Here is a 68975-nt window from a genome sequence, read left to right as displayed (position 1 = left end):
GCTTTTCGGGATCCCCACGAACCCTGTAGACACACCCAAGGGCTTTTCAGGATCCCCAGGAGCCTTTCAGGATCCCGAAATTCCCCGCAGGGAGTCCCAGGAGCCTTTCAGGATCCCCAGAAGCTCTGTGGAAACCCCCAGGAGCCTTTCAAGGTCCCCAAGAACTCTGCAGAGAGTCCCAGGAGCCTTTCAGGATCCCCAGAAGCTCTGTGGAAACCCCCAGGAGCCTTTCAGGATCCCCAAGAACCCTGGAGAGACTCCCAGGAGCCTTTCAGGATCCCAAAATTCCCTGCAGAGAGTCCCAGGAGCCTTTCAGGATGCCCAGAAGCTCTGTGGAGACCCCCAGGAGCCTTTCAGGGTCCCCAGAAGCTCTGTGGAGACCCCCAGGAGCCTTTCAAGGTCCCCAAGAACCCTGCAGAGAGTCCCAGGAGCCTTTCAGGATGCCCAGAAGCTCTGTGGAAACCCCCAGGAGCCTTTCAGGGTCCCCAGAAGCTCTGTGGAGACCCCCAGGAGCCTTTCAGGGTCCCCAGAAGCTCTGTGGAGACACCCAGGAGCCTTTCAGGATCCCCAGAAGCTCTGTGGAGACCCCCAGGAGCCTTTCAAGGACCCCAAGAACCCTGCAGAGACCCCCAGGAGCCTTTCAGGATCCCCAAGAACCCTGCAGAGACTCCCAGGAGCCTTTCAGGATGCCCAGAAGCTTTGTGGAGACCCCCAGGAGCCTTTCAGGATCCCCAAGAACCCTGCAGAGACTCCCAGGAGCCTTTCAGGATCCCAAAATTCCCTGCAGAGAGTCCCAGGAGACTTTCAGGATCCCCAGAAGCTCTGTTTTTTTTATTCCCATTTAGAGATGAAGAGGCGTATGTTGTATAAGAGCTTTGAGAGGAGTCCACGCTAAGAAAAATAGACAGCTCTGAGGGTATATATGTGTACAGGGGAGTGTTTGTTTATAAGACAGTAGTGCATATATTGGGTGCTTGAGGTGGCAAAATGTATTAATAGATTTCCAGAGACCCCAGCTGCACTTCAGGATCTCCAGGAGCCATGTCGAGAGACCAAAATACCTTTTGGGATGACCGGAATCCTAGTAGACAAACCTGACGATTCTTACTACACCTGAAAGCCCTGTAGAGAGCCGCAGCAGCATCTTACTATAACTGGAAACACTGTAGAGAGCACCAGGACCTTCATAGAAACCCCTGGGGCCCTGTAGAGAGCTCCAGGAGCCTCCCAGAGTCCCCGAAAGCCCTGTGGAGAGCCCCAGGAGCCTCCCTGAGACCCCGGGAGCCCTGTAGAGAGCCCCAGGAGCCTCCCAGAATCACCTGGGGCACTGTAGAGAGCCCCAGGAGGCTCCCAGAGTCCCCGGGAGCCCCGCAGAGAGCCCCAGGAGCCTCCCAGAGTCCCCGGGAGCCCCGCAGAGAGCCCCAGGAGGCTCCCAGAGTCCCCGGGAACCCCGTAGAGAGCCCCAGGAGGCTCCCAGAGTCCCCGGGAACCCCGTAGAGAGCCCCAGGAGTCTCCCAGAGTCCCCTGGAGCGCCGTAGAGAGCCCCAGGAGTCTCCCAGAGTCCCCGGGAGCCCCGTAGAGAGCCCCAGGAGGCTCCCAGAGTCCCCGGGAGCCCTGTAGAGAGACCCAGGAGGCTCCCAGAGTCCCCGGGAGCCCCGCAGAGAGCCCCAGGAGGCTCCCAGAGTCCCCGGGAGCGCCATAGAGAGCCCCAGGAGGCTCCCAGAGTCCCCGGGAGCTCCGTAGAGAGCCCCAGGAGGCTCCCAGAGTCCCCGGGAGCCCTGTAGAGAGACCCAGGAGGCTCCCAGAGTCCCCGGGAGCCCCGCAGAGAGCCCCAGGAGGCTCCCAGAGTCCCCGGGAGCGCCATAGAGAGCCCCAGGATGATCCCAGAGTCCCCGGGAGCCCCGTAGAGAGCCCCAGGAGGCTCCCAGAGTCCCCGGGAGCCCCGTAGAGAGCCCCCGGAGGCTCCCAGAGTCCCCGGGAGCCCCGTAGAGAGCCCCAGGAGGCTCCCAGAGTCCCCGGGAGAACCGTAGAGAGCCCCAGGAGGCTCCCAGAGTCCCCGGGAGCCCCGTAGAGAGCTCCAGGAGGCTCCCAGAGTCCACGGGAGCCCTGTAGAGAGCCCCAGGAGGCTCCCAGAGTCCACGGGAGCCCTGTAGAGAGCCCCAGGAGGCTCCCAGAGTCCCCGGGAGCCCCGTAGAGAGCCCCAGGAGGTTCCCAGAGTCACCGGGAGCCCCGTAGAGGGCCCCAGGAGGCTCCTAGAGTCCCCGGGAGCCCTGAAGAGAGCCCCAGGAGGCTTCCAGAGTCCCCGGGGGCCCCGTAGAGAGCTCGAGGAGGCTCCCAGAGTCCCCGGGAGCCCTGTAGAGAGCCCCATGAGGCTCCCAGAGTCCCCGGGAGCCCCGTAGAAAGCCCCAGGAGGCTCCCAGAGTCCCCGGGAGCCCTGTAGAGAGCCCCAGGAGGCTCCCAGAATGCCCTGGGGGACTGTAGAGAGCCCCAGGAGGCTCCCAGAGTCCCCGGGAGCCCCGTAGAGAGCCCCAGGAGGCTCCCAGAGTCCCCGGGAGCCCCGTAGAGAGCTCCAGGAGGCTCCCAGAGTCCACGGGAGCCCTGTAGAGAGCCCCAGGAGGCTCCCAGAGTCCACGGGAGCCCTGTAGAGAGCCCCAGGAGGCTCCCAGAGTCCCCGGGAGCCCCGTAGAGAGCCCCAGGAGGTTCCCAGAGTCACCGGGAGCCCCGTAGAGGGCCCCAGGAGGCTCCTAGAGTCCCCGGGAGCCCTGAAGAGAGCCCCAGGAGGCTTCCAGAGTCCCCGGGGGCCCCGTAGAGAGCTCGAGGAGGCTCCCAGAGTCCCCGGGAGCCCTGTAGAGAGCCCCATGAGGCTCCCAGAGTCCCCGGGAGCCCCGTAGAAAGCCCCAGGAGGCTCCCAGAGTCCCCGGGAGCCCTGTAGAGAGCCCCAGGAGGCTCCCAGAATGCCCTGGGGGACTGTAGAGAGCCCCAGGAGGCTCCCAGAGTCCCCGGGAGCCCCGTAGAGAGCCCCAGGAGGCTCCCAGAGTCCCCGGGAGCCCCGTAGAGAGCTCCAGGAGGCTCCCAGAGTCCACGGGAGCCCTGTAGAGAGCCCCAGGAGGCTTCCAGAGTCCACGGGAGCCCTGTAGAGAGCCCCAGGAGGCTCCCAGAGTCCCCGGGAGCCCCGTAGAGAGCCCCAGGAGGTTCCCAGAGTCACCGGGAGCCCCGTAGAGGGCCCCAGGAGGCTCCTAGAGTCCCCGGGAGCCCTGTAGAGAGCCCCAGGAGGCTTCCAGAGTCCCCGGGAGCCCCGTAGAGAGCCCCAGGAGGCTCCCAGAGTCCCCGGGAGCCCCGTAGAGAGCCCCAGGAGGCTCCCAGAGTCCCCGGGAGCTCCGTAGAGAGCCCCAGGAGACTCCCAGAATGCTCTGTGGCACTGTAGAGAGCCCCAGGAGCCTCCCAGAGTCCCCTGGAGCGCCATAGAGAGCCGCAGGATGATCCCAGAGTCCCCGGGAGCCCCGTAGAGAGACCCAGGATGCTCCCAGAATGCCCTGGGGCACTGTAGAGAGCCCCAGGAGGCTCCCAGAGTCCCCGGGAGCCCTGTAGAGAGCCCCAGGAGGCTCCCAGAATGCCCTGGGGCACTGTAGAGAACCCCAGGAGCCTCCCAGAATGCCCTGGGGCCCTGTAGAGAGCCCCAGGATCCTCCCAGAATGCCCTGGGGCCCTGTAGAGAGCCCCAGGAGCCTCCCAGAATGCCCTGGGGCCCTGTAGAGAGCCCCAGGAGCCTCCCAGAATGCCCTGGGGCCCTGTAGAGAACCCCAGGAGCCTCCCAGAATGCCCTGGGGCCCTGTAGAGAGCCCCAGGAACCTCCCAGAATCCCCTGGAGTCCTGTAGAGAGCCCCAGGAGCCTCCCAGAATGCCCTGGGGCCCTTTAGAGAGCCCCAGGAGCCTCCTAGAATCCCTTGGGAACCTGTAGAGAGCCCCAGGAGCCTCCCAGAATCCCCTGGGGCCCTTTAGAGAACCCTAGGATCCTCCCAGAATCCTATGGGGTCCTGTAGAGAGCCCCAGGTACCTCTCAGTAACCCCTGGAACCTTGTTGAGAGCCCCAGGAGCCTCTCAGTATCCTATGGAGACCTGTAGATTTCCCCAGGAGCTTCTGAGAATCCCCTGGAGCGCTGTAGAGAACCCCAGGAGCCTTACAGTAACCCCTGGAACCTTGTAGAGAGCCCCAGAAGACTCTCAGTATTACCTCGAGGACGGTAGGGGGCGCCATGAGCTTCTCAGTATCCCCTCGAGCTCTGTAGAGGGGTTCTGGGGAGCTCTTGAGGGCTCCTGGGGTCCTAGAAGAGTCTTGGGGGTCCCTAAAAAGGTCTTGGGCGGTCCCTAAAGGGGTTCTGGGGAGCTCTTGAGGGGTCCTGGGGTCTTAGAAGAGTCTTGGGAGTCCCTAAAGAGGTCTTGGGGGTCCCTAAAGAGGTCTTGGGTGGTCCCTAAAGGGGTTCTGGGTAGCACTTGATGGGTCCTGGGGTCCTAGAAGAGTCTTGGGGGTCCCTAAAGAGGGCTTGGGTGGTCCCTAGAGGGGTTCTGGGGAGCTCTTGAGGGGTCCTGGGGTCCTAGAAGTGTCTTGGGGGTCCCTAAAAAGGTCTTGGGTGGTCCCTAAAGGGGTTCTGGGGAGCTCTTGAGGGGTCCTGGGGTCCTAGAAGAATCTTGGGGGTCCCCAAAGAGGTCTTGGGTGGTCCCTAGAGGGGTTCTGGGGAGCTTTTGAGGGTTTCTGGAGTCCTAGAAGAGTATTGGGGGTCCCTAAAGAGGTCTTGGGGGTCCCTAAAGAGGTCTTGGGTGGTCCCTAAAGGGGTTCTAGGTAGCACTTGATGGGTCCTGGGGTCCTAGAAGAGTCTTGGGGGTCCCTAAAGAGGGCTTGGGTGGTCCCTAGAGGGGTTCTGGGGAGCTCTTGAGGGGTCCTGGGGTCCTAGAAGAGTCTTGGGGGTCCCTAAAAAGGTCTTGGGCGGTCCCTAAAGGGGTTCTGGGGAGGTCTTGAGGGGTCCTGGGGTCCTAGAAGAATCTTGGGGGTCCCCAAAGAGGTCTTGGGTGGTCCCTAGAGGGGTTCTGGGGAGCTTTTGAGGGTTTCTGGAGTCCTAGAAGAGTCTTGGGGGTCCCTAAAGAGGTCTTGGGTGGTCCCTAAAGAGGTCTTGGGTGGTCCCTAAAGGGGTTCTAGGTAGCACTTGATGGGTCCTGGGGTCCTAGAAGAGTCTTGGGAGTCCCTAAAGAGGGCTTGGGTGGTCCCTAAAGGGGTTCTAGGTAGCACTTGATGGGTCCTGGGGTCCTAGAAGAGTCTTGGGAGTCCCTAAAGAGGGCTTGGGTGGTCCCTAGAGGGGTTCTGGGGAGCTCTTGAGGGGTCCTGGGGTCCTAGAAGAGTCTTGGGGGTCCCCAAAGAGGTCTTGGGTGGTCCCTAGAGGGGTTCTGGGAAGCTTTTGAGGGTTTCTGGAGTCCTAGAAGAGTCTTGGGGGTCCCTAAAGAGGTCTTGGGTGGTCCCTAGAGGGGTTCTGGGGAGCTCTTGAGGGGTCCTGGGGTCCTAGAAGTGTCTTGGGGGTCCCTAAAGAGGTCTTGGGGGTCCCTAAAGAGGTCTTGGGTGGTCCCTAGAGGGGTTCTGGGGAGCTCTTGAGGGGTCCTGGGGTCTTAGAAGAGTCTTGGGGTGTCTCTAAAGAGGTCTTGGGTGGTCCCTAAAGAGGTCTTGGGTGGTCCCTAAAGGGGTTCTAGGTAGCACTTGATGGGTCCTGGGGTCCTAGAAGAGTCTTGGGGGTCCCTAAAGAGGGCTTGGGTGGTCCCTAGAGGGGTTCTGGGGAGCTCTTGAGGGGTCCTGGGGTCCTAGAAGAGTCTTGGGTGGTCCCTAAAGAGGTCTTGGGTGGTCCCTAAAGGGGTTCTAGGTAGCACTTGATGGGTCCTGGGGTCCTAGAAGAGTCTTGGGGGTCCCTAAAGAGGTCTTGGGGGTCCCTAAAGAGGTCTTGGGTGGTCCCTAGAGGGGTTCTGGGGAGCTCTTGAGGGGTCCTGGGGTCCTAGAAGTGTCTTGGGGGTCCCTAAAGAGGTCTTGGGTGGTCCCTAGAGGGGTTCTGGGGAGCTTTTGAGGGTTTCTGGAGTCCTAGAAGAGTCTTGGGGGTCCCTAAAGAGGTCTTGGGTGGTCCCTAGAGGGGTTCTGGGGAGCTCTTGAGGGGTCCTGGGGTCCTAGAAGTGTCTTGGGGGTCCCTAAAGAGGTCTTGGGGGTCCCTAAAGAGGTCTTGGGTGGTCCCTAGAGGGGTTCTGGGGAGCTCTTGAGGGGTCCTGGGGTCTTAGAAGAGTCTTGGGGTGTCTCTAAAGAGGTCTTGGGTGGTCCCTAAAGAGGTCTTGGGTGGTCCCTAAAGGGGTTCTAGGTAGCACTTGATGGGTCCTGGGGTCCTAGAAGAGTCTTGGGGGTCCCTAAAGAGGGCTTGGGTGGTCCCTAGAGGGGTTCTGGGGAGCTCTTGAGGGGTCCTGGGGTCCTAGAAGAGTCTTGGGTGGTCCCTAAAGAGGTCTTGGGTGGTCCCTAAAGGGGTTCTAGGTAGCACTTGATGGGTCCTGGGGTCCTAGAAGAGTCTTGGGGGTCCCTAAAGAGGTCTTGGGGGTCCCTAAAGAGGTCTTGGGTGGTCCCTAGAGGGGTTCTGGGGAGCTCTTGAGGGGTCCTGGGGTCCTAGAAGAGTCTTGGGGGTCCCTAAAGAGGTCTTGGGTGGTCCCTAGAGGGGTTCTGGGGAGCTCTTGAGGGGTCCTGGGGTCCTAGAAGAGTCTTGGGGGTCCCTAAAGATGTCTTGGGTGGTCCCTAAAGGGGTTCTGGGGAGGTCTTGAGGGGTCCTGGGGTCCTAGAAGAGTCTTGGGGATCCCTAAAGATGTCTTGGGTGGTCCCTAGAGGGGTTCTGGGGAGGTCTTGAGGGGTCCTGGGGTCCTAGAAGAGTCTTGGGGATCCCTAAAGATGTCTTGGGTGGTCCCTAGAGGGGTTCTGGGGAGCTCTTGAGGGGTCCTGGGGTCTTAGAAGAGTCTTGGGGTGTCCCTAAAGAGGTCTTGGGTGGTCCCTAAAGAGGTCTTGGGTGGTCCCTAAAGGGGTTCTAGGTAGCACTTGATGGGTCCTGGGGTCCTAGAAGAGTCTTGGGGGTCCCTAAAGAGGGCTTGGGTGGTCCCTAGAGGGGTTCTGGGGAGCTCTTGAGGGGTCCTGGGGTCCTAGAAGAGTCTTGGGGGTCCCTAAAGAGGTCTTGGGGGTCCCTAAAGAGGTCTTGGGTGGTCCCTAGAGGGGTTCTGGGGAGCTCTTGAGGGGTCCTGGGGTCCTAGAAGAATCTTGGGGGTCCCTAAAGAGGTCTTGGGGGTCCCTAAAGAGGGCTTGGGTGGTCCCTAGAGGGGTTCTGGGGAGCTCTTGAGGGGTCCTGGGGTCCTAGAAGAGTCTTGGGGGTCCCTAAAGAGGGCTTGGGTGGTCCCTAGAGGGGTTCTGGGGAGCTCTTGAGGGGTCCTGGGGTCTTAGAAGAGTCTTGGGGGTCCCCAAAGAGGTCTTGGGTGGTCCCTAGAGGGGTTCTGGGGAGATTTTGAGGGTTTCTGGAGTCCTAGAAGAGTCTTGGGGATCCCTAAAGAGGTCTTGGGGGTCCCTAAAGAGGTCTTGGGTGGTCCCTGGAGGGGTTCTGGGGAGCTCTTGAGGGCTCCTGGGGTCCTAGAAGAGTCTTGGGGGTCCCTAAAGAGGTCTTGGGGGTCCCTAAAGAGGTCTTGGGTGGTCCCTAGAGGGGTTCTGGGGAGCTCTTGAGGGGTCCTGGGGTCCTAGAAGAGTCTTGGGGGTCCCTAAAAAGGTCTTGGGTGGTCCCTAAAGGGGTCCTGAGGGACTCTTGATGCCCTCCTCCACCCACTTCTCATCGATTTTGGGGTGCCTGGTTGGTTTAGGGTGTCCCTCTGCCTTAGTGCCCCCCCCCCCCATGGGTGCCTCCCCACCACCCCCACCCCCAGCACCGACATCGGATCCCACTGGGAAACCGGATCCGTCCTAAAAATACCGGGATGGAGGAGTGGGGGGGGGGGTGTGTGGAATGGGGGGGGGGGGGGGGTCAAGATGGGGTCAGGAGGAAGGTGGGGGGGGGAAGTGAGGGTGTTGGGATGGAGGGGGTCAGGATGAGGGTCGGGACTTGGGGGGCTTTGAGTGGTGGAATTCACGGCTGTTGGGATGGGGAGGATTGGAAGAGTGGGAATGCTGCGATTAGGGGGTGTCAAAAGGGGGGGGCGAATGGGAGGTGTTAGAATGTGGGGGGGGTGTTAGGACGGGGGTGTTGGGATGGGGGGGTCAGAATGGGGGGTGTTGGGATGGGGGTGTTAGAATGTGGGGGGGGTGTTAGGACGGGGGGGTCAGAATGGGGGGTGTTAGGATGGGGGGGTCAGGAAGGGGGTGTTAGGATGGGGGGGTCAGAATGGGGGGTATTGGGATGGGGGGGTCAGGAGGAAGGGTCAGAATTGGGGGTGTTAGGATGGGGGTGTTAGGATGGGGGGGTCAGAATGGGGGGTGTTGGGATGGGGGTGTTAGAATGGGGGGTGTTAGGATGGGGGTGTTAGGATGGGGGGGTCAGAATGGGGGGTGTTGGGATGGGGGTGTTAGAATGGGGGGTGTTAGGATGGGGGGGTCAGAATGGGGGGTATTGGGATGGGGGGGTCAGGAGGAGGGGTCAGAATTGGGGGTGTTAGGATGAGGGTGTTAGGATGGGAAGGTCAGAATGGGGGGGGGTCAGAATGGGGGGTGTTGGGATGGAGGGGTCAGAATGGGGGGTGTTAGGATGGGGGGGGTCAGGAGGAGGGGTCAGAATGGGGGGTGTTGGGATGGGGGGGTCAGGAAGGGGGTGTTAGGATGGGGGGGTCAGGAGGAGGGGTCAGAATGGGGGGTGTTGGGATGGGGGGGTCAGGAAGGGGGTGTTAGGATGGGGGGTCAGAATGGGGGGTGTTGGGATGGGGGGGTCAGGAGGAGGGGTCAGAATGGGGGGTGTTATGATGGGGGAGTCAGGATGGGGGTGTTGGGATGGGGGGGTCAGGAGGAGGGGTCAGAATGGGGGGTGTTAGGATGGGGGTGTTAGGATGGGGGGGTCAGAATGGGGGGTGTTGGGATGGGGGGGTTAGGAGGAGGGGTCAGAATGGGGGGTGTTGGGATGGGGGTGTTAGGATGGGGGGGTCAGATGGGGGGTGTTGGTATGGGGGGGGTTCAGGAAGGGGTCAGAAGAAGGGGGGGGGGGGGTGGTGCCATCCCTGTCTTGAATTGCCCTGACCCAGCGGATCCTCCTGGTTCCCCGCCAGGGATGATTTTGGGGGGGGGGGTGTCGGATGCCGCTCCCCTCCTCCCCCCCCCCCCCCCCAAAACCGGGGTTCCTCCTGCCTTCCTCCCACTTCCCAGTAACCAAAGCCAGGGATGGAGGGGGGGGGGGGGGTTCAAGGTCAAGGCTGACACTTGATCCAGATTGGGGGGGGTGGGGGGGGGGGGCGGTCCCCACCAGAGCCACCCCCCCATCATTTCCCCCCCCCCCCCCCTTTCATTCTCCCCCACCCCCCGCTGGGGATAAAAGCGGGGTCCCATCCCTCTGCTGCCGCCCACCCCCCTGGACCCGGAGCGACCCACCTGCTGCCCCCCCCCCCAGCACCAGCACAGGTAACGACGAGACCCCCCCCCCCCCCCCACTGGAAACCACAGAGAACCCCCTCCTCGCTTTTAATTCCCCCCCCCCCGGGACCCCCCCCTTGGGAATCACAGGGAACCCCACACCCGGGTAACCCCCCCCCCCCCCCACTGGATTCCCCCCCCCCCCCAAACTAGAACCCCCCCCCCCCCCCGTTCCGCAACCCCTGGGAACCACAAGGACTCCCCCTCACTCTTAACCGCCCCCCCCGGGACCCCCCTTTTGACGCTCAGACCACAGACACCCCCTCCCTTCCAGACCCCCTGGCATCCCTCCCCCCCCGCCCAGAATTCCTCCTCCAAATTCCCCATATCCATAGGATGCACCGAAAAACCCACCTGGACATCCAGGAGCGATCGGGGGGGGGGGGGCACCCCCATCCTGAGACACCCCCCCGCCGGACTCCTCAAGACACCCCCACCCCCCCAGACCCCCAAGGAGTGCCCCCTTGGAACCTTGGGATCCTCAGGATCCACAATTTCCGCCCCCCCCTTCCTTCCTTCCCGGGAAACACTGGGATCGAACCCCCCCCGAGGCTCCGGGTTCATCGGTACTACCCCCCCCCCCCCTATAAATAGTGGTCTATAAATAGACCCCCAACCCCAGAGAGGCCAAACAAGGACCGGGCCGGGGCGACTCCGCCCCCTCTGCCTTGTCCCCGCCCCCCTCTGCCTTGTCCCCGCCCCCTCTGCCTTGTCCCCGCCCCCTCCGCCCTGTCCCCGCCCCCTCCGCCCTGTCCCCGCCCCCTCTGCCCGGTCCCCGCTCCCTCTACCCTGTCCCCGCCCCCTCTGCCCTGTCCCCGCCCCCTCCACCCTGTCCCCGCCCCTCCACCTTGTCCCCGCCCCTCCACCTTGTCCCCGCCTCCTCCACCTTGTCCCCGCCCCCTCCGCTCTGTCCCCGCCCCCTCCACCCTCTCCCCGCCCCCTCCACCAATATCACCACCCTCCAGGCCACACCCTCTCTCTGTCCCGGTCACACCTCCTTTGCCCATCGCCACGCCCCTCTGCTCTGGCCCCACCCCCTGTTCTGGCCCCGCCCCTAGGAATGCCCCTCCCCCTCCTTCCCCCCCCTGATCGTAATGCCCCCCCCAGTGCCCCCCCTGTCTCTGTGTACCCCCAAAGCAGTGCCCCATGGTGGTGGTACCATACCCTCATGGTGGTTCTCTGCCCCATGGTGGTGGTGATACCATATCCTCATGGTGGTTCTGTGCCCCATGGTGGTGGTACCATATCCTCATGGTGGTTCTGTGCCCCATGGTGGTGGTACCATATCCTCATGGTGGTTCTGTGCCCCATGGTGGTGGTACCATGTCCTCATGGTGGTTCTGTGCCCCATGGTGGTGGTACCATATCCTCATGGTGGTTCTGTGCCCCATGGTGGTGGTACCATATCCTCATGGTGGTTCTGTGCCCCATGGTGGTGGTACCATATCCTCATGGTGGTTCTGTGCCCCATGGTGGTGGTACCATATCCTCATGGTGGTTCTGTGCCCCATGGTGGTGGTACCATGTCCTCATGGTGGTTCTCTGCCCCATGGTGGTGGTGATACCATATCCTCATGGTGGTTCTGTGCCCCATGGTGGTGATACCATATCCTCATGGTGGTTCTGTGCCCCATGGTGGTGGTACCATGTCCTCATGATGATTCTGTGCCCCATGGTGGTGGTACCATATCCTCATGGTGGTTCTCTGCCCCATGGTGGTGGTGATACCATATCCTCATGGTGGTACCATGTCCTCATGGTGGTGGTGATACCATATCCTCATGGTGGTTCTGTGCCCCATGGTGGTGGTGATACCATATCCTCATGGTGGTTCTGTGCCCCATGGTGGTGGTACCATATCCTCATGATGGTTCTGTGCCCCATGGTGGTGGTGATACCATGTCCTCATGGTGGTTCTGTGCCCCATGGTGGTGGTACCATATCCTCATGGTGGTTCTGTGCCCCATGGTGGTGGTACCATATCCTCATGGTGGTTCTGTGCCCCATGGTGGTGGTACCATATCCTCATGGTGGTTCTGTGCCCCATGGTGGTGGTGGTACCATGTCCTCATGGTGGTTCTGTGCCCCATGGTGGTGGTACCATATCCTCATGGTGGTTCTGTGCCCCATGGTGGTGGTACCATGTCCTCATGGTGGTTCTGTGCCCCATGGTGGTGGTGATACCATATCCTCATGATGGTTCTGTGCCCCATGATGGTGGTGATACCATATCCTCATGATGGTTCTGTGCCCCATGGTGGTGGTACCATATCCTCATGGTGATGCTGTGCCCCATGGTGGTGATACCATATCCTCATGGTGGTTCTGTGCCCCATGGTGGTGGTACCATATCCTCATGATGGTTCTGTGCCCCATAGTGGTGGTACCATATCCTCATGGTGATGCTGTGCCCCATGGTGGTGGTACCATATCCTCATGGTGGTGGTACCATATCCTCATGGTGGTTCTGTGCCCCATGATGGTGGTACCATATCCTCATGGTGGTGGTACCATATCCTCATGGTGGTTCTGTGCCCCATGGTGGTGGTGGTACCATATCCTCATGGTGGTTCTCTGCCCCATGGTGGTGGTACCATATCCTCATGGTGGTTCTCTGCCCCATGATGGTGGTGATACCATATCCTCATGGTGGTTCTGTGCCCCATGGTGGTGGTGATACCATATCCTCATGGTGGTTCTGTGCCCCATGGTGGTGGTACCATATCCTCATGATGGTTCTGTGCCCCATGGTGGTGGTACCATATCCTCATGGTGGTTCTCTGCCCCATGGTGGTGGTGATACCATATCCTCATGGTGGTTCTGTGCCCCATGGTGGTGGTACCATATCCTCATGGTGGTTCTGTGCCCCATGGTGGTGGCACCATATCCTCATGGTGGTGATACCATATCCTCATGGTGGTTCTGTGTCCCATGGTGGTGGTACCATATCCTCATGGTGGTGATACCATATCCTCATGGTGGTTCTGTGCCCCATGGTGGTGGTACCATATCCTCATGGTGGTGATACCATATCCTCATGGTGGTTCTGTGCCCCATGGTGGTGGTACCATATCCTCATGGTGGTTCTGTGCCCCATGGTGGTGGTACCATATCCTCATGGTGGTTCTGTGCCCCATGGTGGTGATACCATATCCTCATGGTGGTTCTCTGCCCCATGGTGGTGGTACCATATCCTCATGATGGTTCTGTGCCCCATGGTGGTGGTACCATGTCCTCATGGTGGTTCTCTGCCCCATGGTGGTGGTACCATATCCTCATGGTGGTGGTACCATATCCTCATGGTGGTTCTCTGCCCCATGGTGGTGGTGGTACCATATCCTCATGGTGGTGCTGTGCCCCATGGTGGTGGTACCATATCCTCATGGTGGTTCTGTGCCCCATGGTGGTGGTACCATGTCCTCATGGTGGTTTTGCTCCCCATGGTGGTGGTACCATATCCTCATGGTGATGCTGTGCCCCATGGTGGTGGTACCATATCCTCACGGTGGTGGTACCATATCCTCATGGTGGTTCTCTGCCCCATGGTGGTGGTACCATATCCTCATGGTGGTGGTACCATATCCTCATGGTGGTTCTGTGCCCCATGGTGGTGGTACCATATCCTCATGGTGGTGGTACCATATCCTCATGATGGTTCTGTGCCCCATGGTGGTGGTACCATATCCTCATGGTGGTTCTGTGCCCCATGATGGTGGTGGTACCATATCCTCATGATGGTTCTGTGCCCCATGGTGGTGGTACCATATCCTCATGGTGGTTCTGTGCCCCATGGTGGTGGTGATACCATATCCTCATGGTGGTTCTCTGCCCCATGGTGGTGGTACCATATCCTCATGGTGTTTCTGTGCCCCATGGTGGTGGTGGTACCATATCCTCATGGTGGTTCTGTGCCCCATGGTGGTGGTACCATATCCTCATGGTGGTGGTACCATATCCTCATGGTGGTTCTCTGCCCCATGGTGGTGGCACCACACCCTTGTGGTGATGGTGCTGTGCCCCACACGTTGCCATCGCGCCGTAGGCCGCTGCCATGCCGTTCGGCAACACCCACAACAAGTACAAGCTGAAGTTCTCGGCCGAGGATGAATTCCCGGACCTTTCCAAGCACAATAACCACATGGCCAAAGTCCTCACGCCTGCGCTCTACCAACGTCTGCGGGACAAGGAGACCCCCAGTGGGTTCACCCTTGACGATTGCATCCAAACCGGTGTGGACAACCCCGGTGAGTGCTGCTGTGGGGCTCTGGGGACGTGGACTGGGCAGACTGGGGCATTAGGGCCACCTCCCAGTACCAAACTGGGAGACCATGGCCAGAATGGGAACCCAAGGACCAAGAGTGGGGAGATGGGAAGAGCGGGACAACGGTCCAAGGAGATTGGGGATCCAAACTGGGGAGACTGGGAGAGGGGGGACCCAGCCCAGTGCCAGACTGGGAGAGCAGGGACCCAAACTGGGGAGACTGGGAGAACAGAGACCCATCCCAGTGCCAGGATTCCATCCCAGTGCCAGACTGGGAGAGCAGGGACCCAAACTGGGGAGACTGGGAGAACAGGGACCCATCCCAGTGCCAGGATTCCATCCCAGTGCCAGACTGGGAGAGCAGGGACCCAAACTGGGGAGACTGGGGAGACTGGGAGAACATCCCAGTGCCAGGATTCCATCCCAGTGCCAGACTGGGAGATCAGGGACTCAAACTGGGGAGACTGGGAGAGTGTGGACCCAGCCCAGTGCCAGACTGGGAGACCAGGGACCCATCCCAGTGCCAGACTGGGAGACCAGGGACCCAAACTGGGGAGACTGGGAGAACAGGGACCCAGCCCAGTGCCAGACTGGGAGAGCAGGGACTCAAACTGGGGAGACTGGGAGAGTGGGGACCCATCCCAGTGCCAGACTGGGAGAGCAGGGACCCAAACTGGGGAGACTGGGAGAGTGGGGACCCATCCCAGTGCCAGACTGGGAGATCAGGGACCCAAACTGGGGAGACTGGGAGAACAGGGACCCATCCCAGTGCCAGACTGGGAGATCAGGGACCCATCCCAGTGCCAGACTGGGAGATCAGGGACCCATCCCAGTGCCAGACTGGGAGATCAGGGACCCATCCCAGTGCCAGACTGGGAGATCAGGGACCCAAACTGGGGAGACTGGGAGAACAGGGACCCATCCCAGTGCCAGACTGGGAGATCAGGGACCCAAACTGGGGAGACTGGGAGAGCAGGGACCCAAACTGGGGAGACTGGGAGAGCAGGGACCCATCCCAGTGCCAGGATTCCATGGGAGCCAAATCCAGCCTGGGATTCAGTGCCAGCCTGGGAGCCCAGAACCCCATCCCAGGGCCATTTCCCAGTGCCGTACTGGGAGGCAGTGCCGCAGCGCCATTCCCGTTCCCCATTCCCATTCCCGTTCCCATTCCCGTCCCCATTCCCGTCCCCATTCCCGTTCCCATTCCCGTTCCCATTCCCGTTCCCCATTCCCGTTCCCATTCCCGTTCCCGTTCCCATTCCCATTCCCATTCCCATTCCCGTTCCCCATTCCCGTTCCCCATTCCCATTCCCGTTCCCGTTCCCGTTCCCATTCCCGTTCCCCATTCCCGTTCCCATTCCCGTTCCCATTCCCGTTCCCATTCCCGTTCCCGTTCCCGTTCCCATTCCCGTTCCCCATTCCCGTTCCCATTCCCGTTCCCATTCCCGTTCCCCATTCCCGTTCCCATTCCCGTTCCCATTCCCGTTCCCCATTCCCGTTCCCATTCCCGTTCCCATTCCCGTTCCCCATTCCCATTCCCATTCCCGTTCCCATTCCCGTTCCCCATTCCCGTTCCCCATTCCCATTCCCGTTCCCCATTCCCGTTCCCCATTCCCGTTCCCGTTCCCCATTCCCGTTCCCATTCCCGTTCCCCATTCCCGTTCCCCATTCCCGTTCCCCATTCCTGTTCCCCATTCCCATTCCCGTTCCCCATTCCCGTTCCCCATTCCCGTTCCCCATTCCCGTTCCCCATTCCCGTTCCCATTCCCATTCCCGTTCCCCATTCCCGTTCCCATTCCCGTTCCCGTTCCCGTTCCCATTCCCGTTCCCGCTGGCTCCAAGGCCATCCGTTCATCATGACCGTGGGCTGCGTGGCGGGAGACGAGGAATCCTACGAGGTGTTCAAGGAGCTCTTCGATCCGGTGATCCAAGACCGGCACGGCGGCTACAAACCCACCGACAAACACCGCACCGACCTCAACCACCAGAACCTCAAGGTGGGAGCGAGCGCTGGGAATGGGGATACTGGGAATGGGGATACTGGGAATGGGGATACTGGGAATGGGGACGCGGGGCAGTGGGGATGGGGACAAAGGGATAATGGGGATGGGGACAAAGGGACAATGGGGATGGGGGCAAAGGGATAATGGGGATGGGGACAAAGGGACAGTGGGAATGGGGACAAAGGGATAATGGGGATGGGGACAAAGGGATAATGGGGATGGGGACAAAGGGATAATGGGGATGGGGATATGGGGCAGTGGGAATGGGGATAAAGGGACAATGGGGATGGGGACAAAGGGACAGTGGGAATGGGGACAAAGGGATAATGGGGATGGGGATATGGGACAGTGGGAATGGGGATAAAGGGATAATGGGAATGGGGACAAAGGGATAATGGGGATGGGGACAAAGGGACAGTGGGAATGGGGACAAAGGGACACTGGGAATGGGGACAAAGGGACACTGGGAATGGGGACACGGGGCAGTGGGGATGGGGACAAAGGGACAGTGGGAATGGGGACATGGGGCAGTGGGGATGGGGACAAAGGGATAATGGGAATGGGGACATGAACACTGGGGATGGGGACATGGGGCACTGGGAATGGGGACACAGGGACAGTGGGAATGGGGACAAAGGGATAATGGGGATGGGGACATGGGCACTGGGAATGGGGACAAAGGGACAATGGGAATGGGGACATGGACACTGGGAATGGGGACAAAGGGACACTGGGAATGGGGACACAGACACTGGGAATGGGGACAAAGGGACAATGGGAATGGGGACATGGGGCAGTGGGGATGGGGATATGGGGCAGTGGGAATGGGGACAAAGGGATAATGGGAATGGGGACAAAGGGACAATGGGAATGGGGGCAAAGGGACAATGGGAATGGGGACATGGGCACTGGGGATGGGGACACGGGACAGTGGGAATGGGGACAAAGGGACACTGGGAATGGGGACAAAGGGACACTGGGAATGGGGACACGGGGCAGTGGGGATGGGGACAAAGGGACAGTGGGAATGGGGACATGGGGCAGTGGGGATGGGGACAAAGGGATAATGGGGATGGGGACATGGGCAGTGGGGATGGGGATAAAGGGATAATGGGAATGGGGACATGAACACTGGGGATGGGGACATGGGGCACTGGGAATGGGGACACAGGGACAGTGGGAATGGGGACAAAGGGACAATGGGAATGGGGACATGGGGCAGTGGGGATGGGGATAAAGGGATAATGGGGATGGGGACACGGGGCAGTGGGAATGGGGACAAAGGGATAATGGGGATGGGGACAAAGGGACAGTGGGAATGGGGACAAAGGGACAATGGGAATGGGGACAAAGGGATAATGGGGATGGGGACATGGGCACTGGGGATGGGGACAAAGGGATAATGGGAATGGGGACAAAGGGACAATGAGAATGGGGGCAAAGGGACAATGGGAATGGGGACAAAGGGATAATGGGGATGGGGACACGGGGCAGTGGGGATGGGGACAAAGGGACAATGGGGATGGGGACAGGGACACTGGGAATAGAGACACAGAGACACTGGGAATGGGGACAAAGGGACAATGGGAATGGGGACACGGGCACTGGGAATAGAGACACAGAGACACTGGGAATGGGGACACAGACACTGGGAATGGGAATGAGGACAGGGACACTGGGAATGGGGACATGGGCACTGGGAATGGGGACAAAGGGACACTGGGAATGGGAATGGGGACACAGACACTGGGAATGGGGACAGGGACACTGGGAATAGAGACACAGGGACACTGGGAATGGGGACAAAGGGACACTGGGAATGGGGACAAAGGGACACTGGGAATGGGGGGAAGCTCTGGGGGTCTTGAGGTGCTCTCGTCCCCATGGATTCACAAAGTGGGGGCAGAGGACCCTTTGCTATGGGAATTCCCGGGTTCGGAGAGGTCCGGGGGGTGCAGTGGAGGTCCCCCACTTCCTGGGGGGGGGGGGGGGTCCCCCGTTTCCAGGGGGATTTGGGGGAGATATGATATTGGGGGGGGGGGTTCCCCATTTCCCGGGAGCTGCTGACAGGAATGTGCGTACAGGGGGGTGAAGACCTGGACCCCAAATACGTTCTGAGCAGCCGCGTGCGCACGGGGCGCAGCATCAAGGGGTACTCTCTGCCCCCCCACTGCAGCCGTGGGGAGCGCCGGGCGGTCGAGAAGCTGTCGGTCACCGGTGAGACGCCTGATTTCGGGGTCTATTTGCTGGTTTTGGGGTGCTCTGTGCCCAGCTCTGGAGCTCTACGCCTGATTTGAGGTGCTCTGTGCCCGGTTTTGGGGTGCTCTGTTCCCCGTTTTGGGGCTCTGTGCCCAATTTGAGGCTATTTGCTGGTTTTGGGGGACTCTGTGCCTATTTCAGGGGGGCTCTTCGCTGATTTTGGGGGATTTTGTGCTGGTTTGGGGGGCTGTGTGCTGATTTTGGGGGCTGTGTGCTGATTTTGGGGTGCTCTGTTCCCCGTTTTGGGGCTCTGTGTCCAATTTGAGGCTATTTGCTGGTTTTGGGGGACTCTGTGCCTATTTCAGGGGTGCTCTTCACTGATTTTGGGGGGATTTTGTGCTGTTTTGGGGGGCTGTGTGCTGGTTTGGGGGGCTTTGTGCTGATTTTGGGGTGCTCTGTGCCCCGTTTTGGGGCTCTGTGCCCAATTTGAGGCTATTTGCTGGTTTTGGGGGACTCTGTGCCTATTTCAGGGGGGCTCTTCGCTGATTTTGGGGGGTCTTTTGTGCTGGTTTAGGGGGCTGTGTGCTGATTTGGGGGCTTTGTGCTGGTTTTGGGGTGCTCTGTTCCCCGTTTTGGGGCTCTGTGCCCAATTTGAGGCTATTTGCTGGTTTTGGGGGACTCTGTGCCTATTTCAGGGGGGCTCTTTGCTGATTTTGGGGGTCTTTTGTGCTGGTTTAGGAGATTTTGTGCTCCGTTTTGGGGGGCTGTGCCTGGTTTGGGGGGCTGTATGCCTGGTTGTGGGGTGCAGCCTTCCCAGTTTTGGGGGCTGCTTGCTGGTTTTGGGGTGCTCTGTGCCCAGCTCTGGAGCTCTACGCCTAATTTGAGGTGCTCTGTGCCCAGTTTTGGGGTGCTCTGTTCCCCGTTTTGGGGCTCTGTGCCCAATTTGAGGCTATTTGCTGGTTTTGAGGGACTCTGTGCCTATTTCAGGGGTGCTCTTCGCTGATTTTGGGGGGGATTTTGTGCTGGTTTGGGGGGCTGTGTGCTGATTTTGGGGCTTTGTGCTGGTTTTGGGGTGCTCTGTTCCCCGTTTTGGGGCTCTGTGCCCAATTTGAGGCTATTTGCTGGTTTTGGGGGACTCTGTGCCTATTTCAGGGGGGCTCTTTGCTGATTTTGGGGGTCTTTCGTGCTGGTTTAGGAGATTTTGTGCTCCGTTTTGGGGGGCTGTGCCTGGTTTGGGGGGCTGTATGCCTGGTTGTGGGGTGCAGCCTTCCCAGTTTGGGGGCTGCTTGCTGGTTTTGGGGTGCTCTGTGCCCAGCTCTGGACCTCTACGCCTGATTTGAGGTGCTCTGTGCCCGGTTTTGGGGTGCTCTGTTCCCCGTTTTGGGGCTCTGTGCCCAATTTGAGGCTATTTGCTGGTTTTGGGGGACTCTGTGCCTATTTCAGGGGGGCTCTTCGCTGATTTTGGGGGGGATTTTGTGCTGGTTTGGGGGGCCGTGTGCTGATTTGGTGGCTGTGTGCTGGTTTTGGGGTGCTCTGTGCCCCGTTTTGGGGCTCTGTGCCCAATTTGAGGCTATTTGCTGGTTTTGGGGGACTCTGTGCCTATTTCAGGGGGGCTCTTCGCTGATTTTGGGGGTCTTTTGTGCTGGTTTGGGGGGCTGTGTGCTGATTTGGTGGCTTTGTGCTGGTTTTGGGGTGCTCTGTTCCCCGTTTTGGGGCTCTGTGCCCAATTTGAGGCTATTTGCTGGTTTTGGGGGACTCTGTGCCTATTTCAGGGGGGCTCTTTGCTGATTTTGGGGGGGATTTTGTGCTGTTTTGGGGGTCTTTGTGCTGATTTGGGGGCTGTGTGCTGATTTGGGGGCTTTGTGCCGGTTTTGGGGTGCTGTGGGGTTCACCGTTCTCCTCTCCCGCAGCGCTCAACAGCCTCGAGGGGGAGTTCAAGGGCCGTTATTATCCGCTGAAGGCCATGACGGAGCAGGAGCAGCAGCAGCTCATCGACGACCACTTCCTCTTCGACAAACCCGTGTCGCCTTTGCTCCTCGCTTCCGGCATGGCCCGCGATTGGCCGGACGCTCGCGGCATCTGGTGGGGCTCAGGGGGGAAATTTAGGGGGGCAGGAAACCCAACCATGGGGTGAGGAACCCAACCAGAGGTCAATGGGGGCAAAGAGGGGATGGAGAACCCAACCATGGGGTGAGGAACCCAACCAGAGGTCAATGGGGGCAAAGAGGGGATGGAGAACCCAACCATGGGGTGAGGAATCCAACCAGAGGTCAATGGGGGCAAAGAGGGGATGGAGAACCCAACCATGGGGTGAGGAACCCAACCAGAGGTCAATGGGGGCAAAGAGGGGATGGAGAACCCAACCATGGGGTGAGGAACCCAACCAGAGGTCAATGGGGGCAAAGAGGGGATGGAGAACCCAACCATGGGGTGAGGAATCCAATCAGAGGTCAATGGGGGCAAAAAGGGGATGGAGAACCCAACCATGGGGTGAGGAACCCAACCAGAGGTCAATGGGGGCAAACAGGGGATGGAGAACCCAACCATGGGGTGAGGAACCCAACCATGGGGTGAGGAATCCAACCAGAGGTCAATGGGGGCAAAGAGGGGATGGAGAACCCAACCATGGGGTGAGGAATCCAATCAGAGGTCAATGGGGGCAAAAAGGGGATGGAGAACCCAACCATGGGGTGAGGAACGCAACCAGAGGTCAATGGGGGCAAAGAGGGGATGGAGAACCCAACCATGGGGTGAGGAACCCAACCAGAGGTCAATGGGGGCAAAGAGGGGATGGAGAACCCAACCATGGGGTGAGGAACGCAACCAGAGGTCAATGGGAGCAAAAAGGGGATGGAGAACCCCCAACCATGGGGTGAGGAATCCAACCAGAGGTCAATGGGGGCAAAGAGGGGATGGAGAACCCAACCATGGGGTGAGGAATGCAACCAGAGGTCAATGGGGGCAAAGAGGGGATGGAGAACCCAACCATGGGGTGAGGAACGCAACCAGAGGTCAATGGGGGCAAAGAGGGGATGGAGAACCCAACCATGGGGTGAGGAACCCAACCAGAGGTCAATGGGGGCAAACAGGGGATGGAGAACCCAACCATGGGGTGAGGAACCCAACCAGAGGTCAATGGGGGCAAAGAGGGGATGGAGAACCCAACCATGGGGTGAGGAATCCAATCAGAGGTCAATGGGGGCAAAGAGGGGATGGAGAACCCAACCATGGGGTGAGGAACCCAACCAGAGGTCAATGGGGGCAAACAGGGGATGGAGAACCCAACCATGGGGTGAGGAATCCAACCAGAGGTCAATGGGGGCAAACAGGGGATGGAGAACCCAACCATGGGGTGAGGAATCCAACCAGAGGTCAATGGGGGCAAAAAGGGGATGGAGAACCCAACCATGGGGTGAGGAATCCAACCAGAGGTCAATGGGGGCAAACAGGGGATGGAGAACCCAACCATGGGGTGAGGAACCCAACCAGAGGTCAATGGGGGCAAACAGGGGATGGAGAACCCAACCATGGGGTGAGGAACCCAACCAGAGGTCAATGGGGGCAAAGAGGGGATGGAGAACCCAACCATGGGGTGAGGAACCCAACCAGAGGTCAATGGGGGCAAAGAGGGGATGGAGAACCCAACCATGGGGTGAGGAACTCAACCAGAGGTCAATGGGAGCAAAAAGGGGATGGAGAACCCAACCGTGGGGTGAGGAACCCAACCAGAGGTCAATGGGGGCAAAGAGGGGATGGAGAACCCAACCATGGGGTGAGGAATCCAACCAGAGGTCAATGGGGGCAAAGAGGGGATGGAGAACACAACCATGGAGTGAGGAACCCAACCAGAGGTCAATGGGAGCAAAAAGGGGATGGAGAACCCAACCGTGGGGTGAGGAACCCAACCAGAGGTCACTGGGGGCAATAAGGGGATGGAGAACCCAACCATGGGGTGAGGAACCCAACCAGAGGTCATTGGGGGCAAACAGGGGATGGAGAACCCAACCATGGGGTGAGGAACCCAACCAGAGGTCATTGGGGGCAAACAGGGGATGGAGAACCCAACCATGGGGTGAGGAACCCAACCAGAGGTCAATGGGGGCAAAGAGGGGATGGAGAACACAACCATGGGGTGAGGAACCCAACCAGAGGTCAATGGGGGCAAAGAGGGGATGGAGAACCCAACCATGGGGTGAGGAACGCAACCAGAGGTCAATGGGGGCAAACAGGGGATGGAGAACCCAACCATGGGGTGAGGAACCCAACCATGGGGTGAGGAATCCAACCAGAGGTCAATGGGGGCAAAGAGGGGATGGAGAACCCAACCATGGGGTGAGGAACCCAACCAGAGGTCAATGGGGGCAAAGAGGGGATGGAGAACCCAACCATGGGGTGAGGAATCCAACCAGAGGTCAATGGGGGCAAAGAGGGGATGGAGAACCCAACCATGGAGTGAGGAACCCAATCAGAGGTCAATGGGAGCAAACAGGGGAAGGAGAACCCAACCATGGGGTGAGGAACCCAACCAGAGGTCAATGGGGGCAAAAAGGGGATGGAGAACCCAACCATGGGGTGAGGAACCCAACCAGAGGTCAATGGGGGCAAAGAGGGGATGGAGAACCCAACCATGGGGTGAGGAACGCAACCAGAGGTCAATGGGGGCAAAGAGGGGATGGAGAACCCAACCATGGGGTGAGGAACCCAATCAGAGGTCAATGGGGGCAAAGAGGGGATGGAGAACCCAACCATGGGGTGAGGAACCCAACCAGAGGTCAATGGGGGCAAAAAGGGGATGGAGAACCCAACCATGGGGTGAGGAATCCAACCAGAGGTCACTGGGGGCAAACAGGGGATGGAGAATCCAACCATGGGGTGAGGAACGCAACCAGAGGTCAATGGGGGCAAAGAGGGGATGGAGAACCCAACCATGGGGTGAGGAATCCAACCAGAGGTCAATGGGGGCAAAGAGGGGATGGAGAACCCAACCAGAGGTCAATGGGGGCAAAAAGGGGATGGAGAACCCAACCATGGGGTGAGGAACCCAACCAGAGGTCAATGGGGGCAAAGAGGGGATGGAGAACCCAACCATGGGGTGAGGAACCCAATCAGAGGTCACTGGGGGCAAACAGGGGATGGAGAACCCAACCATGGGGTGAGGAACCCAACCAGAGGTCAATGGGGGCAAAGAGGGGATGGAGAACCCAACCATGGGGTGAGGAACCCAACCAGAGGTCAATGGGGGCAAAGAGGGGATGGAGAACCCAACCAGAGGTCAATGGGAGCAAAAAGGTGATGGAGAACCCAACCATGGGGTGAGGAACCCAACCTCAGAGGTCACTGGGGGCAAACAGAGGATGGAGAACCCAACCAGGGGGGACAGTGAAGGTACCCAAAGAGCAGAGACTCATCCAGGGGTTTATAAAGACCCTCAAGAGAGCGCAGACCTCCAACTCGGAGGGGTTTAAGGAGCACCCGAAGAGTAGGGGTCCCACCAGAGGGGGGTGATGGGGTCACCCACAGCTGAAGGTCTCCCTTCTGGGGGTGCTGAGGGGGTGTCCTCTGTGTGTCCCCCCCCAGGCACAATGACAACAAGACCTTCCTGGTGTGGGTGAACGAGGAGGACCACCTGCGCGTCATCTCCATGGAGAAGGGCGGCAACATGAAGGAGGTGTTCCGGCGCTTCTGCGTCGGCCTCCAGAAGGTGAAGGACGCGTAGGGGGGGACTTTGGGGACATGTGGGAGGGTCTTGGGGAGGTGAAGGACATGGGAGGGACTTTGGGGACACATAGGGCTTAGAGGTTCTTGGGGACATAGGGACACGGAAGGTGTTGGGGACAGGAGGGGTTTGGGGACAGAGGAGGACATGGAGGAGTTGAGGAGGTTCTTGGGGACACGGGGGGGCATCAAGGATGAAAGGGGACATGAGGGAAGCTGTTGGGGACACGAAAAGCTTGGGGACAAGTAGGGTTCTTGGGGACACGGGGGATGACACAGGAGGAGAGGTGGACACATAGGAGGTGTTGAGGACAGAGGGGACACGTGGAGAGCGTTGGAGGCACAAGAGGACACGGGGGAGGCTCTGGGTCCTCATGGGTGCCACCCCACGTCTTCAGATTGAGGAGATCTTCAAGAAGGCCGGGCACCCCTTCATGTGGACGGAGCACCTGGGCTACATCCTGACCTGCCCTTCCAACCTGGGCACGGGGCTACGCGGTGGTGTCCACGTCCGCCTACCCAAGCTCAGCCAACATCCCAAGTTCGAGGAGATCCTCAAGCGCCTGCGCCTCCAGAAACGCGGCACCGGTACGGGAAAGGGGGGTGACGTGTGGAACGTGGGGGATACGGGGTGCCATGGAGGGGGGGGGGGGGGTCTGTGGGACACCACGAGGCGTGGTGGGATTCCATAAGGTACGTGGTGGGATTCCATAAGGTACGTGGTGGGATTCCGTAAGGTACGTGGCGGGATTCCATAAGGTACGTGGTGGGATTCCATAAGGTACGTGGTGGGATTCCATAAGGTACGTGGTGGGATTCCATAAGGTACGTGGTGGGTACTCTATGGTTTGCTGTGGGGTGTACTGACCATGGTGGTCCTCCATAGGTGGGGTGGACACGGCGGCCGTGGGCGCCGTCTTTGACATCTCCAACGCGGATCGGCTCGGTTCTTCGGAAGTGGAGCAGGTGCAGATGGTGGTGGACGGTGTGAAGCTCATGGTGGAGATGGAGAAGAAGCTGGAGCAGAACCAACCTATTGATGATATGGTTCCTGCCCAGAAATAAGCACTGGGATCCACCAGAACCACCGGAATCCACTGCGATGCCTTCAATAAATGGTCCTACTCTGAGCACCGGATTCTGAGTCTGAAAGGGGGGGGAAAAAGGGGGGTGGCTTGAGGGGTCCCCATGGCACCCACCTGTGTGCCAAGGTTGTGACGGTGGTCCTGGTGCCGATGGGTGCCGAGTCCAATAAGCGCCGATGGTGGAAGAAGCCAACGGTTACAGGCGCCAACTCATGGTGAAGGGAACCGGTGCCAATGGGTGCCAATGGGTGCCAATGGGTGCCAATGGGTGCCAATGGGTGCCAACGGGCGCCAACGGGTGCCAACGGCAAAGGGAGTCAACACCAAAGGGCAACCACGATAACCAAATTGCCGATACCTCTTCTGAGCCTGAAGGGAATTGGTGCCGACGGCAATCGGCAATGAAAATTGAACCGAAACGCCAATCGGAAATGAAAACTGAACCGAAACGCCAATCGGAAATGAAAACTGAACTGAAACGCCAATCGGAAATGAAGATTGAACTGAAACGCCAATCGGAAATGAAAACTGAACCGAAACGCCAATCGGAAATGAAAATTGAACCGAAACGCCAATCGGAAATGAAAACTGAACCGAAACGCCAATCGGAAATGAAAACTGAACCGAAACGCCAATCGGAAATGAAAACTGAACCGAAACGCCAATCGGAAATGAAAACTGAACCGAAACGCCAATCGGAAATGAAAACTGAACCGAAACGCCAATCGGAAATGAAAACTGAACCGAAACGCCAATCGGTGCCAATGGCAAAGGGCGTCGATGGTGGAAGAAGCCAACACCGATGGGTGCCAGCGCCGATTCCGACGGCAAAGGGAGTCAACGGCAGCGAGCGTTGACGGCAAAGGGAGTCAACGCCAATCCGTGCAAATCCTTGGCGCCGAAGGGATGTGGCACCGATAGAAGCCGACGGCACGACGAGCAGACAAGTTGTGGATGGCGGTGCCGGTGCCAAGGAGCCACCGACCCTGGGTTTCCTCTCTTTATTGGGATGGGGGCACAAACTGGGCTGGAATAACTTAAAAATGTGGTGGGGAGGGGGGCGGCACCGGTGCCGCAGGGCCCAGGGCCGTATTTACAGCTATACAGGGCACCGGGGGGGCAGTTGGGACCGCCAAATCCCAGTAGTTCCGGAGCTGGGGTGTCCCCCCCATGCTCCCCAACCCCGAGTCAGCAGCTCCACCACGGACCCGTAGATCCCCAAGGGTTCCCAGAGCTGCCAGATCCAGCGCCGACGCAGCCGTAGCTGCCGGATCTGCTGCATCCTTCGGTGGTTCCGGTGTATTCCGCAGTCCTGGATCTGACACGGCTGCTGAGTGAATCCCGGTGCCGACACAGCCCTGGGTTGTAGCTCCAGTGCATCCCTGGGGGGGGGGATATGGGGGAGGCGCCTTCCTGCTGCGGGTGTTGGATACGGTACATCCCTTGGGTGGTCTCCAGAATCCTGGGTGCCGGATCCAGTGCCTCCTTCCTGGTGCCAACGTATCCCCCCCCAGGCCGGGCACAGCCCTCGAGGTGGGGTTTTTCCAGCTCCGGTGGCTCCTTGGAGCTGGTGTTACGCTCGGCCCATAGGTGCCAGGATAGCACAGAAGGCTCCAAGCGATGCCGTCCGGACGTCGAATCGCTCGCCGTAGAGGCCAAGGTGCCAAAGAGGCAGGAGTTGGCTACCGGGTGCCCGGCTGAGGGTTGCAGGAGAGCGGGAAGGGCTGGGGCTGGCACGTGGCCGGGCATGATGCCGCCCCATGGCTGCGGTCAGGAGCTCCGTATCCTCACAGGCCCGCAGCATCCGAGCAGCCAGGGTTCGGCTTCCGCTTGATCCCAAGGTAGATGGCAACTGCGGAGGGATAGGTGGGAGCCATGGGGTGAATCTAGGGGCCGAGACGTGGGGCTGGGGGCCAAGCAGGGGGGGGGCTGTGGGGCAGGGTCTATGGGGCAGGGCTCTTACCTTGCGAGCGTAGATCCCCGGATTCCCTCAGGTTCGTCTGGGACCCTAAGGGGCAGAGAAAGGCATTGTGGGGGGCAAAGAAAGGCATTGGGGGGGCAAAGAAAGGCATTGGGGGGGCAAAGAAAGGCATTGGAGGGGCAAAGAAAGGCATTGGGGGGGCAAAGAAAGGCATTGGAGGGGCAGAGAAAGGCATTGGGGGGCAAAGAAAGGCATTGGAGGGGCAGAGAAAGGCATTGGGGGGCAAAGAAAGGCATTGGAGGGGCAGAGAAAGGCATTGGGGGGGCAAAGAAAGGCATTGGAGGGGCAGAGAAAGGCATTGGGGGGCAAAGAAAGGCATTGGGGGGGCAAAGAAAGGCATTGGAGGGGCAGAGAAAGGCATTGGGGGGCAAAGAAAGGCATTGGAGGGGCAGAGAAAGGCATTGGGGGGGCAAAGAAAGGCATTGGGGGGGCAGAGAAAGGCATTGGGGGGGCAAAGAAAGGCATTGGAGGGGCAGAGAAAGGCATTGGGGGGCAAAGAAAGGCATTGGGGGGCAAAGAAAGGCATTGGAGGGGCAGAGAAAGGCATTGGGGGGGCAGAGAAAGGCATTGGGGGGGCAAAGAAAGGCATTGGAGGGGCAAAGAAAGGCATTGGGGGGGCAAAGAAAGGCATTGGGGGGCAAAGAAAGGCACTGGGGGGGCAAAGAAAGGCATTGGGGGGCCCAGGACTTGCTCTGCCCCCCCAGTTTTGCCCTCCCAAGCTCCTTCCACCCCCCCCCGCAGGACACTAGAATGGGGACTGGGATAGGCACTGGTGGCACTGGAAGAGGCCCTGAGACGGGAAGCCAGGGGCACAAACACCGGTGGAACCGGGCACTGGTGTCCCTGGTGCCACTGGGAGGGTACTGGTGGCACTGGGAGGGCACTGGTGTCACTGGGAGGGCACCGAGTGGGCCCTGGTGTTACTCACGGATCTTGGCGCCGGGCGGCGCGGGGCTGCCGGGGACGCAACGGTTCGAGCTCTGCCGCTTGGAAGGATCCAGGGTCACCCTGGAAGACACAGCACACGTCGCCAGGACGGCAGCGGCATCGCCCGCCAGGACACAGCCCTCCCGGTGGCCACCTGAGGCCCATGGCAAGCAGCCCGAGGACACAGTGGCCACCCCAAGGACACGGTAGCCACACGGGGCTGCGTCACTCACCGTCGCGTCAGCTTGGAGGTCAGCTTGCTGAAGAGGTTGGCGGTGGCACGGGAACGGCTCTGGGGCAGCGTGGGGGGTTCGGGCGCCGTGGGGGACGCAGGGGGTCCGTTGGCCGCAGCTGGAGAGCGCCGGTCCCGCACGTGGCCACCGTGGAAGGTGCTGCGGCCAGCGGAGCCCCGCGCCAGGCGGGCACGCTCCGAGCCGGCAGCCAGGCTGTGGCTGGACGGGGATGCGGGCGGCACACGGACAGCCACCGAGCTGGGGAAGAGTGGGATGTTAGGGGGCACTTGGGGGGGCAGAAATGGGGGGGGGGGGTGTTGGAGGGGCAGAGATAGGGGTGGGGGGCACTTCAGGGGCAGCAAGAGGGATGGGGGCAGTTCAGAGGGTCGGTTTTGGAGTAGGGGGAAGTTGGGGGGGGGCAGTTGTGGGGCTGAGGAGCAGTTGTGGGGTGGCCGTAGGCCTTGTGGGGGGGGATTTGGGGGGCAGCTGTGGGGCTGACCTGTGGTCATGGCCGTTGGGCAGTTGTGGGGTGGCCGTAAGCCTCGGGGGGGGGATTTGGGGGGGCAGTTGTGGGGCTGACCTGTGGTTATGGCCGTTGGGCAGTTGTGGGGTGGCCGTAGGCCTTGTGGGGGGGGGATTTGGGGGGGCAGCTGTGGGGCTGACCTGTGGTCGTGGCCGTTGGGCAGTTGTGGGGTGGCCGTAGGCCTTGTGGGGGGGGATTTGGGGGGGCAGCTGTGAGGCTGACCTGTGGTCGTGGCCGTTGGGCAGTTGTGGGGCTGAGGAGCAGTTGTGGGGTGGCCGTAGGCCTTGTGAGGGGGGGATTTGGGGGGGCAGCTGTGGGGCTGACCTGTGGTCGCGGCCATTGGGCAGTTGTGGGGTGGCCGTAGGCCTTGTGGGGGGGGATTTAGGGGGGCAGTTGTGGGGCTGACATGTGGTTGTGGCCGTTGGGCAGTTGTGGGGTGGCCATAGGCCTTGTGGGGGGGGATTTGGGGGTGCAGTTGTGAGGCTGACCTGTGGTCATGGCCGTTGGGCAGTTGTGGGGCTGAGGAGCAGTTGTGGGGTGGCCGTAGGCCTTGTGGGGGGGGGATTTGGGGGGGCAGCTGTGGGGCTGACCTGTGGTCGCGGCCATTGGGCAGCAGCGCGTGCCGCTCGGCCCCCGAACGCTCGGTGCAGACGTAGGTGTTGCGGCGCCCCATGGCGCTGGGGGGCACGTGGGGCTGGGGGTGCACACTGTCAGCACACAGCCAGACCCACAGCCCCATTACCCAGCCCCACAAGTGCCCCCTCTCCCTCTCCCACCCCACAGTTATCCCCCAACCTACCCCCCTAGCCTGACAGATGCTCCCCCTGCCCCATAGATACCCCCTATCCCAACCCCCTCAACCCCACAACTGCCCCCCCAGTCCCTCCCTTACCCCGCAACTGCCCCCTATATCCCACTCCCCCCACCCCACAGCTGCCCCCCATGACGCTCACAGCATTGCTGGCGCCGTCCTTGTGCCGGTCCGGAATCTCAGCTTTGTTGGGGTTGTTGGCGCTGCTGACCATGGGGCTGGAAGGGGGTGCCCCACGCGTGCCCGCTGTGCCCCCCATACCCCCACTGCCTTTGCGCGGCGGCAGCCGCTCCTCCTTCAGCTCCGTGTCACCCGTGCTCGTGGGGCTGCGCTTGGGGGGCGCAGGCAGCACCGAGGGGCCGCCTGCGGATAGGGGTTGCTGTGAGGCAGGGTGGACTGGGGAGTGTGGGGCTGCTGTGGGGCAGGAAGGACTGGGGAGCGTGGGGCTGCTGTGGGGCAGGGCGGACTATGGGGCTGCTGTGGGGCAGGGCGGACTGGGGAGTGTGGGGCAGCTGTGGGGCAGGGAGGACTGGGGAGTGTGGGGCTGCTGTGGGGCAGGAAGGACTATGGGGCTGCTGTGGGGCAGGGCGGACTATGGGGCTGCTGTGGGGCAGGGCGGACTGGGGAGTATGGGGCTGCTGTGGGGCAGGAAGGACTATGGGGCTGCTGTGGGGCAGGGCGGACTGGGGAGTGTGGGGCTGCTGTGGGGCAGGGAGGACTGGGGAGTGTGGGGCTGCTGTGGGGCAGGGCGGACTGGGGAGTATGGGGCTGCTGTGGGGCAGGGCGGACTGGGGAGCGTGGGGCTGCTGTGGGGCAGGGCGGACTATGGGGCTGCTGTGGGGCAGGGTGGACTGGGGAGTGTGGGGCTGCTGTGGGGCAGGAAGGACTATGGGGCTGCTGTGGGGCAGGAAGGACTATGGGGCTGCTGCGGGGCAGGGCGGACTGGGGAGTGTGGGGCTGCTGTGGGGCAGGAAGGACTATGGGGCTGCTGTGGGGCAGGAAGGACTATGGGGCTGCTGCGGGGCAGGGCGGACTGGGGAGTGTGGGGCTGCTGTGGGGCAGGAAGGACTATGGGGCTGCTGTGGGGCAGGGCGGGCTGGGGAGCGTGGGGCTGCTGTGGGGCAGGGCGGACTGTGGGGCTGCTGTGGGGCAGGGCGGACTGGGGAGTATGGGGCTGCTGTGGGGCAGGGCGGACTGTGGGGCTGCTGTGGGGCAGGGCGGACTGGGGAGTGTGGGGCTGCTGTGGGGCTGCTGTGGGGCAGGAAGGACTATGGGGCTGCTGTGGGGCAGGAAGGACTATGGGGCTGCTGTGGGGCAGGGTGGACTGGGGAGCGTGGGGCTGCTGTGGGGTTGCTGTGGGGCAGGGTGGACTGGGGAGCGTGGGGCTGCTGTGGGGCAGGGCGGACTGGGGAGCGTGGGGCTGCTGTGGGGCAGGTTGTGGGGCTCAGGGGTTGCCCCATGGGGCAGAAGGTGGGGAGGATGGGGGGTACTGGGGCCATGGGGGGCATTGCCAAGGGGCTGCCATGGGGCAGAGTGTGGGGCTGCCATGGGGCAGAGTGAGGGGCTGCAGGACTCTTCCGTGGGGCAGGACGGACTGGGGAGCGTGGGGCTGCTGTGGAGCAGGTTGTGGGGCTCAGGGGTTGCCCCATGGGGCAGAAGGTGGGGAGGATGGGGGGTACTGGGGCCATGGGGTGGGCATGGGGGGCACTGTCAAGGGGCTGCCATGGGGCAGAGTGGGGGGCTGCAGGACTCTTCCGTGGGGCAGGGTGCCGCAGCTATGGGGCAGCTATGGGGCACTCACAGAAGTCGCTGTGCCGCCGCTGCCGGTGATAGGTGGTGCCGGTGGTGCCGGAGCCGCGCGGTGGACCCTTACCGGGTGCTGCCCGGGCGCCGTTGGCCTCGTTGGGTGCCCGCACCCGCGCCAGCGCCCGCGACTCTCCCGGTTCCGCCTGCGGCACCCAATCAGTGCCAAAGGGGGACAGAGGCCACCGGGTGCCACCATGGGGACAGAGATGGTGGGACACCCAATGCCACCCCCCCGAAGGATGCGGGATCACCTTAGCACAGGGCCACCCGGTCCCACCCGCAGTGACACAGGGACCCCCCCCGTCATGGGGACACCGAGATACTTTGGACATGGTGACACCAGCACAGGCAGTGCCACCCCAGGTATGTGAGGACAATGGCACGGGGACAACATGGTGACACGGGGACTTTCCTGGGCACATGGAGACACTCTGGGTGACGAGGTGCCACCCTGAGGATACAGTGCCATCTCAGGGATGCAGTAGTGACCACGGTGCCACCCTCCGCGTGGGACCTTAAGGTTATGTGGTGCCACAGTGCCACTTTGGGACGTGGCAGGGGACAAAGTGCCACCCAGGGGACACGGCAAGGGCTGTGGTGGTGGTGTCCCTGTTTGTCACCTGAGCAGCGCGGCCGAGCAGCAGGTAGGTGGCCGTCACCTCGTTGTAGCGGTGGGTGCTCAGCGCCTCACGGATCTCCTCGCGGCTGTAGCCCATGCCTACCATCACCTCTGCCAACGTCACCGAGACACCGCGGTGACCACCGAACCCATCGTCACACCAACCCCACAGCCACCGCGCCCACACCGTGCTGACCTACAGCCAACGTGGCAACAACTCACGGCCGTCGCCCCACGGCACCCACCAGGCCAACCCATAGCCACCACTCCACAGCGTCCCAGCCCCATAGCATCTCTCAGCCCCATAGCAAGCCCTGGCGTTACGACCGTGGCCCCACAGGACCCCCAAAAGCCTGGTGTCCCCCTACCCCACAGCACCCCGGTGTCCCCAACTCCATGGTACCACCAGCCTGGCATCTTCTCCCCTCACCGATGCGTTGGGTGTCCCCCAGGTCCTCCTCGGGTTCGCGGTACGGGCGCAGCTCGTCCCCCTCGTAACCGATGTTCAACCACTTGTCCTTCATGATTTGCTGTGACAGACAAAGTCCATGAGGACACTAAGAAGGCCACCGCTGGAGATGTGGTGCCACCAGGAGGGACACAGACGTCCCGGGTGGCACCACCAGCAACGTAGATTCCACCACTGGCGATAGGGGTGGCACAGGTGGTTCTATCAACACGTTCCATGGGGTACAGCAGTGGTACCACAAGTGCCACCAGCACGGGGACCCCCATGTCCCCTTTCACCTCCAGGGTGTAGAGGAACCCCCCACCACCCAAGACCCCCCCCAGGACCCTCTTATCACCTCCAGGGTGCAGCGCTTGGCTGGGTTCAGCACCAGGAAGCGGCGCAGAATGTTCTCGCAGTCGGTGGACATATAGAACGGTACCCGGTACTTCCCGCGAAGAACGCGTTCCCGCAGCTCCTAAGGTGAAAACGTGTGTTGGATTGACCATGGGGCAGCCACGCCGTGGGGCAGGATCTGGCCCAGATCCTCTTCTGCTCCTCATCCACCCCCTCCAGGCGTGATTCCTGTCCCTACTCAACTGCCCCACAACTCCTCCACACCCCAAACCTGCCCCTCCAGTGCCACCCAACGGCTGCGACTCAGCCCCACACAACCACCCCCAGCCCCACAACCGCCCCTCACAGCCAACCCCTCGTTCTTTGCCCCACAGCCCCATTCCCTGCCCCACGGCTGGCGTCCCAGGCGCTATTTGCACCGCTTTTGTGGGGCAGGCGTTGCTCCCAGCTCATTCCCTGCTCCATATTCACTGTCTCAACCCCACCATGGGGCAAGGCCTTGCTCCCAGACTATTCCTGCCCCACATTTGGAGTCCCCTGCCCCACAGATAGTACCCCCCAACTTTGAGGCCGTGGCTGAAAGGGCAAGGAGCTGCTGACCAGGGGGGGCAGAAGATGATGCCCAGGCTCCAAATGCTGCTCCCATCCCACCATGGGGCAAGACCCCAATCCTGGCTCCCAGGCCTTTTCCCAAGGATCGTGTTCCCACCTTGAGGTTGTGGCCGTCAAAGGGCAGGGAGCCGCTAACAAGGGTGTAGAGGATGACGCCCAAGCTCCAGATGTCAACCTCGGGGCCATCGTACTTCTTGCCCTGGAAGAGCTCAGGTGCGGCATACGGAGGAGATCCGCAGAACGTATCCAGCTTGGAGCCAAGCGTGAACTCATTGCTGAACCCAAAGTCCGCAATCTTGATGTTGGCGTCCGCATCCAGCAGGAGGTTCTCTGCCTGTGGGAACATTGGGATGGGGACAAGGACCAAGGGACAGCGACCAGGGTGGAGGGATGGGTGACAGGATGGGGATACTGCGATGGGGTCACCGCGATGGGGATACCACGATGGGGACTATGTCCAGGATAGGGACACCACGATGGGGCCACCGCGATGGGGACTATGTCCAGGATAGGGACACCGCGATGGGGCCACCACGATGGGGACTATGTCCAGGATAGGGCCACCGCGATGGGGACTATGTCCAGGATAGGGCCACCACGATGGGGCCACCGCGATGGGGACTATGTCCAGGATAGGGACACCGCGATGGGGCCACCACGATGGGGACTATGTCCAGGATAGGACCACCACGATGGGGCCACCGCGATGGGGCCACCGCTATGGGGACTATGTCCAGGATAGGGACACCGCGATGGGGCCACCACGATGGGGCCACCACGATGGGGCCACCACGATGGGGACTATGTCCAGGATAGGGCCACCGCAATGGGGCCACCGCGATGGGGACTATGTCCAGGATAGGGCCACCACAATGGGGCCACCACAATGGGGCCACCACAATGGGGCCACCACAATGGGGACCGTGTCCAGGATATGAACGCCACGATGGGGACTACGTTCAGGATGGGAATGCCGTGACAGGGACACTGCAACCGACAGGGATCAAGGGATAAGGACAGGTACCAGGATGGGGACACTGCAACAGGGACCATGGGACAGACAAGAATGTCATGACTGATTGGGGACAGGGATCAGGATGGAGGGATGGGTGCCAGGATGGGGACATCAGGACAGGGACGCTATGTCCAGCATGGGGACACCAGGACAGGGGACCACGTCCAAAGAGAGAGATGGGCACCGTGTCCAGCACGGGGACAGAGGGACTGTGGGGACCAAGGGAAGGGGATGGGGGGGCTCCTCGCAGCCCCCACTCAGTGCCACCCCCGCCTGGGGACCCTGTGGGGTGGCAGAGGGGGACCCCGAGGGACGCAGGACAAGGTCCCACCTTGAGGTCACGGTGGACAATATTCTTCTGATGGCAATAATGCACAGCTGACACAATCTGTAGGGGACACGAGGACATCAGAGGGCACCAATGTGTTCCACCCCCCCCGTGCCCTCCCTCATCCTTGTCCCCCCCCCCCAAGTCAAAGCCACCACAGCTGGTGGCTTAAGGGACATCAATCTCAGCCACGTGTGGCCACCACATGCCAGCCCCCTCTACCTGTCCCCAGATGCCTCAAATGCTCCCACACCTCCCAAACGCTCCCAGAGGCCTCCTCCAGTGCTCCCAGAACCCCCCCAACACCCGCCCAGAGGCCCCCCAGTGCTCCCAGATGCCCTCAACGCACCCCCAAACCCCCCTCTACCTCCCTCAACACTCCCCAGATCCCCCGCCAGTACCCCCTGCCCCCTCCAACGCCTCCTCCAGAACCCCACCGTGGGTTCCCTGATTCCCCCCATCCCAACTGCCCCCAGGCACACTCCCCTCCCAGTGTCCCCCAGTCCTCTCCCATTCCCAACATTCCCGCTCCAGGCGTGTGTCCCACCTGCCGGAACTTGGCTCGCGCTTCTTTCTCCTTCATGCGCCCGTGGGACACCAGGTAATCGAACACCTCGCCTGGCAGGGGTACCACAGGTCAGACAACACCCCGAAACCTCCTAGACCTAAATTTCCCCCTTCTGCCCCCAAATAGCACCCCGTTATTCCATTCCTGTCTCGGGGTGCCGGGTGTCAGCCCTATTAGGGGGGTGTCTAAGCGCAAGGGGGAGCGTCTCGGAGTAGGGAGGAGGTCTCACCGGCGCTGGCGTACTCCATCACCAAATACAGCGTCTTCTCCGTCTCTATGACCTCAAACAGCTTCACTGGGGAAGAGAGAGCGGAGCAGCGTCGGTGACCACCGCACCTCCTCCTCGCACCCCCTTGGTGCCTCCCAGGTACACCCCAACATCCCCTCCTGTGCCCCAATTCCACCCACTCCTTATCCCTGGGTGCATTCCCCCGTGTCTCCCAACCCACCGTGTGTCCCCCATCCCATTCAGTCCCCCCCTCACCCCATTCAGCCCCCCCCAATTCCCCTGTGTGCCCCCTCAATGCCCCCCATTCAGCCCCTCCTCAACCCCCGTGCACCCCGTTATGCTCCCCCAACCCTCTCTGCACCCCCCCCGAACCCCCCTGTGCCCTCCCCCGACATGCACCCCCCCCATTCAGCCACCCCTTGTCCCCTGTACCCCTCTTTGCCCCCCCAGTGCCCCCATTCAGGCCCCCTGCTCACCCCCAGGTGCCCCCCACCCACCCCTGGGTGCCCCTTCTCACCAATGTTGGGGTGATTCAGCCCCTTCATGATCCGAACTTCCCGGAAGAGCTGGGGGGGGGGGGGGGCGGAAAACAGAGGTGTCAGGAAGGGCTGAGACCACCCCCCTCCATGTTCCCAGACCTCACCCCTAATTCCTGGGGGTGCCTCCCCCACCCCATGCCCCCCCCACCTTCTGCAGGCTCGTGGGGTTCAGCTGGGTTTTGTCAATGATTTTTATGGCGACCTGGAAGGAAAACAGGAGGGTGAAGGAGAGGGTACCCCCATAATCCCCCCCACCCCTCCCCTCAGATCTCCCCTCTTTGTCCCCCTCAGGGCCCCCCCCCCAGCTCCTTCCCATTAATCCTGGGACCTCCCGGTTCCCCTTCATTACCCCCAGGACACCCCCCTCCCCCAATCAGGGCCCCCCAACTCCATTCCATCAACCACAGGACCCCCATTTCCTCCCTCATCATCCCCCCCACTCCATCTCTCCCAGGACTACACTTCCTCCCTGCAGTCCCCTCAGCTTTCCTCACTTCCCCCCATCACATCCAGAACCCCCATTTCCCCCCCCAAGAGGACCCTCCCATTGCCTCCAGAACCCCCACTCCCCCCCCATTTCCCCTCTGTGTCCTTCTCACCACCCCCAGGACCCCATTTTTGCCCCATTCCACCTCAGGAACCCCATTTTTCCCCATAATCCCCACTCTGGACCCCTATTACCCCTCTCATCTCCCCCTCCAGACCCCCACTCCCTCTCTCATCCCCCCCAGATCCCCCCTCCATCCCCCCACCGCACCCAGGACCCCTCATTTCTCCTCCAACATCCCTCCCGTCACCCCCAGACCCCCCCATTTTTATCCCTGGCACCCTCACCTCGCGGCCGGTGAGGATGTGCCGGGCCAGTTTGACCTTGGCGAAGTTGCCTTTGCCGATGGTGCGCAGCAGGCGGTAGTTTCCGACGTGGGGCTGTTCCTCGGGGCACGACGCGATGGAGTTGCGGCAGCGCGCGCCCAACGAGCGGCTCGACCATGCCGAACCTTTCTCTGAACGGCTGCCCCCCAGGCCCGCCAGCTGTTGGGGGGACAGGGACACATAGGAGACCACCCCCAGTTTATCACAGCAGTGACCGGAGACATTGAGACCCCCCTCAACTCATTGCAGTACTGACCGGAGCCATTGAGACCCCCTCAACTCATTGCAGCAGTGACCGGAGCTACTCAGACCCTCCTCAACTCATTGCAGCAGTGATTGGGGCCACTGAGACTCCCTCAACTCATTGCAGCAGTGACCGGAGCCATTGAGACCCCCCTCAACTCATTGCAGCAGTGATTGGGGCCACTAAGACCCCCCTCAACTCATTGCAGCAGTGACCGGAGCCACTCAGACCCTCCTCAACTCATTGCAGCAGTGACCGGAGCCATTGAGACCCCCTCAACTCATTGCAGCAGTGACCGGAGCCATTGAGACCTCCTCAACTCATTGCAGCAGTGACCGGAGCCATTGAGACCCCCTCAACTCATTGCAGCAGTGATTGGGGCCATTGAGACCCCCCTCAACTCATTGCAGCCGTGACCGGAGCCACTCAGACCCCCCTCAACTCATTGCAGCAGTGATTGGGGCCATTGAGACCCCCCTCAACTCATTGCAGCAGTGACCGGAGCCATTGAGACCCCCTCAACTCATTGCAGCAGTGATTGGGACCACTGAGACCCCCCTCAACTCATTGCAGCACTGACCGGAGCCACTCAGACCCTCCTCAACTCATTGCAGCAGTGATTGGGGCCACTAAGACCCCCCTCAACTCATTGCAGCAGTGACCGGAGCCATTGAGACCCCCCTCAACTCATCGCAGCAGTGACCGGAGCCATTGAGACCGCCCTCAACTCATCGCAGCAGTGATCGGAGCCATTGAGACCCCCCCTCAACTCATTGCAGCAGTGACCAGAGCCATTGAGACCCTCCTCAACTCATTGCAGCAGTGACCGGAGCCATTGAGACCCCCCTCAACTCATTGCAGCAGTGATTGGGGCCACTGAGACCCCCCTCAACTCATCGCAGCAGTGATCGGAGCCATTGAGACCCCCCTCAACTCATTGCAGCACTGACCGGAGCCATTGAGACCCCCCTCAACTCATCGCAGCAGTGACCGGAGCCATTGAGACCCCCCCTCAACTCATCACAGCAGTGACCGGAGCCATTGAGACCGCCCTCAACTCATCACAGCAGTGACCGGAGCCATTGAGACCGCCCTCAACTCATCACAGCAGTGACCGGAGCCATTGAGACCGCCCTCAACTCATTGCAGCACTGACCGGAGCCATTGAGACCACCCTCAACTCATCACAGCAGTGACCGGAGCCATTGAGACCGCCCTCAACTCATCACAGCAGTGACCGGAGCCATTGAGACACCCCTCAACTCATTGCAGCAGTGATTGGGGCCACTGAGACCCCCCTCAACTCATCGCAGCAGTGATCGGAGCCATTGAGACCCCCCTCAACTCATTGCAGCACTGACCGGAGCCATTGAGACCCCCCTCAACTCATCGCAGCAGTGACCGGAGCCATTGAGACCCCCCCTCAACTCATCACAGCAGTGACCGGAGCCATTGAGACCGCCCTCAACTCATCACAGCAGTGACCGGAGCCATTGAGACCGCCCTCAACTCATCACAGCAGTGATCGGAGCCATTGAGACCTCCTCAACTCATTGCAGCAGTGACCAGAGCCATTGAGACCCCTTCAACTCATCGCAGCAGTGACCAGAGCCATTGAGACCCCCTCAACTCATTGCAGCAGTGACCGGAGTCATTGAGACCCCCTCAACTCATTGCAGCAGTGACCGGAGTCATTGAGACCCCCTCAACTCATTGCAGCAGTGACCGGAGCCACTCAGACCCTCCTCAACTCATTGCAGCAGTGACCGGAGCAATTGAGACCCCCTCAACTCATCGCAGCAGTGACCGGAGCCACTCAGACCCTCCTCAACTCATTGCAGCAGTGATTGGAGCCACTCAGACCCCCTCAACTCATTGCAGCAGTGACCGGAGCCATTGAGACCCCCCCTCAACTCATTGCAGCAGTGATTGGGGCCACTAAGACCCCCCTCAACTCATTGCAGCAGTGACCGGAGCCACTCAGACCCCCCTCAACTCATTGCAGCAGTGACCGGAGCCATTGAGACCCCCTCAACTCATTGCAGCAGTGACCGGAGCCACTCAGACCCCCCTCAACTCATCGCAGCAGTGACCGGAGCCATTGAGACCCCCCTCAACTCATTGCAGCAGTGACCGGAGCCACTCAGACCCTCCTCAACTCATTGCAGCAGTGATTGGGGCCATTGCGACCCCCCTCAACTCATCACAACAGTGATTGGAGCCGCTGAGACACCCCAACTCATCACAGCAGTGACCCCGGGGCCACTGAGACACCCCAACTCATCACAGCAGTGATTGGGGCCACTGAGACACCCCAACTCATCGCAGCAGTGACCCCGGGGCCACTGAGACACCCCAACTCACCACAGCAGTGATTGGGGCCGCTGAGACACCCCAACTCATCACAGCAGTGACCCCGGGGCCACTGAGACACCCCAACTCATCACAGCAGTGACTGAGACACCCCAACTCACCACAGCAGTGATTGGGGCCGCTGAGACACCCCAACTCATCACAGCAGTGACCCTGGGGCCACTGAGACACCCCAACTCATCACAGCAGTGACTGAGACACCCCAACTTATCGCAGCAGTGACTGAGACACCCCAACTCATCACAGCAGAGATTGGGGCCGCTGAGACACCCCAACTCATCACAGCAGTGACCCATCACAACACCCTCCCTCCCCGGTTTAACCCGTTCCCCCCCCGGTTTAACCGGACACCCACCTCCCCAAGTTTAACCAGTCCCGTTCCCCCCCCCCCCCTTTCCCCGGTTTTACCGGTTCCCCCTCTCAGTTCCCCCCTTCCCAGTTTAACCGGTCTCCCTCATCAACACTCCCTCCCCGTGTAACCGGTTTCTCTGCTTCGGTACTGCCCCACTCCCCGGTTTAACCGGTCCCCTGTTGTCTCCCCCCCCCCACCGTAACCTCCTCCCTCCCGGTGTAACTGGTTCCCCCCCCTCCCCCGGGTTTAACTGGACCCACAGTCCCCCTTCTCCGGTTTAATCGGTGTCCCCCCCCCTCCTCCATAACGCCACCCCGTGCCGGTTTTACCGGTTCCCTTCTCTCCTCCCTCCCCAGTTTAAACGGTTCCACCCTCCCGGTTTAACCACCTCCGCCCTCCCCGGTTTAACCGGACACTTCCCCGCCCCAATAACCCCCTCCCTCTAAGTGTAACCGGTTCCCCTTCAGTTTAATCCCATCCCCGTCCCATAAGCCCCTCCCTCCCCGGTTCTACCGGTTCCCCACCCCGGTTTAACCAGCCCCATAACTTCCCCCTTCCCCGGTTTTACCGGTTATCCCCCGGTTTAACCGCCTCCCCCCCACCACCCCCGGGTGTAACCGGTTCCCTCACAGCTTAACCGACCCCCTCACCGTGTCCGCGTTCCGCTCGTTCCCCGCCGCCAGGGCGGAGCGCGAAGACATCGCCACCCGCGGCACCGGGAAGGCCCCGGGGCGGGGGGGGCCCGGGGGGCACCGGGCGCGGCCGCTACCAGCGGGACATGGCGGGGCCGAGGGGGGCCCCGAGGTCACCGGGAAGGGAGGAGGGGGAGGGGGCGGCGGGGCCTGGGAGGGCCCCAAGGGGCGCCGGGGGTTGGCGCCGGGCCGGGCCCTACGGGCGGGCGGCGGGGGCGGCCATGGGCCGGGCCGCAAACCGGAACCGGAAGCAGAACTGCGATCTTAGCCACGCCCCTCCCCACCCACCCACCACGCCGAGCTTTGCCCTAATAAGGAGATGCTCCCACCCCCTCCCATTACCCGCGCCCTGCGCCGTAGCCAATCAGCAGCCGCCGTGCGCGCGCGCCGCCGCACCTCCCCATTGGCTGCGGAGCGGGCATGGAGACAGGGCCGCCGCGCCGCTAGAGGGGGGGGCGTGGCCAGACCCAGCGCGCAGCTCCCATTGGCTGAGGGGCGGGAACGGACCCGGAAGGGGGCGTGGCCAGGGCCGGCGGGCGGGAAGGGAGCGGGGAGTTAACCCGTGGGTGCCCGGTGGTTTGGGGGTCCCAATACTCGTGGTGCGGCAGAGGAATCACATGGGGTCGCTGTTACCTGTAGGGACGTGTCCTTGTCATCCATGGGCACCCTCTGTCCCTTCCGTGTCCCCCCTCAAGTCACCTCTGGGGTCCCCGTGTCCCCTCTCTGTCACCTATGGGGTCCCCTCTGTCATTGGGGTCCCCTCTGTCATTGGGGTACCCATGTCCCCCCTGTCCCCTCTATGTCACCTATGGGGTCCCCTCTGTCATTGGGGTCCCCTCTGTCATTGGGGTCCCCCATGTCCCCCCTGTCCCCTTCCTGTCACCTCTGGGGTCCCCATGTCCCCTCTCTGTCACCCATGGGGTCCCCTCTGTCATTGGGGTCCCCTCTGTCATTGGGGTCCCCATGTCCCCTATCTCCCCTTCCTGTCACCCATGGGGTCCCCATGTCCCCTCTCTGTCACCCATGGGGTCCCCTCTGTCATTGGGGTCCCCTCTGTCATTGGGGTCCCCATGTCCCCCATGTCCCCTTCCTGTCACCTCTGGGGTCCCCTTTGTCATTGGGGTCCCCCATGTCCCCGTCCTGTCACCTCTGGGGTCCCCATGTCCCCTCTGTCACCCATGGGGTCCCCTCTGTCATTGGGGTCCCCTCTGTCATTGGGGTCCCCATGTCCCCCATGTCCCCTTCCTGTCACCTCTGCGGTCCCCATGTCCCCTCTCTGTCACCTATGGGGTCCCCTCTATCATTGGCGTCCCCATGTCCCCCATGTCCCCTGTCTGTCACCCATGGGGTCCCCTCTGTCACCCATGGGGTCTCCTTTGTCATTGGGGTCCCCATGTCCCCCATGTCCCCTCTCTGTCACCCATGGGGTCCCCTCTGTCATTGGGGTCCCCATGTCTCCCATGTCCCCTTCCTGTCACCTATGGGGTCTCCTCTGTCATTGGGGTCCCCTCTGCCCCCATGTCCCCTTCCTGTCACCTCTGGGGTCCCCATGTCCCCTCTCTGTCACCCATGGGGTCCCCTTTGTCATTGGTGTCCCCATGTCCCCATGTCCCCTTCCTGTCACCTCTGGAGTCTCCATGTCCCCTCTCTGTCACCCATGGGGTCCCCTCTGTCATTGGGGTCCCCTCTGTCATTGGGGTCCCCATGTCCCCCATGTCCCCTCTCTGTCACCCATGGGGTCCCCTCTGTCATTGGGGTCCCCATGTCCCCTATCACTCCTTCCTGTCACCCATGGGGTCCCCATGTCCCCTCTCTGTCACCCATGGGGTCCCCTCTGTCATTGGGGTCCCCTCTGTCATTGGGGTCCCCATGTCCCCCATGTCCCCTTCCTGTCACCTCTGGGGTCCCCATGTCCCCTCTCTGTCACCCATGGGGTCCCCTCTGTCATTGGGGTCCCCATGTCCCCTTCCTGTCACCCATGGGGTCTCCTGTGTCATTGGGGTCCCCATGTCCCCCATGTCCCCTCTCTGTCACCCATGGGGTCCCCTTTGTCATTGGGGTCCCCATGTCCCCCATGTCCCCCATGTCCCCCATGTCCCCTCTCTGTCACCCATGGGGTCCCCTTTGTCATTGGGGTCCCCTCTGTCATTGGGGTCCCCATGTCCCCCATGTCCCCTCTCTGTCACCTATGGGGTCCCCTCTGTCATTGGGGTCCCCTCTGTCATTGGGGTCCCCATGTCCCCCATGTCCCCTCTCTGTCACCCATGAGGTCCCCTCTATCATTGGGGTCCCCTCTGTCATTGGGGTCCCCCATGTCCCCCATCTCCCCTTCCTGTCACCTCTGCAGTCCCCATGTCCCCTCTCTGTCACCCATGGGGTCCCCTCTGTCATTGGGGTCCCCATGTCCCCCATGTCCCCTCTCTGTCACCTATGGGGTCCCCTCTGTCATTGGGGTCCCCATGTCCCCCATGTCCCCTTCCTGTCACCCATGGGGTCTCCTCTGTCATTGGGGTCCCCTCTGCCCCCATGTCCCCTTCCTGTCACCTCTGGGGTCCCCATGTCCCCTCTCTGTCACCCACGGGGTCCCCTCTGTCATTGGGGTCCCTGTGTCCCCCATGTCCCCTTCCTGTCACCTCTGGGGTCCCCATGTCCCCTCTCTGTCACCTATGGGGTCCCCTCTGTCATTGGGGTCCCCGTGTCCCCTATCTCCCCTTCCTGTCACCCATGGGGTCCCCATGTCCCCTCTCTGTCACCCATGGGGTCCCCTCTATCATTGGGGTCCCCTCTGTCATTGGGGTCCCCCATGTCCCCCATGTCCCCTTCCTGTCACCTCTGGAGTCTCCATGTCCCCCCTCTGTCACCCTTGGGGTCCCCTTTGTCATTGGGGTCCCCTCTGTCATTGGGGTCCCCATGTCCCCCATGTCCCCTCTCTGTCACCCATGGGGTCCCCTCTGTCATTGGGGTCCCCTCTGTCATTGGGGTCCCCATGTCCCCCATGTCCCCTTCCTGTCACCTCTGGGGTCCCCATGTCCCCTCTCTGTCACCTATGGGGTCTCCTCTGTCATTGGGGTCCCCATGTCCCCCATGTCCCCTCTCTGTCACCTATGGGGTCCCCTCTGTCATTGGGGTCCCCATGTCCCCCATGTCCCCTCTCTGTCACCCATGGGGTCCCCTCTGTCATTGGGGTCCCCATGTCCCCTATCTCCCCTTCCTGTCACCCATGGGGTCTCCTCTGTCATTGGGGTCCCCTCTGCCCCCATGTCCCCTTCCTGTCACCTCTGGGGCCTCCATGTCCCCTCTCTGTCACCCATGGGGTCCCCTCTGTCATTGGGGTCCCCTCTGTCATTGGGGTCCCCATATCCCCCATGTCCCCTCTCTGTCACCCATGGGGTCCCCTCTGTCATTGGGGTCCCCATGTCCCCCATGTCCCCTCTCTGTCACCCATGGGGTCTCCTCTGTCATTGGGGTCCCCTCTGTCATTGAGGTCCCCCATGTCCCCTTCCTGTCACCTCTGGAGTCTCCATGTCCCCTCTCTGTCACCCATGGGGTCCCCTTTGTCATTGGGGTCCCCATGTCCCCCATGTCCCCTCTCTGTCACCCATGGGGTCCCCTCTATCATTGGGGTCCCCATGTCCCCCATGTCCCCTCTCTGTCACCCATGGGGTCCCCTCTATCATTGGGGTCCCCACGTCCCCTATCTCCCCTCTCTGTCACCTATGGGGTCCCCTTTGTCATTGGGGTCCCCTTCCCAACCCCATGGGGTGTCCCCTCCTCGTGTCCCCCCCGTGGGTCCCCCTGTCCCCCCCCTTTCCCGGTGGCGGTGACCCTTTGCCGCTGACCCGGGGAAGGCTGCGTCGGGGAGGCGCTTCCTGAGGAAACCCCGAGGCCACCGCGGCCACCACCGCGGCCACCGCGCCCACAGCCACCGCCGCCATCGCCACCATCGCAACAGCTCCCGGTGTCACCGCGACAGCGCCCGGTGTCACCGTCCCACCGCTAAGTGTCACCACCACGTGTGTGGTGGCACCTCGACAGCAACCAGGGCCACCGCGCAGTGCCCGGTGTCACCGTCACAGCAGCTACAGTCACCATCGCAGCGTCCGGTGTCACCACGACAGCAACCGGAGTCACCACCACATGTCCGGTGTCACCATCGCAGCACCTGGTGTCACTGTCCCGGTGCCCAGTGTCACCGCCGCAGCAACCGGTGTCACCGCACGGTGCCTTCTGTCACCATAACTTGCCCGCTGTCACCGTCACAGCACCGGTGCGGCCACCACCACGTGTCCAGTGTCACCGTCACGCGTCCGGTGCCACCACCGCAGCGCTCAGGAGTCATCACACAGGACCAGGTGTCACCGCAAGAACCGCTGCGCTACGGGGTACGTGCGCCACTCTCACAGGGGGTGGGGGTTCTGGGGTCACCATGGGGTCCTGGTTGGGGTCTGGGTGTCACCATGGGTCCCGGTTGGGGTCTGGGTGCCACCATGATCTTGGTTGAGATCTGGGTGCCACCATGGGTCCTGGTTGGGGTCTGGGTGCCACCAGGGGTCCCGGTTGAGATCTGGGTGCCACCATGGGTCCCAGTTGGGGTCTGGGTGCCACCATGATCCTGGTTGAGATCTGGGTGCCACCATGGGTCCCGGTTGGGGTCTGGGTGCCACCATGGGTCCCGGTTGGGGTCTGGGTGCCACCCCATGTCCCGGTTGGGGTCTGGGTGCCACCCCATGTCCCGGTTGGGGTCTGGGTGCTACCATGGGTCCCAGTTGGAGTCCAGGTCCCACTCCATGTCCCGGTTGGGGTCTGGGTGCCACCATGATCCTGGTTGGGGTCTGGGTGCCACTCCATGTCCTGGTTGGGGTCCAAATCCCACCCCATGTCCCAGTTGGGGTCTGGGTGCCACCATGGGTCCCGGTTGGAGTCCAGGTCCCACCCCATGTCCCGGTTGGGGTCTGGGTGCCACCATGATCCCGGTTGGAGTCCAGGTCCCACCCCATGTCCCGGTTGGGGTCTGGGTGCCACCATGGGTCCCAGTTGGAGTCCAGGTCCCACCCCATGTCCCAGTTGGGGTCTGGGTGCCACCATGATCCTGGTTGGGGTCCAGGTCCCACCCCATGTCCCGGTTGGGGTCTGGGTGCCACCCCATGTCCCAGTTGGGGTCCAAATCCCACCCCATGTCCCGGTTGGGGTCTGGGTGCTACCATGGGTCCCAGTTGGAGTCCAGATCCCACCCCATGTCCCAGTTGGGGTCTGGGTGCCACCATGGGTCCTGGTTGGAGTCCAGGTCCCACCCCATGTCCCAGTTGGGGTCTGGGTGCCACCATGATCCCGGTTGGGGTCTGGGTGCCACCATGGTCCTGGTTGAGATCTGGGTGCCACCATGGGTCCCGGGTGGAGTTCAGGTCCCACCCCATGTCCCGGTTGGGTTCTGGGTGCCACCATGATCCTGGTTGGGGTCTGGGTGCCACCCCATGTCCCAGTTGGGGTCTGGGTGCTACCATGGGTCCCAGTTGGAGTCCAGGTCCCACTCCATGTCCCGGTTGGGGTCTGGGTGCCACCATGGGTCCCAGTTGGAGTCCAGGTCCCACCCCATGTCCCAGTTGGGGTCTCGGTGCCACCATGGGTCCCAGTTGGAGTCCAGATCCCACCCCATGTCCCAGTTGGGGTCTGGGTGCCACCATGTCCCAGTTGGGGTCCAGATCCCACCCCATGTCCCAGTTGGGGTCTGGGTGCCACCATGATCCTGGTTGGGGTCTGAGTGCCACCCCATGTCCCGGTTGGGGTCCAAATCCCACCCCATGTCCCAGTTGGGGTCTGGGTGCTACCATGGGTCCCGGTTGGAGTCCAGGTCCCACCCCATGTCCCGGTTGGGGTCTGGGTGCCACCCCATGTCCCGGTTGGGGTCCAAATCCCACCCCATGTCCCGGTTGGGGTCTGGGTGCCACCATGTCCCAGTTGGGGTCCAGATCCCACCCCATGTCCCGGTTGGGGTCTGGGTGCCACCCCATGTCCCGGTTGGGGTCTGGGTGCCACCATGGGTCCCAGTTGGACTCCGGGTCCCACCCCATGTCCCGGTTGGGGTCTGGGTGCCACCATGGGTCCCGGTTGGACTCCGGGTCCCACCCCATGTCCCGGTTGTGTTTCTGGTGCCACCTCCCATCCCAGCTGAGATCCTGGTGCCACAGCTGTACCGCCGCCCTTCGGCAATGCCGCTGCTGAAGAAGACTCCAAAGGAGGAGGAGGAGGACGGGGACCCCTTTGCTGCCAACCCCGAGAGCCGGTACCGCCGCCGCGCCACGCTGGAGCGGTTGGTGGGATTGGCTCCCTTTGGCCGTGCCCGCCGTACGCCCACCAAGGATGGGGACGGCGACCGAGCGCGGCGACGCTCAGAGGATTTCGGGCTCTTGCGGCGTCTGCCAGGCTGGCGCAAGGCGGGCGAGGAGAACCTCAACGAGAGGCCCAAGAGGAGCTCGTTGTTGCGCCTGGCGCTGGGGCCGCGCGGGCACCGGGCATCGCTGGGTGACAGGAACGCTATGGGTGACGGTGACGGCAATGGGGACACCGAGAGGGACGGCGAGGAGCGGCATGAGGGGCGCGGGAAGGGCCGGGAACCGCTGTCGGGTGAGGGAACCGCGGTGGGTGTGGTGGGACAGAGGGATGGGGGCGTGGAACGGGAGATGGGGACGTGGGACATAAGGATGGGGACATGGGATGGGGACATGAGGACATGGGACGTGGGGATGGGGACGTGGGGTGTGGGACGTGGGGATAGGGATGGTGACGGGGACCTATGGACATTGGGGATGGGGACATGGGATGTGGGACGTGGGGGTAGGGATGGTGAAAGGGACCTATGGACATTGGGGATGGAGACATGGGATGTGGCCATGGGGACATGGGATGTGGAGATGGGGATGAGGACATGGGGTGTGGGACGTGGGCGTAGGGATGATGACAGGGACCTATGGACGTTGGGGATGGAGACATTGGATGTGGCCATGGGGACATGAGGACATGGGATGTGGACATGAGGACATGGGGTGTGGGAATGGGGACATGGGATGTGGCCATGGGGACATGAGGACATGGGACGTGGGGATGGGGACATGAGGACATGGGATGTGGGGATGGGGACATGGGGTGTGGGACGTGGGCGTAGGGATGATGATAGGGACCTATGGATATTGGGGATGGAGACATGGGATGTGGGAATGGGGACATGGGACATGGGATGTGGACATGAGGACATGGGATGTGGGGATGGGGACATGAGGACATGGGATGTGGACATGAGGACATGGGATGTGGAGATGAGGACATGGGATGTGGGAATGGGGACATGAGGACATGGGATGTGGAGATGGGGATGAGGACATGGGATGTGGGACGTGGGCGTAGGGATGATGATGGGGACCTATGGACATTGGGGATGGAGACATTGGATGTGGTGATGGGGACATGGGACATGGGACGTGGACATGAGGACATGGGATGTGGAGATGAGGACATGGGATGTGGGAATGGGGACATGAGGACATGGGATGTGGAGATGGGGATGAGGACATGGGGTGTGGGACGTGGGGGTAGGGATGATGACAGGGACCTATGGACATTGGGGATGGAGACATGGGATGTGGCCATGGGGACATGAGGACATGGGACGTGGGGATGGAGACATGGGACATGGGATGTGGGGATGAGGACATGGGATGTGGGACGTGGGCGTAGGGATGATGACGGGGACCTATGGATATTGGGGATGGAGACATGGGATGTGGCCATGGGGACATGGGATGTGGACATGAGGACATGGGATGTGGACATGAGGACATGGGATGTGGGAATGGGGACATGGGACATGGGATGTGGAGATGGGGATTGGGACGTGGGGTGTGGGACGTGGAGGTAGGGATGATGATAGGGACCTATGGATGCTGGGGATGGAGACATGGGACGTGGGGATGGGGACATGGGGTGTGGGACATGGGGGTAGGGATGATGACAGGGACCTATGGATGCTGGGGATGGAGACATGGGATGTGGGAATGGGGACATGGAACATGGGATGTGGACATGAGGACATGGGATGTGGGAATGGGGACATGGGACATGGGATGTGGACATGAGGACATGGGATGTGGAGATGGGGACATGGGACATGGGGTGTGGGACATGGGGGTAGGGACGATGATGGGGACCTATGGACATTGGGGATGGAGACATGGGATGTGGCCATGGGGACATGAGGACATGGGATGTGGAGATGGGGATGGGGACATGGGGTGTGGGATGTGGGGGTAGGGATGATGACAGGGACCTATGGATATTGGGGATGGAGACATGGGATGTGGCGATGGGGACATGGGACATGGGATGTGGACATGAGGACATGGGATGTGGGAATGGGGACATGAGGACATGGGATGTGGGGATGGGGACATGAGGACATGGGATGTGGAGATGGGGATGGGGACATGGGGTGTGGGACGTGGGGGTAGGGATGATGATAGGGACCTATGGGTATTGGGGATGGAGACATTGGATGTGGCCATGGGACATGAGGACATGGGACGTGGGGATGGGGACATGGAGTGTGGCCATGGGGACATGGGACATGGGATGTGGACATGAGGACATGAGGACATGGGATGTGGAGATGGGGATGAGGACATGGGGTGTGGGACGTGGGGGTAGGGATGATGATAGTGACCTATGGACATTGGGGATGGAGACATGGGATGTGGGAATGGCCTCAAAGGACTCGTGGGCAGAAGGATGGGGCCATGGTGACACCAGATAACGTGGGGCACAGGACGATGGTGGCCTTGGGCCATGGGCCATGGTGTGCCATGGTTGCCACCAGAGCTCCCCTGGATGCCCCTTTCCTCCAGTGCTGGAGATCCTGGAGCTGATCCAGCGGCGGGAGCTGGTGGTGGCAGATGAGCAGATCATCGCTCTGGAGGCCGAGTGCGTGGCGTCGGCACGCGCGGTGCCCGCGGGCGGCCGGCAGGTACGGGATGTGGCGTTGCTCTACGAGGCGCTCCTCGCCCAACTCTGGGCCGTGGTTGGCGAAGCGGTGCCGGCGGCGTGCCCGTACCCACCGCTACGCGCCGTAGTCCGTGTGTTGGAGCAAGAGGAGGCGGCGGATACGCGGCACCCACCGGGTACGCCGGGGCGGCCGCGGGCGCTTCGGCGCCGTTGGCAAGAAGCCGTTGGGCGCGCGGCGGGTGAGCGGTTGGCACAGGTGGCACCGGCGGCCGGGTTGGGGGCTCGGTTGGCAGCGTTGGCCGCCCGTATGGTGGGCGACCTCGGCACCGTCAGGTGTCACGTGGCACCCGCGTACCCACCGGAGTACGGCGCCTTCGGCGTCTACGCCCGCGGGTATCACCGGGCGCTGGCGCAGCAGCTGGCGGCGCTGGCACAGAGGCCGCTTTCCGTGCCCGACCTCTACCTACTGCTCGACTGGCACAGCAACACCTATCCCAGGTGAGAACCCGGTGCCACCCATGGGACCCCCGGTGCCACCCATGGGACCTCTCTGTGCCCCCATGGGACCCCCGGTGCCACCCATGGGACCCTTCTGTCACCCTGTGCACTGCTGTGCCACCCATGGGACTCCCTGTGCCACCCTTTGGACACCCCCGTGCCACCCATGGGACCTCTCATGCCCCAATGGGACCCCCCGTGCTACCCATGGGACCCCCTGTGCCACCCATGGGACCCCCGGTGCCACCCATGGGACCCTTCTGTCACCCTGTGCACTGCTGTGCCCCCCATGGGACTCCCTGTGCCACCCTTTGGACACCCCTGTGCCACCCATGGGACCCCTCTGTGCCCCAATGGGACCCCTCTGTCACCCTGTGTCACCCCTGGGACCCCTCTTACCCCCTGTTCCACCCATGGGACCCCCTGTGCCACCCTTTGGACACCCCTGTGCCACCCATGGGACCTCTCTGTGCCCCCATGGGACCCCTCTGTGCCCCCAATAGGACCCCTCTGTCACCCGGTGCCACCCCTGCGACCCCCCTTAACCCCCCTGCCACCCCAATGGGACCCCCTGTGCCACCCATGGGACCTCTCTGTCATCCTATGCACTCCTGTGCCCCCCGTGGGACTCCCTGTGCCACCCTTTGGACACCCCTGTGCCACCCATGGGACCTCTCTGTGCCCCAATGGGACCCCCGTGCCACCCATGGGACCTCTCTGTGCCCCCATGGGACCCCCGGTGCCACCCATGGGACCCTTCTGTCACCCTGTGCACTGCTGTGCCACCCATGGGACTCCCTGTGCCACCCTTTGGACACCCCTGTGCCACCCATGGGACCTCTCTGTGCCCCCAATGGGACCCCTGGGACCCCCCTTAACCCCCCTGCCACCCCAATGGGACCCCCTGTGCCACCCATGGGACCCCCGGTGCCACCCATGGGACCTCTCTGTCATCCTATGCACTCCTGTGCCCCCCATGGGACTCCCTGTGCCACCCTTTGGACACCCCTGTGCCACCCATGGGACCTCTCTGTGCCCCCAATGGGACCCCTCTGTGCCCCCAATGGGACCCCTCTGTCACCCGGTGTCACCCCTGCGACCCCCCTTAACCCCCCTGCCACCCCAATGGGACCCCCTGTGCCACCCATGGGACCCCCTGTGCCACCCATGGGACCTCTCTGTCATCCTATGCACTCCTGTGCCCCCCATGGGACTCCCTGTGCCACCCTTTGGACACCCCTGTGCCACCCATGGGACCTCTCTGTGCCCCAATGGGACCCCCGTGCCACCCATGGGACCTCTCTGTGCCCCCATGGGACCCCCGGTGCCACCCATGGGACCCTTCTGTCACCCTGTGCACTGCTGTGCCACCCATGGGACTCCCTGTGCCACCCTTTGGACACCCCTGTGCCACCCATGGGACCTCTCTGTGCCCCCAATGGGACCCCTGGGACCCCCCTTAACCCCCCTGCCACCCCAATGGGACCCCCTGTGCCACCCATGGGACCCCCGGTGCCACCCATGGGACCCTTCTGAACCCTGTGCACTGCTGTGCCACCCATGGGACTCCCTGTGCCACCCTTTGGACACCCCTGTGCCACCCATGGGACCTCTCTGTGCCCCCATGGGACCCCTCTGTGCCCCCAATGGGACCCCTCTGTCACCCGGTGCCACCCCTGGGACCCCCCCTTAACCCCCCTGCCACCCCAATGGGACCCCCTGTGCCACCCATGGGACCCCCTGTGCCACCCATGGGACCCTTCTGTCACCCTGTGCACTGCTGTGCCCCCCATGGGACTCCCTGTGCCACCCTTTGGACACCCCTGTGCCACCCATGGGACCCCTCTGTGCCCCCAATGGGACCCCTCTGTCACCCTGTGTAACTCCTGGGACCCCTCTTACCCCCTGTGCCACCCATGGGACCCCCTGTGCCACCCTTTGGACACCCTTGTGCCACCCATGGGACCTCTCTGTGCCCCCAATGGGACCCCTCTGTCACCCGGTGTCACCCCTGCGACCCCCCTTAACCCCCCTGCCACCCCAATGGGACCCCCTGTGCCACCCATGGGACCTCTCTGTCATCCTATGCACTCCTGTGCCCCCAGGGGACTCCCTGTGCCACCCTTTGGACACCCCTGTGCCACCCATGGGACCTCTCTGTGCCCCAATGGGACCCCTCTGTCACCCGGTGTCACCCCTGAGACCCCCCTTAACCCCCCTGCCACCCCAATGGGACCCCCTGTGCCACCCATGGGACCCCCTGTGCCACCCATGGGACCCTTCTGTCATCCTATGCACTCCTGTGCCCCCCATGGGACTCCCTGTGCCACATTTGGACACCCCCGTGCCACCCATGGGACCCCTCTGTCACCCGGTGCCACCCCTGGGACCCCCCTTAACCCCCCTGCCACCCCAATGGGACCCCCTGTGCCACCCATGGGACCCTTCTGTCACCCTGTGCACTGCTGTGCCACCCATGGGACTCCCTGTGCCACACTTTGGACACCCCTGTGCCACCCATGGGACCTCTCTGTGCCCCCATGGGACCCCCGGTGCCACCCATGGGACCCCCTGTGCCACCCATGGGACCTCTCTGTGCCCCCATGGGACCCCCGGTGCCACCCATGGGACCCTTCTGTCACCCTGTGCACTGCTGTGCCACCCATGGGACTCCCTGTGCCACCCTTTGGACACCCCTGTGCCACCCATGGGACCCCTCTGTGCCCCCAATGGGACCCCTCTGTCACCCGGTGTCACCCCTGGGACCCCTCTTACCCCCTGTGCCACCCATGGGACCCCTCTGTGCCCCCAATGGGACCCCTCTGTCACCCGGTGTCACCCCTGGGACCCCTCTTACCCCCTGTGCCACCCATGGGACCCCTCTGTGCCCCCAATGGGACCCCTCTGTCACCCGGTGTCACCCCTGGGACCCCTCTTACCCCCTGTGCCACCCATGGGACCCTTCTGTCACCCTGTGCACTGCAGTGCCACCCATGGGACTCCCTGTGCCACCCTTTGGACAACCCTGTGCCACCCATGGGACCCCTCTGTGCCCCCATGGGACCCCTCTGTCACCCGGTGTCACCCCTGGGACCCCTCTTAACCCCCTGCCACCCCAATGGGACCCCCTGTGCCACCCATGGGACCCTTCTGTCACCCTGTGCACTGCTGTGCCCCCCATGGGACCTCTCTGTGCCCCCATGGGACCCCTCTGTCACCCGGTGTCACCCCTGGGACCCCCCTTACCCTCTCTGCCCCCCATGGGACCCCTCTTTGCCCCAATGGGACCCCTCTGTCCCCCTGTGTCACCCCTGGGACCCCCCCTCACCCTTTCTGCCCCCCATGGGACCCCCTGTGCCCAAATGTGACCCCTCTGTCACCCCTGGGACCCCCTTCACCCCCTCTGCCCCCCATGGAACCCCCTGTGCCACCCATGGGACCCCTCTGTCCCCCTGTGTCACCCCTGGGACCCCCCCTCACCCTTTCTGCCCCCCATGGGACCCCCTTTGCCCATGGGATCCCCCGACCCCGCGTGTGTCCCCCCATTATCCCCCCCTTCTGTCCCCCTGTGTCCCTGGCACCCAGTGTCCCCTTCCGCCCCCCCTGTGCCCCATGGAACCCCCCCAGCACCCCATTATCCCCCCCCCCCCCGACCTCCTGCCATGGTGCCGTAGGGAGGTGTTGGGACACCCCGAAGTTGGGGCGCTGCTGCAGGCACAGGCGCTGGGACCCCTCCTGCCCCCCGAAAGCCAACGCGGCCTCGAGAGCTCCTGCATTGCCGCTGTCAAAGTACGGGAGTGGGATGGGACTGGGACTGGGATTGGACTGGGATGGGACTGGGATTGGACTGGGATGGGACTGGGACTGGGATAGGACTGGAATGGGACTGGGATTGGACTGGGATGGGACTGGGATTGGGATAGGACTGGAATGGGACTGGGATTGGACTGGAATGGGACTGGGATTGGACTGGGATGGGACTGGGATAGGACTGGAATGGGACTGGGATTGGACTGGGATGGGACTGGGATTGGGATAGGACTGGAATGGGACTGGGATTGGACTGGAATGGGACTGGGATTGGGATAGGACTGGAATGGGACTGGGATTGGACTGGGATGGGACTGGGACTGGGATAGGACTGGAATGGGACTGGGATGGGACTGGGACTGGGATAGGACTGGAATGGGACTGGGATTGGGATAGGACTGGAATGGGACTGGGATTGGACTGGGATGGGACTGGGATTGAGACAGGGATGGGGAATAGGGACTGCAATAGAACTGAGACGGGATGGGATTGCGCTGGAACTGGGATGAGACTGGGATGGGGAATAGAGATTGGGATGGGACTGGGATTGGGATAGGACTGGAATGGGACTGGGATTGGACTGGAATGGGACTGGGATTGAGACAGGGAAGGGGATGGGACTGGGAAAGAGACTGAGACGGGATGGGATTGCGCTGGAACTGGGATGAGACTGGGATGGGGAATAGAGATTGGGATGGGACTGGGACTGGGATTGGGATAGGACTGGAATGGGACTGGGAGGAGGGACTGGATGAGCGAGGGAACAAGACTGGAATGGGGAATGGGGACTGGGATGGCACTGGGGTGACCACCAGCATGGTACTGGGATGGGCACAAGGGTGGCACTGGTGTGGCACTGGGATGGGCACAAGGGTGGCACTGGTGTGGTACTGGGATGGGCACAAGGGTGGCACTGGTGTGGCACTGGGATGGGCACAAGGGTGGCGCTGGTGTGGCACTGGGATGGGCACAAGGGTGGCACTGGTGTGGCACTGGGATGGACACAAGGGTGGCACTGGTGTGGCACTGGGATGGGCACAAGGGTGGCACTGGTGTGGCACTGGGATGGACACAAGGGTGACGCTGGTGTGGCACTGGGATGGGCACAAGGGTGACGCTGGTGTGGCACTGGGATGGGCACAAGGGTGGCACTGGTGTGGCACTGGGATGGGCACAAGGGTGGCACTGGTGTGGCACTGGGATGGACACTGGTGTGGCACTGGTGTGGTACTGGGATGGACCACGTCCCCGTGCAGGCGAAGGTGGAGGTGGCAGTGGCACAGGAGCTGCAGCTCAGTGAGGACGCGTGGGCAGATGAGGCCTCCAGCCAAGACCTCCATGAGGGCCTGGCCACCCGTGTCACCGCCGTACGGACCTGCGTCCCCAGGGTGGTGGCCACATCCCCAGGGTGGTGGCCACATCCCTAGAGTGGTGGCCACATCCCTAGGGTGGTGGCCACATCCCTAGGGTGATGGTTGTGTCTCCAGAGGATTCCAGGGTGGTGGTGGCCATGCTCCTGGGGTGGTGACCACGTCCTTAGGGGACCCCAGGGTGGTGGCCACATCCCTAGGGTGGTGGCCACATCCCTAGAGTGATGGTTGTGTCTCCAGAGGATTCCAGGGTGGTGGTGGCCATGCTCCTGGGGTGGTGTCCATGTCCCCAGGGTGGTGGCCACATCCCTAGAGTGATGGTTGTGTCTCCAGAGGATTCCAGGGTGGTGGTGGCCATGCTCCTGGGGTGGTGACCACGTCCTTAGGGGACCCCAGGGTGGTGGCCACGTCACTAGGGTGGTGGCCACATCCCCAGGGTGGTGGCCACATCCCTAGGGTGATGGTTGTGTCTCCAGTGGGTTCCAGGGTGGTGGTGGCCATGCTCCTGGGGTGGTGGCCACGTCCTTAGGGGACCCCAGGGTGGTGGCCATGTCCCCAGGGTGGTGGCCACATCCCTAGAGTGATGGTTGTGTCTCCAGTGGATTCCAGGGTGGTGGTGGCCATGCTCCTGGGGTGGTGACCACGTCCTTAGGGGACCCCAGGGTGGTGTCCGTGTCCCTGGGGTGGTGGCCACATCCCTAGAGTGATGGTTGTGTCTCCAGAGGATTCCAGGGTGGTGGTGGCCATGCTCCTGGGGTGGTGACCACGTCCTTAGGGGACCCCAGGGTGGTGGCCACGTCGCTAGGGTGGTGGCCACATCCCCAGGGTGGTGGCCACATCCCTAGAGTGATGGTTGTGTCTCCAGAGGATTCCAGGGTGGTGGTGGCCATGCTCCTGGGGTGGTGACCACGTCCTTAGGGGACCCCAGGGTGGTGTCCATGTCCCTAGGGTGGTGGCCACATCCCTAGAGTGATGGTTGTGTCTCCAGAGGATTCCAGGGTGATGGTGGCCATGCTCCTGGGGTGGTGGCCACATCCCTAGGGTGGTGGCCACATCCCTAGAGTGATGGTTGTGTCTCCAGAGGATTCCAGGGTGGTGGTGGCCATGCTCCTGGGGTGGTGACCACGTCCTTAGGGGACCCCAGGGTGGTGGCCATGTCCCTAGGGTGGTGGCCACATCCCTAGAGTGGTGGTTGTGTCTCCAGAGGATTCCAAGGTGATGGTGGCCATGCTCCTGGGGTGGTGACCACGTCCTTAGGGGACCCCAGGGTGGTGGCCATGTCCCCAGGGTGGTGGCCACATCCCTAGGGTGATGGTTGTGTCTCCAGAGGATTCCAGGGTGGTGGTGGCCATGCTCCTGGGGTGGTGGCCATGCTCCTGGGGTGGTGACCACGTCCTTAGGGGACCCCAGGGTGGTGGCCATGTCCCCAGGGTGGTGGCCACATCCCCAGGGTGGTGGCCACATCCCTAGAGTGATGGTTGTGTCTCCAGAGGATTCCAGGGTGGTGGTGGCCATGCTCCTGGGGTGGTGACCACGTCCTTAGGGGACCCCAGAGTGGTGGCCACATCCCCAGGGTGGTGGCCACATCCCTAGAGTGATGGTTGTGTCTCCAGAGGATTCCAGGGTGGTGGTGGCCATGCTCCTGGGGTGGTGACCACGTCCTTAGGGGACCCCAGGGTGGTGTCCATGTCCCCAGGGTGGTGTCCATGTCCTCAGGGTGGTGGCCACATCCCTAGAGTGATGGTTGTGTCTCCAGAGGATTCCAGGGTGGTGGTGGCCATGCTCCTGGGGTGGTGACCACGTCCTTAGGGGACCCCAGAGTGGTGGCCACATCCCCAGGGTGGTGGCCACATCCCCAGGGTGGTGGCCACATCCCTAGGGTGATGGTTGTGTCTCCAGTGGATTCCAGGGTGGTGGTGGCCATGCTCCTGGGGTGGTGACCCCGTCCTTAGGGGACCCCAGGGTGGTGGCCATGTCCCCAGGGTGGTGGCCACATCCCTAGGGTGATGGTTGTGTCTCCAGTGGGTTCCAGGGTGATGGTGGCCATGCTCCTGGGGTGGTGACCACGTCCTTAGGGGACCCCAGGGTGGTGGCCATGTCCCTAGGGTGGTGGCCACATCCCTAGGGTGGTGGCCACATCCCTAGAGTGGTGGTTGTGTCTCCAGTGGATTCCAGGGTGGTGGTGGCCATGCTCCTGGGGTGGTGACCACGTCCTTAGGGGACCCCAGGGTGGTGGCCATGTCCCTGGGGTGGTGGCCACATCCCTAGAGTGGTGGTTGTGTCTCCAGAGGATTCCAGGGTGGTGGTGGCCATGCTCCTGGGGTGGTGACCACGTCCTTAGGGGACCCCAGGGTGGTGGCCATGTCCCTAGGGTGGTGGCCACATCCCTAGGGTGGTGGTTGTGTCTCCAGTGGATTCCAAGGGGTTGGTGGCCATGCTCCTGGGGTGGTGACCACGTCCTCAGGGGACAACCTGAGGCTGTGGCTGTGTCCCAAGGGTGGTGGCTACATCTCCAGGGGATTCCAAGGTGGTGGTAGCCGTGTCCCTGGGTTAGTGGCCACGTCCCCAGGGCAGTGGTTGTGCCCTCACCCCAGAATCCCTGTGCCTTCAGCTCCTGAGGGCACACGTGGACCGAGCACCCCAGATCACCCCCGAGTTCGGAATGGAGATGGCGCAGAGCCTTCTGGGTGTGTTGGTGGCCTTCCTGCACAGGTGGGGACATGGGGACATGGGGACAAGAGAGGGGATGAGGAGACATGGGGGGACAAGAGGACAGAAGGGGGCCCAAGGCGGGGAGATAAGAAGGGGAGATGAGGACAAGGGGGGCACAGGGACATCTGGATGGGGCCATGGTGGCCCTGGGGTGGGCTCAAAGTCTTAGGGATGGGAGGGGACACGGCTGGGGACATTGGTAAGGGACAAAGATGAGGGTGGTACCTGGGTGCTGGGCCTCCTGGATGCCAGTGTCCCCTGGGTGCTGGTGTCCCACGAGTACCGATGTCCCGTGGGACATCACCACGGACATCATGGTGATGTCCCATGATCTCCTGCATGTTGATGTCCTTCTGGGTCCCTTGGTTGTTCGTGTCCCCTGGGCGCGGGTCCCCGTGGTGCCAAGGCGGGTGAGATGTGTGTGGTGCCTCAGTTTCCAGCGCAAGGTAGAACGGTTCCTGGAAGCCCCCGGTGAAGCCACGCCACCTGATGGTGCCACCGGCCGGGCCATTGGCCTCGTCAACTGTTGCCCCCCGTTCAGGTGAGGGCATCCCAAGAAACGTCCCCTTCCTTCGGGGTTCCTAGCGGCACCCGCTGACCCCCAACCTGTGGCAGGGCCTTCACCGAGCGCCTAGCACAGTTTGGACATCCAGAGAGCGAGGAGCTCCAGCGCCAGGCCCACGCCGCCCTGGACAAGGTGACCCGGCTCTGCAACCACATCCTCACCCAACACCTCTTTGAGGATCTCAAGGTGCCCATACGGTGTGGAACAACCTGGGGAGATATCGGCCAGTGAGGGACACCAGGGCACAATGGTCATGGTGACCATCGTTTGAGTGTTGAACTGGGAGATGCCCATGGGTGCAATGGTCATGGTGACCATCGTTTGAGGGTTGAACTGGGAGATGCCCATGGGTGCAATGGTCATGGTGACCATCGTTTGAGTGTTGAACTGGGAGATGCCCATGGGTGCAATGGTCATGGTGACCATCGTTTGAGTGTTGAACTGGGAGATGCCCATGGGTGCAATGGTCATGGTGACCATCGTTTGAGGGTTGAACTGGGAGATGCCCATGGGTGCAATGGTCATGGTGACCATCGTTTGAGGTTTGAACTGGGAGATGCCCATGGATGCAATGGTCATGGTGTCCATCGTTTGAGTGTTGAACTGGGAGATGCCCATGGATGCAATGGTCATGGTGACCATCGTTTGAGTGTTGAACTGGGAGATGCCCATGGCTGCAATGGTCATGGTGACCATCGTTTGAGTGTTGAACTGGGAGATGCCCATGGCTGCAATGGTCATGGTGACCATCGTTTGAGTGTTGAACTGGGAGATGCCCATGGATGCAATGGTCATGGTGACCATCGTTTGAGTGTTGAACTGGGAGATGCCCATGGATGCAATGGTCATGGTGACCATCGTTTGAGGGTTGAACTGGGAGATGCCCATGGCTGCAATGGTCATGGTGACCATCGTTTGAGGGTTGAACTGGAAGATGCCCATGGGTGCAATGGTTATGGTGACCATCGTTTGAGGGTTGAACTGGGAGATGCCCATGGGTGCAATGGTTATGGTGACCATCGTTTGAGTGTTGGACTGGGAGATGCCCATGGGTGCAATGGTCATGGTGACCATCGTTTGAGTGTTGAACTGGGAGATGCCCATGGGTGCAATGGTTATGGTGTCCATCCATTGGGTTCTGAGCCACAGGACATCCATGGGGGTGATGGTCGTGCTGCCCATCTGCTGGGCATTGAGCCAGGGTGATGGTTATGGTGCCCATGGGTTGGGTACTGATCTGGGTGATGCCCATGGTGGCAGTGCCCATGGTGCCCATCAGTTGGGTGCTGAGCTGGTAGACACCTGTTGGCGCGATGGTCATGGTGCCCTTAAGTTGAGTGCGGAAGGATGGTGATGTCCATGGGTGCGATGGTCATCTTGGGTCCCAATCTGAGTGATGTCCATGGATGCAATGGTCGTGGTGCCCATCCCTTGGGTCCTGATCCAAGTGATGTTTATGGGTGCAATGGTTATGGTGCCCATGTGTTGGGTGATGCCCACGGCTGCACTTCTCCAAGTGACAGTTCTCCATCCCACCCCTTGGGATACCACTCGTGGGTGCTGGGACAGCCACCCACCCACCCATCTTCTCCCCTTCCCAGCCTTACTTCAACAAGCTGATGAAGCGCAAATGGCTCACAAGCTCCGACGCCTTCGACACCATTGTGATGCTCATCACCAGCTTCTCCCAGAAGCTTCGTCCGCTGCGCCCTGAGCCCTACCAGGTAGGTACCAATCTTCCTGGTGACATCAGTAAAGCCTTTGACACGGTTTCTCACAGCATTCTGCTTCAGAAACTGTCAACCTCCGGCCTGGATGGGACACTCTCCTGGGTTGGAAACGGGTTGGATGGCCCAGAGAGTGGTGGTCAATGGAGTTAACTCCAGTTGGAGACCACTTCTAAGTGAGGTTCCTCAGGGCTCGGTGCTGGTCCAGCTCTGTCCAATGTCTTTATCAATGACCTGGATGAAGGCATGGAGTGCGCCCTCAGCGAGTTTGTGGGTGACACTGAGCTGGGAGGATCTGCTGGAGGGTAGGGAGGCTCCAAAGGGATCGGAACGGGGTGGATGGATGGGATGAGACCAATGGATGAGGTTCTACAAGGCCAAACGCCGGGTCCTGCGCTTGGGGCACAACAACCCTGTGCAGCTCCAGACTGGGGGAAGAGTGGAGAGCTGCACGGAAGAGAAGGACCTGGAGGTGATGGTTGACATCCAACTGACCATGAGCCAGCAGTGTGCCCAGGTGGCCAAGAAGGCCAACGGCATCTTGGCTTGGATCAGAAATGGGGTCACCAGAAGGTCCAGGGAGGTTATTCTCCCTCTGTACTCGGCACTGGTGAGACCGCACCTCGAATACTGTGTTCAGTTCTGGACCCCTCACCACGAGAAGGACGTTGAGGCTCTGGAGGTGTCCAGAGAAGAGCAACGAAGCTGCTGAGGGGCTGGAGAACATCTTCTGAGGAGCATCTGAGGGACCTGGGGTTGTTCAGCCTGGAGGAGACCTTATTGCTCTCTCCAACTGCCTGAAAGGAGAGTGTGGAGAGGAGGGAGTTGGGCTCTTCTCCCAAGTGATGAGGACGGGATAAGAGGGAATGGCCTGAAGATCCACCAGGAGAGGTTCAGGTTGGACATCATGAAAAAGTTCTTCACAGAAAGAGTCATGGGGCACTGGAACAGCTGCCCAGGGAGGTGGTGGAGTCACCATCCCTGGAGGTGTTTAAGGAACGTGTGGAAGTCCTTGGAGACATGGCTTAGGGAGCGTTGGGAACGGTTGGATGCGATGATCCAGTGGGTCCTTTCCAACCTGGCGGTGATTCGGTGACACGCATTAACCCTTGTGCCACAGGTGCTGGTGAGCGAGGTGCACCGGCGGGTGCTCATCGAGTACGTGCGGCCGCTGCTGCAGGTGCGCTTGGTCTGCACCTCGGCCAAGATGCGGACCCGGGTGGCTGCGCGCCTCGGAGATGAAGCCCGGCAGCTCAGGGAGCTCTTCAACCGCTTGGTGAGACTACTATCCCCCACCCATGGGTGCTCACGGTGACCAAGCGTTGGGTGCTGAGCTGGGGGGACAACCATGGATGCCATGGTCATGGTGTGCATTGGATGGGTATTGAGCCAGCGATGACACCCATGGGTGCAATGGTCATGGTGCCCATCGGTTGGGTATTGAGCCAGCGATGACACCCATGGGTGCAATGGTCATGGTGCCCATCGGTTGGGTATTGAGCCAGCGATGACACCCATGGGTGCAATGGTCATGGTGCCCATCGGTTGGGGATTGAGCCAGCGATGACACCCATGGGTGCAACGGTCATGGTGCCCATCAGTTGGGTATTGAGCCAGCGATGACACCCATGGGTGCAATGGTCACGGTGCCCATCGGTTGGGGATTGAGCCAGCGATGACACCCATGGGTGCAATGGTCATGGTGCCCATCGGTTGGGTATTGAGTCAGTGATGACACCCATGGGTGCAATGGTCATGGTGCCCATCAGTTGGGTATTGAGCCAGCGATGACACCCATGGGTGCAATGGTCATGGTGCCCATCGGTTGGGTATAGAGTCAGCGATGACACCCATGGGTGCAATAGTCATGGTGCCCATCGGTTGGGTATTGAGTCAGCGATGACACCCATGGGTGCAATGGTCATGGTGCCCATCAGTTGGGTATTGAGCCAGCGATGACACCCATGGGTGCAACGGTCATGGTGCCCATCGGTTGGGTATTGAGCCAGCGATGACACCCATGGGTGCAATGGTCATGGTGCCCATCGGTTGGGTATTGAGCCAGCGATGACACCCATGGGTGCAATGGTCATGGTGCCCATCGGTTGGGGATTGAGCCAGCGATGACACCCATGGGTGCAATGGTCATGGTGCCCATCGGTTGGGGATTGAGCCAGCGATGACACCCATGGGTGCAATAGTCATGGTGCCCATCAGTTGGGTATTGAGCCAGCGATGACACCCATGGGTGCAATGGTCATGGTGCCCATCGGTTGGGGATTGAGCCAGCGATGACACCCATGGGTGCAATGGTCATGGTGCCCATCGGTTGGGTATTGAGTCAGCGATGACACCCATGGGTGCAATGGTCATGGTGCCCATCGGTTGGGTATTGAGCCAGCGATGACACCCATGGGTGCAATGGTCATGGTGCCCATCGGTTGGGTATTGAGTCAGCGATGACACCCATGGGTGCAATGGTCATGGTGCCCATCGGTTGGGGATTGAGCCAGCGATGACACCCATGGGTGCAATGGTCATGGTGCCCATCGGTTGGGGATTGAGCCAGCGATGACACCCATGGGTGCAATGGTCATGGTGCCCATCGGTTGGGTATAGAGTCAGCGATGACACCCATGGGTGCAATGGTCATGGTGCCCATCGGTTGGGGATTGAGTCAGCGATGACACCCATGGGTGCAATGGTCATGGTGCCCATCGGTTGGGTATTGAGCCAGCGATGACACCCATGGGTGCAACGGTCATGGTGCCCATCGGTTGGGGATTGAGGCAGCGATGACACCCATGGGTGCAATGGTCATGGTGCCCATCGGTTGGGTATTGAGCCAGCGATGACACCCATGGGTGCAATGGTCATGGTGCCCATCGGTTGGGTATTGAGCCAGCGATGACACCCATGGGTGCAATGGTCATGGTGCCCATCGGTTGGGGATTGAGTCAGCGATGACACCCATGGGTGCAATGGTCATGGTGCCCATCGGTTGGGTATTGAGGCAGCGATGACACCCATGGGTGCAATGGTCATGGTGCCCATCGGTTGGGTATTGAGTCAGCGATGACACCCATGGGTGCAATGGTCATGGTGCCCACCGGTTGGGTATTGAGCCAGCGATGACACCCATGGGTGCAATGGTCATGGTGCCCATCGGTTGGGGATTGAGCCAGCGATGACACCCATGGGTGCAATGGTCATGGTGCCCATCGGTTGGGTATCGAGCCAGCGATGACACCCATGGGTGCAATGGTCATGGTGCCCATCGGTTGGGTATTGAGCCAGCGATGACACCCATGGGTGCAATGGTCATGGTGCCCATCGGTTGGGTATTGAGCCAGCGATGACACCCATGGGTGCAATGGTCATGGTGCCCATCGGTTGGGGATTGAGCCAGCGATGACACCCATGGGTGCAATGGTCATGGTGCCCATCGGTTGGGTATCGAGCCAGCGATGACACCCATGGGTGCAATGGTCATGGTGCCCATCGGTTGGGGATCGAGCCAGCGATGACACCCATGGGTGCAATGGTCATGGTGCCCATCGGTTGGGTATCGAGCCAGCGATGACACCCATGGGTGCAATGGTCATGGTGCCCATCGGTTGGGGATTGAGCCAGCGATGACACCCATGGGTGCAATGGTCATGGTGCCCATCGGTTGGATATTGAGCCAGCGATGACACCCATGGGTGCAATGCTCATGGTGCCCATCAGTTGGGTATTGAACCAGCGATGACACCCATGGGTGCAATGGTCATGGTGCCCATCGGTTGGGTATCGAGTCAGCGATGACACCCATGGGTGCAATGGTCATGGTGCCCATCGGTTGGGGATTGAATCAGCGATGACACCCATGGGTGCAATGGTCATGGTGCCCATCGGTTGGGTATTGAATCAGCGATGACACCCATGGGTGCAATGGTCATGGTGCCCATCAGTTGGGTATTGAGTCAGCGATGACACCCATGGGTGCAATGGTCATGGTGCCCATCGGTTGGGTATTGAGTCAGCGATGACACCCATGGGTGCAATGGTCATGGTGCCCATCGGTTGGGTATTGAGTCAGCGATGACACCCATGGGTGCAATGGTCATGGTGCCCATCGGTTGGGTATTGAGCCAGCGATGACACCCATGGGTGCAATGGTCATGGTGCCCATCAGTTGGGGATTGAGCCAGCGATGACACCCATGGGTGCAATGGTCATGGTGCCCATCGGTTGGGGATTGAGTCAGCGATGACACCCATGGGTGCAATGGTCATGGTGCCCATCGGTTGGGGATTGAGCCAGCTATGACACCCATGGGTGCAATGGTCATGGTGCCCATCGGTTGGGTACTGAGCCAGCGATGACACCCATGGGTGCAATGCCCATCAATTGGATGTTGAGCTGGGTGACACCCATGGGTGCAATGGTCATGGTGCCCATTGGCTGGTGTGGATCTGGGTGGTCTATGATGGCCACCATGGCTGTCCTTGGGTGGAGGGTGGACAGCACTGAGATCTTCTGCTCTGTCAGGATTCGGCCTCGCCCTGGCTGGACTCAGTGGTACCACGGCTGCGGGAGCTGCTGGTGCTGGAGGACACAGCGGCCCTTCAGATGGAGGTGGGCGTCCTGGTGAGGGACTTCCCTGATGTCCGGTGAGTGCTGGCACCCGGCGGTGGGGTGGAATGACCAGAGGGTGACACCACAACTCCATAGGGACATAAGCGGGGTGGCATTTGCCCCCACAGCCACCGGAGTTGGGTAGAGATGGCCATCGAGATGCCACCTCCCCATAGAGAACCTGTGGGGAGGACACAGTGTCCCCATGGGGCACCGATGCCGGGTGACAGGACGTCGCATCCGTCCTTCCCAGCAGCTCCCGCCCAACTGCCGGTCTATCCTGGCCGCCCGCCGGGAAGTGGCCTCGGCTTCACGCCAAGTCCCCTCCCTGTCCCCGAGTCCCGTTGGGGACCGGTGGCACGCGTAGTCCAGCAGGAACCAAAGTCCTGGCTGGAACTGGGACCAGTTAAAGCCGGGGACAGGGGCTATGGGGCCACCACACGGGTATGGGATGGGGACACGGGGAGTGAGGACGCGGTGTGGTAGCCATGGAGGTGGGATGGGGACATGGGATGAGGGCGTAGGATGGGGCTATGGGGCTGGGACACGGGGGATGAGAAGATGGGTTGGGGACGTTAGAGGTGGGAAGATGGGAGACGGGGACATGGGGTGTGGGCACAGGGAGTGGGGACAGAGGGGATGGGAACGTGAGGGACTGAGGACATCCGATGGGGACACAAGGGTTGGAGGCAAGGGGTGGGGAGATAAGGGTAGGAGACACTGGGGCTGGGGACAAGGGTTGGGGACACCGGAGATGGGGACATAGGAGATGGGAACATGAGATGGGGACAGAAGGGATGGAGACACAGGCTGGGGACAAAGGTTGGGGACACCAGAGATGGGGGACAAGGGTTGGGGACACCAGAGATGGGGGGACAAGGGTTGGGGACACCAGAGATGGGGACATAGGAGATGGGAACATGAGATGGGGACAGAAGGGATGGAGACACAGGCTGGGGACAAGGGCTGGGGACACCAGGGATGGGGACACAGGAGATGGGAACATGAGATGGGGACAGAAGGGTTGGGGACACCAGAGATGGGGACACAGGAGATGGGAACATGAGATGGGGACGGAAGGGATGGAGACACAGGCTGGGGACAAAGGTTGGGGACACCAGAGATGGGGACATGAGATGGGGACAGAAGGGATGGAGACACCGGCTGGGGACAAAGGTTGGGGACACCAGAGATGGGGACATGAGATGGGGACAGAAGGGATGGAGACACAGGCTGGGGACAAAGGTTGGGGACACCAGAGATGGGAACATGAGATGGGGACAGAAGGGATGGAGCCACAGGCTGGGGACACAGGGAATGCAGCCATGGGAAGAGGGCACGGGGGATGGAGACATGGGATGGGGACATAGCGGTTGAGGCCACGCAACGGGGCCACAGACCAGGACTCGCTTGAGGGTTGGGTGCCACCCCTGACATCCAACGGCGTCTCCATCCCTGGATATTCCCATCCCGCAGGCGCAAGCACGTGGCGGCGGTGCTGGACGTTCGAGGGCTGCGGAGCCACGCGGCGCGGCAGGAGATCCTGGCGGTGGTGCAGGACCTGGAGCAGAGTGAAGCCGAGCCCGAGCTCCCGCGCCAACGCGCCTTCTTCTCCGAGCTGCCGGTGGCCCGCGAGGTGCGATGTCTTCCTTTCCAGCTGCCACGCTTAGCGCGGCTCTCGCGCCTCCGCCTGCGCCGCCAGCACCCGCAGCCGCGGCTCTGAGCACCTTAGGGTGCTGTGACCCCAGCGATGCTATCGGGGCTACACCCCAAATCCAGGTATGGGACTCCCTCAGAGAAGGGTTGAACGCTGCACCCCAAAAGCTGGGTGCTGAGCCCAAATCAGGATGCTTGGACTTTCCCCCCCTAGAGCAGGGTTCAATGCTGAACCCCAAAACTGAGTGCTGAGCTGCCCCCAAGGCTGGGCTCAGCGCTGCACCCCAAATGGAGACGCTGGGCTCCCCCCAAGATTGGGTTCAATCCTGAGTGCGGTGCTGTGCCCTCAATGTGGGCACTGCCCCTCCGTCCCCTCTCCGCTGGGTATAAACCGCGTTGATGAACATTGGAGCGATTAAACGTCCTTTGGTCCTTGGTGGTGGGGACAGGGGACACCAGGATGGGGACATGGGGATATCCCTATGGACAGAGGATGGGGACACCAGGATGGGGACATGGGGCTATCTCCATGGGCAAAGGATGGGGACACCAGGATGGGGACATAAGGACAGGGGACATGGGGCTATCCCCATGGACAAAGGATGGGGACACCAGGATGGGGACACCAGGATGGGGACACCAGGATGGGGACATAAGGACAGGGGACATGGGGCTATCGCTATGGACAAAGGATGGGGACACCAGGATGGGGACACCAGGATGGGGACATGGGGCTATCGCTATGGACAAAGGATGGGGACACCAGGATGGGGACACCAGGATGGGGACATGGGGCTATCGCTATGGACAAAGGATGGGGACACCAGGATGGGGACATGAGGACAGGGGACATGGGGCTATCCCTATGGACAGAGGATGGGGACACCAGGATGGGGACACCAGGATGGGGACATGGGGCTATCGCTATGGACAAAGGATGGGGACACCAGGATGGGGACATAAGGACAGGGGACATGGGGCTATCCCCATGGACAGAGGATGGGGACACCAGGATGGGGACATAAGGACAGGGGACATGGGGCTATCCCCATGGACAAAGGATGGGGACACCAGGATGGGGACACCAGGATGGGGACATGGGGATATCTCCATGGGCAAAGGATGGGGACACCAGGATGGGGACATAAGGACAGGGGACATGGGGCTATCCCCATGGACAGAGGATGGGGACACCAGGATGGGGACATGGGGCTATCGCTATGGACAAAGGATGGGGACACCAGGATGGGGACATGAGGACAGGGACATGGGGCTATCCCCATGGGCAAAGGATGGGGACACCAGGATGGGGACATAAGGACAGGTGACTTGGGGCTATCCCCATGGATGGGGACACCAGGATGGGGACATGAGGACAGGGGACTTGGGGATATCCTCATGGACAGAGGATGGGGACACCAGGATGGGGACATAAGGACAGGGGACATGGGGCTATCCCCATGGACAAAGGATGGGGACACCAGGATGGGGACATAAGGACAGGTGACTTGGGGCTATGTCCATGGACAAAGGATGGGGACACCAGGATGGGGACATGAGGACAGGGGACATGGGGCTATGCCTATGGACAAAGGATGGGGACACCAGGATGGGGACATGAGGACAGGGGACATGGGGCTATCCCTATGGACAAAGGATGGGGACACCAGGATGGGGACACCAGGATGGGGACATGGGGCTATCCCCATGGGCAAAGGATGGGGACACCAGGATGGGGACATGAGGACAGGTGACTTGGGGACATCCCCATGGATGGGGACACCAGGATGGGGACATAAGGACAGGGGACATGGGGCTATGCCTATGGACAGAGGATGGGGACACCAGGATGGGGACATAAGGACAGGGGACATGGGGCTATCCCCATGGGCAAAGGATGGGGACACCAGGATGGGGACATAAGGACAGGGGACATGGGGCTATCCCCATGGGCAAAGGATGGGGACACCAGGATGGGGACATGAGGACAGGGGACATGGGGCTATCCCTATGGACAAAGGATGGGGACACCAGGATGGGGACACCAGGATGGGGACATGGGGCTATCCCCATGGGCAAAGGATGGGGACACCAGGATGGGGACATAAGGACAGGGGACATGGGGCTATCCCTATGGACAGAGGATGGGGACACCAGGATGGGGACACCAGGATGGGGACATGGGGCTATCCCCATGGACAGAGGATGGGGACACCAGGATGGGGACACCAGGATGGGGACATGAGGACAGGGGACATGGGGCTATCCTCATGGACAGAGGATGGGGACACCAGGATGGGGACATGAGGACAGGGGACATGGGGCTATCCCTATGGAGAAATGATGGGGACACCAGGATGGGGACACATGGAATGGGGGTCACCTGGGATGGGGACACAGGATGGGGACACGGGGTTGTCCCTTGGTGCAAGGGTCTGGGGGACGTGGGGTTGTGTCCATGGACACGGAATGGTCCACAAAGGATGGAGACACCGCAAATGAGGACACAGGGTTGTCCCCATGGATGAGGGACAAGGACACAGTGAATGGGGACACCAGGAATGAGGACGGGGAAACCAAGTCTGAG

The 68975-nt window shown here is 61.4% G+C and overlaps 3 protein-coding genes across 4 annotated transcripts; 2 read left to right on the top strand and 1 right to left on the bottom strand.

The window, feature by feature from the left end:
* The first annotated feature begins 9543 nt into the window (after nucleotides 1–9543).
* CKM (creatine kinase, M-type) lies at nucleotides 9544–24957 on the top strand. The gene is made up of 8 exons (XM_054052945.1): nucleotides 9544–9636; nucleotides 13692–13893; nucleotides 15753–15907; nucleotides 17998–18130; nucleotides 20023–20194; nucleotides 23690–23813; nucleotides 24226–24415; nucleotides 24714–24957. Exons 2-8 carry the CDS (start codon nucleotides 13701–13703, stop codon nucleotides 24890–24892), a joined length of 1146 nt encoding a protein of 381 aa, XP_053908920.1. The 5' UTR covers nucleotides 9544–9636; nucleotides 13692–13700; the 3' UTR covers nucleotides 24893–24957.
* Nucleotides 24958–25917: 960 nt separating this feature from the next.
* MARK4 (microtubule affinity regulating kinase 4) lies at nucleotides 25918–40534 on the bottom strand. Its single transcript, XM_054052943.1, has 18 exons — nucleotides 40401–40534; nucleotides 36743–36940; nucleotides 36057–36110; nucleotides 35887–35935; nucleotides 35370–35435; nucleotides 35120–35190; nucleotides 34576–34632; nucleotides 33327–33563; nucleotides 32619–32738; nucleotides 32243–32342; nucleotides 31814–31923; nucleotides 31189–31336; nucleotides 29530–29750; nucleotides 29167–29270; nucleotides 28054–28311; nucleotides 27822–27901; nucleotides 26876–26920; nucleotides 25918–26764 (listed from the first exon to the last, which is right to left on the bottom strand). Exons 1-18 carry the CDS (start codon nucleotides 40449–40451, stop codon nucleotides 26700–26702), a joined length of 2034 nt encoding a protein of 677 aa, XP_053908918.1. The 5' UTR covers nucleotides 40452–40534; the 3' UTR covers nucleotides 25918–26699.
* Nucleotides 40535–44417: 3883 nt separating this feature from the next.
* On the top strand, nucleotides 44418–66807 carry EXOC3L2 (exocyst complex component 3 like 2). 2 transcript variants are annotated; one of them, XM_054052978.1, is made up of 12 exons: nucleotides 44418–44824; nucleotides 46608–47063; nucleotides 49334–49928; nucleotides 53603–53717; nucleotides 54995–55105; nucleotides 57720–57820; nucleotides 58254–58361; nucleotides 58436–58571; nucleotides 59987–60109; nucleotides 61233–61388; nucleotides 64646–64767; nucleotides 66209–66807. In XM_054052978.1, exons 2-12 carry the CDS (start codon nucleotides 46649–46651, stop codon nucleotides 66453–66455), a joined length of 2229 nt encoding a protein of 742 aa, XP_053908953.1. In that variant the 5' UTR covers nucleotides 44418–44824; nucleotides 46608–46648; the 3' UTR covers nucleotides 66456–66807. The 2 variants fall into 2 exon arrangements, with proteins under 2 accessions (XP_053908953.1, XP_053908954.1); XM_054052979.1 differs by lacking the exon at nucleotides 61233–61388.
* Nucleotides 66808–68975: the final 2168 nt, after the last annotated feature.

Source organism: Cuculus canorus, chromosome 37, assembly GCF_017976375.1.
Source record: "Cuculus canorus isolate bCucCan1 chromosome 37, bCucCan1.pri, whole genome shotgun sequence".
Classification (NCBI taxonomy): Eukaryota; Metazoa; Chordata; class Aves; order Cuculiformes; family Cuculidae; genus Cuculus; species Cuculus canorus.
The sequence above is the reverse complement of the archived record's forward strand: the minus strand, read 5'-3'. Positions and strand labels throughout refer to the sequence as shown.

What these genes read in the sequence shown, in the direction of transcription:
- MARK4 (XM_054052943.1), bottom strand. Translation starts at nt 40,451, where the DNA reads ATGTCTTCGCGCTCCGCCCTGGCGGCGGGGAACGAGCGGAACGCGGAC. An exon ending in GCTGAATCACCCCAACATTG is followed by an intron (nt 35,436 to 35,886) that starts GTGAGAAGGGGC and finishes TCTCTTCCCCAG; the next exon opens with TGAAGCTGTTTGAGGTCATA. An exon ending in TTGACGGCCACAACCTCAAG is followed by an intron (nt 32,739 to 33,326) that starts GTGGGAACACGA and finishes TTTTCACCTTAG; the next exon opens with GAGCTGCGGGAACGCGTTCT.
- CKM (XM_054052945.1), top strand. Translation starts at nt 13,701, where the DNA reads ATGCCGTTCGGCAACACCCACAACAAGTACAAGCTGAAGTTCTCGGCC. An exon ending in AACCGGTGTGGACAACCCCG is followed by an intron (nt 13,894 to 15,752) that starts GTGAGTGCTGCT and finishes GCTGGCTCCAAG; the next exon opens with GCCATCCGTTCATCATGACC. An exon ending in CGAGAAGCTGTCGGTCACCG is followed by an intron (nt 18,131 to 20,022) that starts GTGAGACGCCTG and finishes CCTCTCCCGCAG; the next exon opens with CGCTCAACAGCCTCGAGGGG.
- EXOC3L2 (XM_054052978.1), top strand. Translation starts at nt 46,649, where the DNA reads ATGCCGCTGCTGAAGAAGACTCCAAAGGAGGAGGAGGAGGACGGGGAC. An exon ending in GGGCCGGGAACCGCTGTCGG is followed by an intron (nt 47,064 to 49,333) that starts GTGAGGGAACCG and finishes CCTTTCCTCCAG; the next exon opens with TGCTGGAGATCCTGGAGCTG. An exon ending in CACAGCAACACCTATCCCAG is followed by an intron (nt 49,929 to 53,602) that starts GTGAGAACCCGG and finishes ATGGTGCCGTAG; the next exon opens with GGAGGTGTTGGGACACCCCG.